At 33.2% G+C, this 72089-nt stretch overlaps 5 protein-coding genes across 6 annotated transcripts; 2 read left to right on the top strand and 3 right to left on the bottom strand.

The window, feature by feature from the left end:
- Window positions 1–6236: 6236 nt before the first annotated feature.
- On the bottom strand, window positions 6237–7171 carry LOC149901061 (uncharacterized). Its single transcript, XM_090111966.1, has 2 exons — window positions 6290–7171; window positions 6237–6245 (listed from the first exon to the last, which is right to left on the bottom strand). The coding sequence occupies exons 1-2, from the start codon at window positions 7046–7048 to the stop codon at window positions 6237–6239; spliced, it is 768 nt and encodes a 255-aa protein (XP_089968092.1). The 5' UTR covers window positions 7049–7171.
- A 27483-nt stretch (window positions 7172–34654) lies between these two features.
- Window positions 34655–37926, top strand: LOC149901060 (ultraviolet-sensitive opsin). The gene is made up of 7 exons (XM_090111724.1): window positions 34655–34739; window positions 35136–35439; window positions 35712–35890; window positions 36022–36144; window positions 36501–36695; window positions 37022–37195; window positions 37578–37926. Exons 1-7 carry the CDS (start codon window positions 34668–34670, stop codon window positions 37794–37796), a joined length of 1266 nt encoding a protein of 421 aa, XP_089967850.1. The 5' UTR covers window positions 34655–34667; the 3' UTR covers window positions 37797–37926.
- Window positions 37927–38017: 91 nt separating this feature from the next.
- SmydA-2 (SET and MYND domain containing, arthropod-specific, member 2) lies at window positions 38018–40959 on the bottom strand. The gene is made up of 3 exons (XM_090111650.1): window positions 39571–40959; window positions 39241–39425; window positions 38018–38242 (listed from the first exon to the last, which is right to left on the bottom strand). The coding sequence occupies exons 1-3, from the start codon at window positions 40847–40849 to the stop codon at window positions 38111–38113; spliced, it is 1596 nt and encodes a 531-aa protein (XP_089967776.1). The 5' UTR covers window positions 40850–40959; the 3' UTR covers window positions 38018–38110.
- Window positions 40960–41566: 607 nt separating this feature from the next.
- On the top strand, window positions 41567–46752 carry SmydA-5 (SET and MYND domain containing, arthropod-specific, member 5). Of its 2 annotated transcripts, XM_090111722.1 has the most exons (6): window positions 41567–41646; window positions 42981–43014; window positions 43393–43577; window positions 44131–44256; window positions 44481–44603; window positions 45598–46752. In XM_090111722.1, exons 2-6 carry the CDS (start codon window positions 42985–42987, stop codon window positions 46697–46699), a joined length of 1566 nt encoding a protein of 521 aa, XP_089967848.1. In that variant the 5' UTR covers window positions 41567–41646; window positions 42981–42984; the 3' UTR covers window positions 46700–46752. The 2 variants fall into 2 exon arrangements, with proteins under 2 accessions (XP_089967848.1, XP_089967849.1); XM_090111723.1 differs by lacking the exon at window positions 43393–43577 and having other exon boundaries at window positions 41597–41646.
- A 122-nt stretch (window positions 46753–46874) lies between these two features.
- LOC149901057 (trypsin-1-like) lies at window positions 46875–51062 on the bottom strand. The gene is made up of 6 exons (XM_090111725.1): window positions 50899–51062; window positions 49362–49539; window positions 48458–48574; window positions 48051–48217; window positions 47464–47615; window positions 46875–47081 (listed from the first exon to the last, which is right to left on the bottom strand). The coding sequence occupies exons 1-6, from the start codon at window positions 50960–50962 to the stop codon at window positions 46875–46877; spliced, it is 885 nt and encodes a 294-aa protein (XP_089967851.1). The 5' UTR covers window positions 50963–51062.
- Between the last annotated feature and the right edge of the window lie 21027 nt (window positions 51063–72089).

Raw genomic sequence — 72089 nt, 5'->3', positions numbered from 1 at the left:
TTATCTAAGTATGAGCGTTTAGGAGTGGTTAATGCTCTTATGCACTATAATTATTATTATCTAGGTACTTTACTAAATTATACCGTCCAAATTTTTAAGACTATAGCATCCAAACATTTATATAAAAACTTACTGCGACTTTTCAGAAGATTTTAGATTTAAATTTACAATTCCACCAAAATCTACTGCTACTCCCACTATAAATCTTATGCAAATATTACTGCACTGACAATCTAGAATCAAATCGAATACTACAAAATATTAGTGCACTGGCAATCTATAAATATACCATATACTATATAGAAAATTCCTTTTTATTTAAGAGTTACTATGAAAGGCTCATAGTATGATACCAATTAAATCGTTACCTTTACAATAATAGCATATAAAACTCGTTGTATCTCACAACTTATCCCACGGATTATCTTAATGTATTTATATGCGGTCAAAGCTAATTTTCGGACAATCGCTGCGGTCGACCTGCGCTAGAGGTCTTATACTAGATAGAGGGTAATTTATTGTAGAGGATGTTACCTCATTTTAGAGTCATTTTAACACAATTTATATAAATGTATGGTGTTTGCTGCGAATTTGTAGAATGCTAGTGAGAAATAAAATGACAATATTTGTAAGTGACTTAAATTGTATTAAAATAATTGGGGAAAAATATTTTTTTTTGCATGCGAGAAATATATTTTATTGTTATAGCCTGTAGTGTGGCCTGTAGTTATTTATATACTTAATAATTTTTTATAAGTATAGATAACTCAAAGACCCTGCAAGGAATCCATTAGTTGCTCTGCTGATTAATAGTTGTTTAGTATAATATTATTTGAATAACAGCAAGTAAGCAGGAAATTTTTAATGGCTTAAAATATATTATCTATTCTATAAAATTAATCGTTTATAATACATATAACATTATACAAACACCAAGTATACAACAGTAAAGGCCACTTCATCAAAAGTCAAAACTAACTTCGAAAAGCCAACCCTTTAACCGACTCGGACAGTGAAAAATAAACCGAAGTAAAACGCAGCTAATTTAAGAAGCCTACCTTATCTCTGTGTAAGTTCGACATCAGCCGTCATTTGTCTTCGTCAACCTAACTCGGTGATCATTTATGCCACAGCACACCCTACCCTTTACTTGGAACACACGGGCGCTCAGAATGTCGAACATTCCAGAAACAAATGACTATATAACTGCCATTGAATGTGAATCTTTTATTTAAGAATGGGTACTTATAAGTTGTAGTATAAATAAAGAGCACTTGAAGATTGATTCTATATCCGATCGGACCTGCAAATAATTTACAATAATTTAATAGATATCGGTCTGTAATATTTTTAGCTCTACATTTAATTTTTATAGATTAGAAACCGATTCGAATATAAATATCTTATCAAAAAGGATATAAACTATTTAACTATGTAGTCAACTAATGATAACATTCACCTAGAGACGTAAACACAATGTTACTACTTAATAAAATACCGTTTTTGGCAGACCTACTCATATAATCATCACAATATGATACAGCTTAAAAGCCTATAACTAAAAACAATTTAGCGGTTGTGACAACATCATTATCTTCAAACAATCACATTACGTTTACTATAATAAAAATACCTCCAATAATTAATATAGAGGTTTAAGAATTTCTTGAATAATATGCTCTCTATTCTAGACCTCTGTATATCATAAACCACAAATATTCTTCCCCACCACCTCTATGCTCATTACTTTAAGAGCCAGTTTCCCGTGACATATGTGGTTGGAACATGACTTAGGGCTTCTTGGAGGAAATTGAAGACACTCTAGAAAAGTGCACGATGACGTCACGATTTTCCGAGTCATCGAAAGATAGATTGTTTTTGTTTTTTCGAATGTAGGACAGGCTGGTAATGCTTTGTTTGTTGTGTGGCGGAAATAATTGTTTGTTTGTGGGTTTATTATAAGTAATAATACTGTTAGAATCAGAAGTGGTAATTCGTTAAAAAAAAACACGCACACGAGACTTATCCAAACTTTTAATTGTTATTACAACAAAATTAAATCAATAGTTCAAAACAACCGACAGGTAATTCGTACTGCACTTATACATTAGAAATTCAGGTAAAGATAAACGATTAACACAACACAAAATGGCTCACGTATACCGGGTAGATGTCCGTCTGCCTTGGAAGCCGCGAAACGAAAAAGGAAGATGTACTAGTTAACAACTGCTTTTATACATCTACCCGACACAGTGTTGCCATTTTGTGGGGGCATAGTTAACACGGCCTCTCCTGACAGCCGATCGTCCTCGATCCTGTTTTTTTGATTGTGATGACGTCCTAGTCCAGTAGTGGCATCGACAATCCCACTTGGCTAGGTAGGGGCGTCACTGGTCCGTCGATCTCGATGACCGGCTCCCATCGTTGACATGTTCATCAGGGAGCGACCTCCGCACGGCATCTGCAGTAGACGTTGATGGCTGAATGGTCTCCCAGGGTTCGGCTTCACCTGTAATTATAAGGAGTAGTCTACAGCCACCTGCTATTGAAGGGTTTCAGTCCAGTACTCCTGGCTAGCGATTCTAACGCTACATGTTATGCAAGGATTCTAATACACAATGTACAGCCGTATACGTGATTTAACACTTGTCAGACAACGCCAGTGCGACTAGAGCAGTATCAAGTCTTCAGTGACTTAGTAACAATTTGCTAGTTTAGAGAACATCTGGATACTTTTCTACGTACTCGTTAGTAAAACAGCGACTTGACAATTAGTCAACGCTCAAATCCGACTAGCGAGACAACTCACTACGGAAATACAGTCGGCGACTTGACAATTCGTCAACGCTCAAATCCGACTAGCGAGGCAACTCACTACGGACATACAGACGGCGACTTGACGGCATATCTACGCTCGTTCGACTAGTGAAGTTCATCACTACGATACGCCAGCGACTAGACAATACCTCAACGCCAGGGTTCGACTAGCGATTTGGATCGCTACGAGCCAATGGTACTCACCATCAAAAAATGCGGCACATGCTTCGGGACACCACTCGCCACGCCAGGGCACCATATGCTGTGCCGCGGCTTGAGTCTTCTTCCCGTAGTCACCGCTAACGAGTTTCAGCTCGTATCGGCCGCTAGGCAGGATGTTCACCACCTTGTAGGGCCCTCGCATCCCCGAATCTAGTTTGCCTGTGGACTGAGAAGTTTTTATTACGAACACGAGGTCGCCTACATTAAACTCCCGTGGTGGTCGTCTTCGACGGTTCTCACGCTCATCTTGCTCAGTCCGGTTTTTGTCGAGGAGTTGTCGTGCTCTGCTCCTGGAGAGTTCTCTGAGCGCTTCCCTGTTAGGTGACGAGTTCTCGATCGCCACGTCTCGCACTAAAGCGCGAATCACCGGAGTCGTTGCTTCGGTTCCTATGAGGAGATTTAGCGGGGAGCTTTGTACGGTTTTGTGCTTCGTTATATTAATAACGAGTTGTAATTTCCACAACGTGTTTGTCCACGATGTATTTCTTTGACTGGCTTCTACTCTAATCATGTTGAGTACGGTGCGCATATACCTCTCAACCTGGCCGTTAGCGTGGTGCATCTCGGGTGTTATATGATGCAGGTCACAGCCTAGGTCATTAACCCACTTGACAAACACGTTTGACTCAAACATACGTCCCTTGTCGGTTATCATGACTTTCGGCACACCAAATAGCGAAATCATTTGCGTGACAACTTTCCTGAGCTCCTCAGCGTCTTGACGGACCATGGGGTGTAATAAACAGTACTTGCTGAAACTATCGACAATGATAAGGACGTATCTGTACTCTCCAGATGCGGGTAGTGGCCCCAATGCATCAACATGTACTGTGTGGAAAGGCGTGTCTGGTTTCTCCCATGAAGTGATGTATTGAAGAGGTGCCCGGGGAATTCGTTTCTTCGAGATACAGGTCAAGCAATGGGAGATGTATTTGGTCACAAACTGTTTCAGGCCAGGAAACCAAAAGTGTTTCAGGATGAGGTCTATAGTTTTCTCCACGCCGATGTGCTCATGCTCGTCGTGGAATATCCGCAGAAGGCTAAGCCGATGACCTTTGGGTATGTAGCACAACAGGCGTGGTTGTTCTCCGACTGGCATGTAACGATAATAGAGAAGGTCGTCACGAGCCACATACCTGTTTGAGTCTAGAGCCCCGTCTTGTAACTTTTGAAGCAAGTCCTGAGTTTCTTGGTCCGCTTCTTGCGCAGTGTGAGCCCAGCTACGAGGTTTCTGTATGTGGTTTACTCGAGTAACCGGGTTGCGGCTAAGGTAGTCTGCGTGTGGCATAAGCACCCCTTTTCTGTATTCCATTGAGAAATCGAAGTCTTGTAAATAAATCCACCACCTTGCAACTCGTGGCAGCAGATCTTTCTTGCGCTCAGTCGCCTTCAGCGCGTTGCAATCAGTCACGATGGTGAATTTCAATCCCACTAGATAGTGACGAAAGTTTTGGAGTGCTTTCACTACGGCCAACGTTTCAAGTTCGTACGAATGGTACTTACTTTCGGCACCCTGCGTCACCTTACTGAAATAAGCAATTGCGTGCTTCTTACCATCCGGGTGGATCTGTAGTAGGACAGCTCCATAACCAACGCTGCTGGCGTCTGTATGGACCTCTGTGGGATATCTAGGGTTAAAAATGGCCAAAACTGGCTCACTTGTCAAGTACCTGATCAAATCTTGACGGACACTTTCATGTTCCGGGGTCCACGAAAATTCAGAGCCCTTTCGAGTGAGTTGGGCGATAATAGCAGTCTTGGTAGCGTATCCCTTGACGTAACGTCGGAAGTAACCAGCAAGGCCTAATAGCTGCCTTACCTGCTTGACGTTTTCTGGTGGACTCGTGTTGACCAAGGCTTCGACCTTCCGTGGGCTCGGCCTCACCTGACCCTTACTAATGATCCTGCCAAGATACTCTACCTCAGTAACTAGGAACGAGCACTTTCTTAAGTTGATAGAGAATCCTGCATCTGTAAGAGTTTCTAGCACCCTTCGGAGCAGTTCGATGCCCTCTTCAATGGTGTCACTTAGTAGGAGCACGTCGTCCACGTAGACCAGGGTATTTCCCGCGTTTATGTGCTCACGTAGTGTGTCATTGATTATCCTTTGGTAGACGATGGGACTATTTGCCAGACCATAAGGCATCTTTAAATATTCAAAGTGGTCTTCCGGTGTTACAAAACCGGTCAAGTGGACGCACGATTCTTTAATTTTAATTTGGTGAAAGCCAGAAGCCATATCTAAGCTCGAAAAGAAAGCATGAGTTCCTAGCCTGTCTATTTGATCCTCTATTAACGGGAGAGGATATCGGTCCTTCACCGTAATCCGGTTTAGGGCTCGAAAGTCTACGCAAAGCCGATCAGAGCCGTCGCGTTTCTTCACTAGTATGATTGGACTAGCGTATTCTGATGTGGAGCGCCTTATGATGCCTTTTTCTAAAAGATCCGCCGTTATTTCCCTAACCTTCAGTTTCTCTTGGTAGGACAGTTTATATGGTCGGTACACTACGGGTGTCGAGCTGGTCAGTTTGATTTCCATCTCTCCAGTCTTGACAGTAGTTTCGGCCGTACCGGTAATTAAATATTTTGAAAACTTTCTAACTACGCTAAGTAACGCTTCGCGTTCGCTACCGTGTAGTGGTGTGTTTATTTCAATGTTATCTGACTGTTCTCTAATGACGTTAACACGGGCTTTCGATGCCGAATGAGAAAAGAACTGACGATCTTTTGTCCGCACATAGGTCACACCGTCTCTGTTTAATACATCCGTCCCTATTATAATCGGGGTTACCATGAGTGAAGACGGTACCACAGTGAGGTCAGTTTCGATCGATATACCGTCGAACTCTATGTAAACTGTGACGTACGAGGTGGATACGAATTCCTTGTTCCCGATTCCCTTAAGTACGCACCGACGAAATTTTGGCTGGCAAGGGAGGTACTTCAATACAGCCGAAGAGACTAACGAAACATTTAATGCTCCACTATCTATAAGAACATCCATTGGCACCCCGCATACAACGGCGGTAGTAATGTCGCTTTTCTGAGAATAGTTTGAAGAATCCGTACACAAGTTAATTCTATGCTCGTTGCGGGCTTCCGACCGATTCTTAGTGAAACAATCTTTTTCTGTATGTCCCGGCTTTTTGCAGAATGTACAAACGATCGTGGAACTCCGAGTCTCGACGCGAGGTTTACTAGAGTCGCTGCTAGCCGAAGGCTTTGTTCTTTTAGGACAATCGCGGCGTACGTGGCCTCGTTGGCCGCAAGTATAACACTTAATTTCTTTATCATGATAACTTGGCCTTGGTGGTCTAGACGACGGCTTCGGAGCAGAACTACGGGCTTCCTGTTTAATATGACTTTGTTTTGTGTAGATTGACAGAAATGATACTACGTTGTCGGGGTTTAAGTCAGCGTTAGCTGCGGCCGCGCGTACTTGGGGATTAACAATGCCTCTTATTACGATAAGTATGCGTAGTTCGTCGCTTAAACCTTGCACAATACGTAAACGGAGTAAGGTTCGTCGGGCATATTCAGCGTAAGTACTATATTTGTCAGAGGTTTTATTCATAGTATCGTAAAGGATATTAGCAAAGTCGAGTTTCGCGGGGCAGAGCGGTTTAAACTCACGCTTAAAGTTAGACCAAGTCCTATCGTTGGTGACCCATTCGCTAATCCACGCCTTAGCGTCGCCCTTCAAACAGTTCGCTACTCGGGATAAGCACTCATGATCTGACCACCCGTTCATTTCCCTAGCGCGGTCTACTTCTTCGAACCACACATCAATATTGTTTATGGTAGGGTCGAAGTTGGAGACGAAGTAGTTGCCCGCACGCGCGGGTTGAACTGCCTTTACTGCGTCGATAATAGCCTGAGCAAGAGTGGACGTCTCCGAACAACGCATAGTCGTATTCGTGGCGCGATCTTTTCCTATCAATCTCGATTCACGAAGTTCACCACGTTCAATGGGAAGGGCAGACCTCAACGCGCTTTGAACTGGAGTCATCAGCCGCGGTGAAGGAGTCCTCGTTTTATGGTCACGATTATGACGTCGCGATGTCTTATGCGAATGACGAGACTTTGAAACGCTACGAGATTGACGCGAGCGATAGTAGTGAGGAGATCGTTTTGTATGACGCACCGCGCTGCGAGAACGATGTACAGCGGCGCTGCGGGACCGGTCGCGACGGCGGTGGGAACGTGGTACTGTATCACGAGATTGACGCGAGTGACGTGACGCGCTGCGTGCGAGTTCTGACCGACGACTATCGCTTGAGCAAGAACTACGCGAGTGCGAAAACGACCGACGGCAACTATTACGTTTATTACGAGATCGCGATACGTCTTTTTCACGCGAGCCATTTTGACGATGCCGAGTACGTCCACGTGACCTACTTCGCGGCATTATTTAGCACAAAAAGTTCACACGTACACAGTCACGTTTATTATTCGGCGGTTAAGTTATATCAACCAAAGTAAAACACAAAAGAACAAAGGAAATGTAAAAATAAGAAAAGAAAAAAAAAAAAAAAAAAAAAAAAAAGTGCACTAGAACTACCTGCCGTACGCAATGTAACGACCGTTGAACAAGTGGGCTTATGGAGTTCACTATCCCACTTCTGATGTTAGAATCAGAAGTGGTAATTCGTTAAAAAAAAACACGCACACGAGACTTATCCAAACTTTTAATTGTTATTACAACAAAATTAAATCAATAGTTCAAAACAACCGACAGGTAATTCGTACTGCACTTATACATTAGAAATTCAGGTAAAGATAAACGATTAACACAACACAAAATGGCTCACGTATACCGGGTAGATGTCCGTCTGCCTTGGAAGCCGCGAAACGAAAAAGGAAGATGTACTAGTTAACAACTGCTTTTATACATCTACCCGACACAGTGTTGCCATTTTGTGGGGGCATAGTTAACAATACATATATTTTGTATTAAAAACAAATCAGCAAGATAAGAGGAAAATTCTTGCATATTTCTTGTAAATAAAATAATTGTTAATGTAGCTGTAAGTTTCTAAATAACATGGAGAAAAGTGAATTTAATTATGTTGGATTATTCAATAAAATACTTAGCCTATTACTTACCTGTACAGAACAGAATGTCTAAACTCGAGTCTCACAGTCTTCAGTCTCACCTAGTTTGGAAAACTCTATTGTAATTTTCTTTGTAACAATAAATTCGAATATTATGTAACGAAATTGTCTCTACAAGAGAATGTAAGGAAAAGTTGCTAATACACTTCGACTTCATAATAAAATATGTTTGTCGGAATTTAATCGTATTAAATTTTGCAATGATTGTCTTTTAATAAAAATAAGTGTTGAGGAATATAAAGCATTTCACACTTCAAATAATCATTACTTCTATGCCCCAAAATTCCTAATATCATAGAACATAATATGAGCTATAAGTAATATATAAATTCGCACCAAACAAACCCTTTTTAATTCATCCAATTGAATATCAAGATGTTCAAACATAACTTCTTGAACACTCGAATAATTTAATCAAAACACATCCCAAGATTTGGAATCCTACACAAACCATACTTAATTAGTTCGCAACGCTATTTGCATGCGTCCAGTTTGTTTTTAGGATTTGACTCGGTCGACTGAAGCCCCGAATAATAACTTGGTCAAGATGTTTAGAATGTCTAATTTAGTTTGCTTGATGAGGGTCGGATCGACTTCAGGTGGTCAGCGGAATGGGGGCAAATATTGAAACTTTGGAATAATAGACGTGTTTCTTTGTATTGCCTTCTTTGCTGTCTTGTTTTGTTAGCTCTAAAAAGCAGTATCGGGGTAAGAAGTGAGGAAAGAAGAACGGACTTTAAACTTATGGTAAAGGAGTTGGATGGTGTGGTCAATGGTGGTGTGATAACTTCTCCAAAGGTAATTGATAAAGGTATTTTGTCATTGTGAAATTTTCTAAACGGTAAATAATAGCTGTTTTTAATTTGCTTTGCTGGCTATATGTAAGCTATAGGTACAATTGCAACTATCTAGCTTTGTGTAGATTTTACAATGCATTCGTATCTATTATAATGTTTACTATAACTGGTGTAAGACTGAGATGAAAAAAAGCAATGAATTTAAATGCTATATGGTATAAACAATTATCAGTTGACTTATTTATATAAACCAATATGATATTTTAGTAGTGTTTGAACTAGTCAAATTCACACATAGTCTATACGATCCACCACCAAAAAAAAAACAAAGAACAAAAACAAAATTAGCAGTACATAAAGTGTAATTATAAATTCTCCACCCGGCAACAGGAACAATGAAGTTAATCCATCAGACCAGTACCTCGGGCGTGGGCAGATAAGACAAGCGCCCGTATTGTATCCCACCCCGTCTTGGCACCCGCTGGACATAGAGGAACCACTTTGTAGAACTGAAATTATAGGACTGGCAACACTTACAGTTGTACTGAACTTTAAATGAAGAACTAATGTAGAATTGTAATTGCAAAGTTATAGCGAATCTAAATTGTATATCATAAGCTGATTGTAGAACTGTATTTGTAGAATTAGAGCTCTTACAAGATTGTGTAGAACCTGATTTACTGTACGGGTTAAACTGTACTGTCCCTTCTATAATGAATAACTGAAGTATAACGCATAAACAGTACAAACTTGTGTGTAAATACAATAATGATCAATTATTTCAAATATTGTTTTAAAAATCGTATGTAGAGCAATTTCGTTAATACAATTTAATGTAATTAAACACATAGGCAATCCAAAAAACTGTTTTACAAGTCTATGTTTCCTACAAAATATTCAACTCATACGGTTCGAATACGAAGCAAGTTCCTCTCAGAGGCACACCCTCGCTGGCATGAACCGAACCCCACACTTGCATAATCTCCCAAAATAATCGCAAACCGATGTCCATTCCTTAAGTCCACCCTTCTCAGATTGTGACATTCACCTGGGCCTGCTATATGAATATTAATTTAAAGCATATCTTGACCCTTAGCCGGGTAAGAAGCCGACTTGTCGTATGAATTTCTTAGAGAATAATTAATTATAGGCGCTGTTTATTTTGTATCACTTCGCTTTTATGACCGGCTAGTTTGTGCACGCGGGTGCACTCGCGTAGTTTTGAAATAGTTTAGATATAAATGTAGTTTTATGAAATGTAGTAGGAATGAAATTAAAACAAGGCATTTGCTATATATTGCATAATTGTAATTAATTTTGGGTTAATTGAGAGTTAGGTTATTGTAGTAGTAAGCCATGTAGAAAAAAAAAAACATTTTATTGTAAAAACATTTCAATGTGCTCTATTTATTAAATATTCACAGAGTATATTCATTCATACAATCATAAAAGCTGACCCATTTGAGTAAAACTCTTTCAATCAGAATTTGTATTTCCATCCATAAACTTTTTGAAGCAGAGAAAGTCAGGTGTGTCTCTAGTATATCACAAATCCTTTTCACTGAATACGATATCCACGTTATCGCTGTCCACTCGCAAACTGTCAATATTAAACATTAACAATAGCGTTCCAAATTCGAAATATATGTCGCAGTTCCATCAAGTTCCGGTCGAGTTTGAATGTCCAAGTTGGACTTCCGGCCGCAGCCAACATGGCGGCGTTATCTGAAGAATTAACTGGCGATAGTTATTCAAATGGGCTTAAGGGGTGATAAAGCAATTGAGTACAATGAACATTTTGTTATATTCAGTATAGAGATCTATGTGTATAGTTTGATGTGTTATTTTAAAGAGCAATATAACTTTGATAATATTATGGAGGTAAGAATTGTTTCCTTGTATTAGACAAGCTCTGAAAGATTAAAACTGATATTTAAATCTAAATTCTTCATTTGAAAATCTTTCCCCGAAAAGTGTATAGTTCGTAGGCTGTCTTACGAAAGTACTATAAAGGATCTAGAAAAATAGTCATTAATGAATTTTACTTTTAGCTTAAAATCCATTTCAAGCCCTATCAAAATTAATTTTCAATATTTCGTATTAAAAATGTATCAAATCTTTGGTCTATCTTATTAAAAAATAGCCTGTAGAATATATTTCAGTCGAAATCTATGTGCACATAGATTATATAAATTTACGAGTAGGTTTTAATGTGAAAGAAAAAATCACATTCCTCCAAACATGTAACCAACCAATAATTTTATGTGCTAAGATAAAATTATTAAAGATAAAATTTAATCATCGGTAATAAAACAAAACTATATCAGCGATTAATTATAAATTTAAGCTCTAATTCACTTGTTAATGAAACAAGTTATAGATTAAGGAATTTGCCAAACAATTTGAGAGGTGCCTTTAATTTTAATTACGAACTTACCTGCTCTATATAATTACATCCATAAGACAATTCAGGGGGCCAAATCCAACGATATTTCAAGTTTAAGTTAGAAAGGTGAACAGAAGGGTTATATATAATTGTCCGTTGGGTGGGGTGTCGTGGGGTGGTCAGTGTTTGTGATTTGTAAATGGGCTCGGACCTTAGCCCTTCTTAGACGAGGATATATCACGCGCTGCGAAGATAACTTTGTTACTGGATGTATATGGAGCTGATAATACCGCCTTACTTTGAAATCTTCCGAGTTATCCGTCGTAATTCTGTTATTTGTAAAGATGTTTAGGCAAAAGATGCATAGATATATTTGCTATTATATAATAAAGTGTTTTTACTTTTTAGTTAATTTTAGTTAATAGAAATTACAAAAATAATTGAATTATTTTGCTAAGCTTGAACTTTAATATTTTTATACAGTTTAAAAACCTGAACCTTACCAGTTCAGTTAGTAAGTTAATATTTTTATTTTATAACAATATAAGTCTGAACTGAACCCTTACCTATGTTTAACTTTAAAATAACTATTGAAGTGTTTTAAGACGGAGCCTCAACGATAATTTGCTCAATACATTGAGTAACATTGTTTTGCATATTTAAGATAAATTTTCAGAAAATGATTGCAAACAAATTGTTTCTTTCCGAATAGCACCTAGCATAAATTCGAAACTTCCATACACATGAATCACTTGTAATCGCGTAAGATTATCATTTATCAGCTCTATATAGATCCAGTTAAGAAATAGTCCACTACAATCGTCTGACGAGATATCTTGAAGGGCACAAAGGTTCCCGCAAATTGCCAAAGTAAGTGTAACGTCCGAATAGAAATACATTATCTGGATGGGAAGGTTGGCGATCGGGAGATTTATTAGTTTCGGACTCTGTAGGCCCTGCTCTATTTCCTATGGTTTTGTAATCTATGCTCTATATTTCATAGCTCTATGGTGACCAAGGTGAATTATGCAATGGTGAGTTCGTAAATAGGGCGCGATGTGAATATTAAGTAGAATTTAATGATATTCATGTGATATTGTATTAGTATAAGAAACAAAATATTACTGATAATAATAATTGTAAGTGTACATTTTTAATGAGAAGTAAGGGGTTAATCAATGATAGGTAAAATAATAAATAATTGAATAGACAATTAAATTAGTGTAGATTAGTGCTCATTAAACAATTTTTATATTTACGTTTCCCAATTTTCTAGCATCTAGTTCTTACGCAAAATAAATCATCTAAATCGTAAGCTAAACATGCTTTTCATTTGTTTCTTTACGCTTTTTAAAAAGTCCCAACAACGAAATTGGTGCCAAAATATTAACAACATGAACACATTGACCGAAATCCTCATAACATATTATGAAAATTAATTATTAATTCCTCATAATATATTATTAATTATCATTGACTACTGAAAGTTTCTTCTTTATTTAAAACCATCCTTTTGGCATAATCCATCCATTAATATACGTTAAACCTTTCTTACAAAATAGTGTACACCAAGCTTACAGCATTATGGTCGATCTAAATTCGTCATCATAACATTGCTCCCCTGATTCGATCCAATTCAAGCAGACGCACGCGCAGCCGCTCGTGACTGCAACAGACATTTTATTACCATAATTTAAAACAAATATCTGATTGTGTGTACTGAGCATTAAAGTGTTAAACGTAGGGATGTATCTTATAGGTTAACTGACGTTTAACTGGATGGTTAAGGCCAGGTTAAGAGGTTTAAGGTTTGGGACAATTAAGTCTTTATATAATTGTTTAAATATTTATAGAGAAGTGAAAAAAATGGTATTCGTATACGATTGCTACAATACCAATCGATACTACAGCATCATTTTTTCTTTTCTTTCTGTAGTGTAAATAACAATAACGTTGATTTTTTACACTGTAAATAATAAAATCTATGATTAATTTATTACCCAGCAAACTTGTCACCAGCCATTAGATCAAGAATCGAACAAACGGAATTATTTAAGAACTGAAATACATTATTTACCAACCTATTTTTATTAAATATCCTTAACCCTTTAACCACAGTTAAAAAGCTCATGGAATTGGTCCCCAATAAACATTATTTGCGCGAGTCACGCCGTGCAGCCATCACGGCACACATGGGGGCCGCGGGCACATATTCGAGCTTGTGTGAATTATAGTGCAGGGGACAGCGGGAGATTCTGTTATATACTCTTTTTTTATTTTTTTTTTATATTTGGTTAATTGGGTGGGCTTCACTAAATTTGATTGTGTCATCACCAGGTCGTTGATGTGTATTTTTTTATTTTAAGTTTATAATATTATGATAGGTACCTATGTAATGGTATTCCTATTACTCCTGTACTTCTACCAAGAGCTCTCTCTCATTACTATGAAAGTTAATTTTTTATCTAATGTCCACTTAACAGTCTAACAGTAGTGTGATAAATTATCTTCTTACCTTTTGATCTAAGTTCTAGTAATAGTACTTACAACAAAAATCACTTTAAACTTTACATGTATACTCCGTTCTTATTTTTTGTTAAATGATAAATCAAAAATTTGTTAGATCTATTGATACCCTGATCGTAATTCTTGTATGCAATTATATTTCAATAATAACATTTTAAAATAAATTTCAGCTTATCCAAACCAGCTCCCCGACTACACGAACTGTCGTACTAACGTGCTGGCCACGGACAATTCGCTATAGCGAAAATTCGCGCGGCGCGACTGGCGGCGCGTCTTGCGAATGAATCAAATGTATGGAAATGTACTGGGCATGCCACGCGCAGCGGCGACCAGCGAGACGACCGGCGAATTTCCCCGAGCGAATCGCGCGGCACGACTAGCGATCGAAACAAATGTATGAGTTATTACGGCGCAGGCCACGGAGTCGAGCGGCAGACGCGGCGACTACTCCCGGAGCGAACTTAATTTAAAATAGTTCGTTTTTTTTTTCGCGAAAATGGAGACGGAAGCTTTTATTGCAGAAATTCTAGCTAGACCAGCTATTTGGAAGTCTAGCCACCCGCAACATAATTTTTCATCATGCCTATATTTTTCATATTTTTGGTGGAATTCTCCGTCTGTAACACGATTTCTATTTAATTCGTGTACTCCACTATATCTTCCAAACATTAAATCTTGAGCAAAAAAGCTGCTACTCTCCAAACAACGTCGAGCTAACTTTGATAAAGCCATCTCGTCTCCTCGTCTACATTGGTCGCGGCGGCGAACGCAACTGCCCGTGGCGTGCTTACCGCGCCGCGCGAATTGTCGCGCCGCCCGTCGCGCCGTCGGTCGCGCCGCCGGTGTCCGTGGCCAAGGTGTAACTTCGTGCGGCATGCCCCGGGCGTGAATCTTAGACGCAATCTTTATAAGGTGGTAAAACATATATTTAATGGTAAACGTCTCACCAACGAGCTTTCTTAAACGCAACTGCGAGAGAAATTCTATGCGATTCGAGGTTTTTATGGTATGTTAATAATTGGATACATGTTTGGTGTTTAAACGGGGTTTTGATTTAACTTGGTTAAAGTGACATAATATGATTAAGTATTTTTTCATTATTCAATAAAAAGTGTAATGAAATGTTTTCATTTATAAAGATTTTATATAAGACCGACTATATTTTTAACCGACTTCAAAAAAAGGAGGAGGTTATCAATTCGGCCGGTATGTTTTTTTTTATGTATGTACACCGATTACTCCGAGGTTTCTAAACCGATTTACGTGATTCTTTTTTTGTTCGATGCGGGATGGTGTCGAATTGGTCCCATAAAAATTTTATTCGGATAGGCCTAGTAGTTTTTATTTTATGAGCATTTTTGTCTGTATTTGTAAATGTTGCAAGTGCAAGTTTGAAGTCGGTTGTTTTTAACGCAGTTATCACTTGTTAATTACACACAGAGATATTATAGGCCGTTTCAATAAATCAACTAACATACTTAAAGTTCTACTTGAAATAATATAAGCATTTACTTTTATCCCTTTATTACTATTTTAAACATCTGATAAAATATGCGTTAAGAAAAAGCCGGTAAAATTCGATACAAGATGACCTTTTCCTTAGTGCGTTATTAAATCATTGGTGTTAATATTCGGGATTGTCACCGCAGCATTTACCATTAGTTTATAACATAACCACCACTTTTGGTCGTTGTTACTTGTTATCCCTTTAACGCAATAAATTTTAACATTGTATTGTCAATTTAAAAAAAGAGCGTGTATGCCGAGCACACGTCTCTGAAGTGAAACTTCTTTGGCAAGATTCAAAGTCACCAAATTCGTCGCCTTACTATTGCATGACAGTATTGTCATAACGCGAACTTGAAATTTTACTTTAAATGCGCCAAAGGAATTTCACTTCAAAAAAAATTCAAAACGATTTCATACGAAGCGCTTACACTAGCAAATCAATGCATAAAGCAATTAAACAAAAGTGTCACAGACGTCGATAACAAGATACGCAAGGTATATGAAGGCTGTCGCATACTTGGCGCGGCTGAACGGGAAATGCTGTGAGCGATAAGCCGAACGGACTTTGTGACGCTGACTGTCCGCGCGTCTCCGTCGGTGTTGGGATAGAGTGGACATGAGCTATTTATCTATTTAATACATTATTGAACCACACCAATTATTAAAAAATACTTATAAATAAGAATAAAAAACACCTTAATAAGAGGACGTAGACAAGATCGTAGACATACCAAAATAGTAACAAAGCAATTGCAAAAAGAACAACCAAGAAAGTCAGTGTTGTGTTGTTACACAGTACACACCCGCAACGTAACATATTTAATCAGTTGCACAAACCAATAAATTGTTGTTTTTTTTGCAAAAGTAGGTAAATCAAATTTGACTTACAAAAAATTTAAGATTTATTTTAAATAAAAATGAGGCAGTGCACAGGTTGCTTATAAGTTATTAATTGATGATAGGTCGATTCAACACACCTTTAATTCCCATTTATATTTTTTTGTATGATAAACATATTATATACATTATAAATAGTTACCTAGTCACGTTATGTGTTAATCCATCCGCGTCGTATCCACACAAATCGTACAGCGTCCAATCCAGGGCGCATTGTTGCTCTGATTTAGAACGGCAGACATCTCCAAACTCTCTCACGTATTAATATATTCTATTCGATTCTATAATTCGCAGACGATGTATCGATTGAGATTAGAGTTTTGAGGCTTATAGTTTGTAGTATCGAGTTGAACGTTTGTTAAATGGTAGGATTTTGATTGTAATGTGTTGTTGTTTATGGCTTTAGGAGATAGTAATTAGAATATTTTGAAGTCTTTTTTATAATGATTATCAGCCGAGTAATGAGTTTAATTTGGACCTATGTTTTTATTAATGGCCTTACCGATCGTTAGTTGTGTAGGTACTAGAAATTTATTTCTTTTTTGTACAGAATAAAAAGAGTGATCAATTAAAAATAAACTTTTCAGATCGTTAAACGGAAAATATAAGTAGTTACTTACCTAGTCCTCAAACAAAATTTGGAGTGGTATCAAATGGGCAAATCACAAAACGAATAGGCAATATTCAACTCTTTTCATTAGAAACTGTAAAGCAAAGAAGTGATTGAATAATATACAATTATTTATGAAAATATTGATGAATTTGAAAACCATTTATTACGTTAATATTTGTATGAAACCATCATTAATATCGAGGGTTTAACCAAAGCTAAGTTCAAGAACCTAAGAAATCTATACAATAGCAAATCATAATCAATATTCATAATTCATATCGCGGAAATGAAAATGAAAATTATTCACATGTCACTGTACAAAACAGCAGACGATTTCCACCCCTCTCACTAGGGTATAAAGTCCAAAATCCTGTACCAAAACAATCCCACATCGTATTAGCATTCGCCGTTGTCCTAGATATTGTCTTTTCATATAAATCAATATGACACAGGCAGTATTTGTTGACTCGACATTTTCTTTACATTCCTTCTAACAAGATTGTAAACATCTGCTCAAATTTCAATGACTCTTATTACTATAGCCGTAGAGTGCAAAATCGAATGATTGTGACATATTGAGGGTAGTTTTAAGGTTGTTTTGTGTGTGTTTTATCTAAATCGGTCAGTTGCCATCGTGTGGGGGCAGCGAATGCGATTTGAATATGTTATGCTGCTGTTAAATGCAATTATCAGGTGTTTTATTGAATTACCGTGAGATTAGCATGATAATATTCTCAGTTCTTGGTAATTTTATTGAGTATAGAATAAGTGTAATTTCATTATTAGTAGTAAAGATTTCTTTGTTATTATGATTAGACAACTTAGATGTCTTTATATTTGTATTATAAAGACATCTAAGTTGTATTCGAAATGGAATTTTATGGGGAACTAGCGGTCCGCCCCGGCTTCGCCCGTGGTACATATTTCGCAATAAAATGTAGCCTATTATCTTTCTCAGGGTCTAAAGATTATCTGTGCCAAATTTCATCAAAATCGGTCCAGTATTTTATGCGTGAAAACCATACATAATTACAAACCTTTCCTCTTTATAATATAACTATAGAAATACATAACAACGTAGAAGTGTTATCGAATACTTACTGATTTCTAAAATACTTATAATGTGTATGAAAAATTTTTTGCTACAATAATATCGGTGAATGCTAATGTAAAGGTAACTTTTATTTAGTTTTACAATATAGGTAAGTACATTGTATGTTATCTACATAATATGTAGATAACATATTATATTATACTAGCTTCCGCCCACGACTTTGTACGTGCATCCCCGTTTTTCCCCGTTCCCGCAATAATTTCGGGAAATACTTTCTTAGCGGATGCCTACGTCCTAACATCTACCTGCATGCCAAATTTCAGCCCGATACGTCCAGTGGTTTGGGCTGTGCGTTGATAGATCACTATATATCAGTCACCTTTGAGTTTTATATATATAGATTTATAATATTAGTATATTATACTAATATTATATATATTATATTATTAGTTATTTATATTATATATTATATATTATATTATTAGTATATTATACTAATATTATAAAGAGGAAAGGTTTGTATGTATATATGTATGGTTTTCACGCATAAACTACTGGGCCGATTTTGATGAAACTTGGCACAGATAATCTTTAGACCCTGAGAAAGAACATAGGCTACCTTTTATTGCGAAATATGTACCACGGGCGAAGCCGGGGCGGACCGCTAATTGGTAAATAAACAGAGGCATTGCAAAGCATTTTCACTCAAAAATTTCTTAAACAGAATTACTCTTTCAAAGTAACTTGAGCTTTGAGAAATGTACGTTTTTCTATCCAATAAAAAACCTTCCTCTTATCGTCAATTGCAACGCAAATTCTTCCACTCAATCACAACTAAATGACTCTAAACATGACTCCACCATTTTAGCAGATATTAATCTTTAATTTAAACTAACTTAACCGCAGCATTCGTAAACAATTTGATTGTATTATTATTATCTATATATTATATTGAACATTCGCCATATTCATGCACGACTAAGCCACGCCTATTAAACGACAATAATTATAACACACATACAAAACTCACACAGGTATATAATGTAAATATACTGTTTTGGTAATGGAATATTTTAACATATTAGATTAGATTAGAGCTAGAAGTATTTTATGCAATGGCATACGGTTCGATAGTAAAGTGGTAAGAAGGTTTTCGGAGGCCTTAGATTTTCTGCGTCAGAGAGTCAATCTTTTAGCAAACATAAAAATATAGCTTTAGTTAAAGATTTACAATATGTGAATCCTTATATGGAATTGCGGTTAATATTGTATTTAGATTTAGATTTAAATTTTATGAGTTTTTATATTACGCAGAGGTAGAGGTGAACGAAATGACTTTTACCATTAAATAAATTTTCATACATTTTCCTTTGGTTTCGCGTCCAGTGGTTGATTTGTCAAAGCTAAATAGTAATTGTATTTATGCATAGGTTCTTATAGTTAGAGAACACATAAAAAGTATAACAAATTGAAAAATAAAAATACTAAAGTGTGGAGTAAATTTATTGCATCTGGCACACATACATGGATGTGTCGCCGCCATTACTAGGCTTCACTCAATGTTTAGGCGATGCTCCGTCCGTCTTTTTTTATACGTCCATGATTTAATATATTAACAAAAATGCTGGCTGAAAAGAATCATTAAAGAAAAAAAAACAAACCAATATAATTGTCCGATTTGAAACAGTGTTCGAAATTCGAAAAGCGCGGCAATTTAGCAATTAACGAGGTCACAGATCACTCGCGTGACATCGATGAAATGCAAATCCGCTACCGAACTACGCAAGGCCCGTTATTGCAGGTGTATTGAACCTTCGTATTACTGCAGTACTTTTATCCTATTCTCGTACTTAGTAAAAGTTACCTTATACCCAGTATTTTAAAATAAATATTTTAAAACTGTAGATGCAAAGGTATAGAAGTTAAATATTTTTAATTAGGTATGTAAAATATTATTATTGTCTTAAGCAGAATAAATTAAATAAAATAAAATAAAATAAGCTAAAATAAGAGTAAAACAAATAAGCTCTACATTTTTATGTAAGATATTATTGTTATTCGGATTAAGATACCTACATACCTATTTGATTGAAGGGTTTGTAGGTCAATTTAAAATTGTCGTCTCGTTTCTTAAAGTTCTCTTTTTCCTTTCTATAACATAACACTAAATACATAATTATTACCAATCTAGTTAATAGAGTTTAGTAGGAAAAAAATATGTACTAAGGTCGCGTTTATATTTCTTAATAAATGGTTTAAGACCCCTGCCCGATTAACCGCGCTATGGTAAAAACGTAATTATACACACGAATGCTCATGATTCACGAAATATTTGAATACTGTATTACATACATTCGCTACGCTGAAACGGTCACAATACCGTTAAATACAACCAAAAATGAACCAAAAACACACACAATAAAACTTAAATTCAAACAATTTCTAAACTACAAACTCGCCGTAAAAATATCGTGAACGCATCTTGAGAACGTGTTTTCAAATTAAATTTTTAATCTATGCTCGTATAATAGAGTCCGTTTTGGTCTGTGCTATTTGAAAAAAGTGCGGGAGGATTGTTTTGTAGTCTGTGGTGTGGTCACAGAGTTGTTTTTAGTCTGTGCTTTTTGACGTTTCTTATGGGATAGTGACGCGTGGGAACGCTCGGGAGCGAAGAAGCGCGCGTGAACCAACGATCTGTCCAAAGATACAAAATTGTAGCAGGTTTGTTCTTGCAAAATAATAAATGTTTATGGATTCGTGTGATTAGATACGTTGCTCGAATTATGAACATGCTCTATTGTGCTAAGCAAATGCTCGACGGTTGGTTTTGTTTAATTTTTTGCGCAAAAAGCGCACATAGAAGTTGAAGGGTCGTGATGTTGTAGTTTAAAAAACAAGCTTAACAGCAAGTAAAGACAGATAACATTATTTTCAAATACTAACAAAAAAAGGTCAATAAAATATACAATTGTTATTTTGATTCGGTTATGCTTTTCGTTAAATTAACACTAGAGCGCTCGCGCCTTAAATTTTCCTTGAGTGCACGCGTGGGTCACATAATATGTCACCCAATACGACGCACGTTTTTTTTCATAAAAATCGTAGTTAAAAAAGTAAACGAAGTACTTATTTATGAATCAACTTTATTTTTAAGTGATGAAACAAAAAAAATATCAATATTTTCTCATTTTACTTAAATTATGAGCTAAACATAAACCTCTGTGAAAAGTAACTAATTTATTACTTATTGTGATCAATCAGTTTTTTTTACTTTGGAAACTACAATTACTGTACTTTTGGTAAAAATAATCATCTAATTATAAAGTTTAAGAATAAGTTGTTCTTATCCAATAAAATTTTATTTTGAACTAGGTTTCCGCCCGCGGCTTCGCTCGCGCAGTCAAAGAAAACCCGCATAGTTCCCGCTCCCGTGGGATTTCCGGGATTGCGTCATTTTCCCGGGATAAAAAGTAGCCTATGTCCTTCCTCGGGTATCAAAATATCTCCATACCAAATTTCATAAAAATTGGTTCTGTAGTTTGGGCGTGATTGAGTAACAGACAGACAGACAGAGTTACTTTCGCATTTATAATATTAGTATGGATAAAAAATAAGTATGTCCTAGCACTCGAATATGAGTATTTTATTTCGATTTTAGTTACCCATATATTAATAATTTCTTAAAAGTATAAATTGATCATAAGAGCAGTAAAAAATAAAAGCGGTATACTTGATTTTCACTCGTAATTGTATGATTTCAAAAACTTCCTAGAACGCTCGCGCGGGGGACATGCGTCACCCATGTACTTTTATATTTTCGCAGAGTACACTTGGTTGCACCAAGGAAGCTGACACGCTGCTACAATGTCCGGTGATTGGTAGTCGGGGAATACCTGAGACAACAACACTCAAGCACGATTGTTTAAAAAAATATTTAGCTATATATAGCACTGGGTGACCTATGTCACCCGCGCGTGCGCTCTAGTGTTAAGAAAAATATCAGTAATTTTAAAAAGTTTTCAGCTTTTCAATAATTATCATGACCTATTCTTATCACACACAAAATAAATAGGACTGATAATAATAATGTACTTAGTAAGCTCCTAATGCAAAATTATACATAATTGTAAAACAAAGTACCTCTTTCTCGCAAGTCGGTTAAAGACAAGCGCCTTTGATGTTTGATCGGAATTCAAGACCAATCATATGATAAGTGGATAAATAAAAAGCATCCACACAATTAACAGTCTCTGTCTGTTTATCCTATTATCTAGATTCGAGAACAAAGCCACTGATTAGTGTTGTGACGGGCTGACATCTTATTATGTCGATATGTTATCTGTAATCAGATATGTTGGTACATCACTAGAATTGAAGCAATATGATTTTGTACTGGAATATTGTTTGATATTAAAGCGTGGGATGATTGGCCCGTTTATTAACGAAGGTATTATATTCTGTAAATTGATAAAATATATTTTCAAAACTGTGATAAAAGGTTTCAATTTTAAATTATTTACTCGTTGTATCAAATCAATTATAGACTACCTTATTAGATTAATTAGTTATTAAGTATATTATTGGAAGTAGGAAAAATAACATAGCATTAGATTTTTTTATATTAACATAGAGAACATAATATAATCGCAAGTGACGAATTTCCAAAATAAATAGTTCGAAGCTATTCCTATAAAATATTAATTTCAAAACACTATTGTATCTTTTCCCTTATCTTTGTATTTCTCGTTTATATATTAACATACATACATACATACCTAAATACATACCTACATATACATACATACATATTATACATACCTTAATATTTTTATTTATACACAGAAAGGAATAATACATAATAATATTACCTTAAATAATAATGAAGGAACTACTAGCAATATCCACAAACTACAAAGCCTCCGAACGAATGTACTAGCGCCATCTAGTGGTGAGTAGCCGAACTATTTCATGGATTTTATTATAGGCTGTTGTTTTATATTTTAAAAATGTGTTCTCAGTAGCTGTTGTTTCTTTTTAATCATTAAAAATTGTGCTAAACCTTTATTTATATAATATATTTGACGTGATTATTATTTTTTTATCAATACATGGGTATGAGAAGCAACATTTTTGGAATTTCAAATGAAAATTAAAATGTATGTATGTGAAGTATGTTTTATCTGAGTAATACGACTAGCAAATAAAAAGAGATTTATCGCATTACACATTTCAATTAAATCTACCTTTTTAAATGTAGGTGTCTCTTTTCAGTTCCTATTACCTAAATGTTTATCACATTATTGGAAGGAAGGAAAATAAATTATGGATCCATCAGTTTTCATTACTACGAACCCAAATATATAAGAATATTAGTAGAAGAGGCCCGAGACTCGAGAGGTCCATATATAAATATTTTTTCTCATTAAAATAACTAGGTATTTTATAATTTGTTACTAAAAGTTACTTAATTATGATAAAGTAAACACTACAATAGAAAGTGAAAAAGAAGTGGATTTTTCTTCTTCCAATGTAAATATTTTCCATCTATCAACTTAAACCAATAGCACAGAATACTTAACAGTAGCTAAAAATATGATCGCGAAATTGGGTGTTTGTAATTTATACACAAAAACGACTGATCAGATGTGGATGAAATTTTGCAATAAAATAGATTAGTCTGTATATGCACTAATATTATCATAGTCTCTACTCTCTACTAAGTATCTCTTATCACGAAAGTGAAATGGCAGAAGTTGGTGTTTTAGCATAAGTAACTAGCTGCACTTCGCGGTTTAGCGAATTAGTATGTATAGCCTTCCTTGATAAATGGGCTATCTACACCGAAATAATTTTTCAAATCAGAGAGTAGTCTCTGAGATTATCGCATTCAAACAAACAAACAAACTCTTCAGCTTTTTAATAGATATATTAGTATAGATTATCCAACCATCCTGTATACTTGTTTAGTATAATTAAAAAAATTGAACCACCGTATTTTTGTCTAACTCCACACAAATTATAAAGATATATTTACACAAATAAAGACTTATATATACCACAATTCCCGCGTCTTAAGATTGAAGGAACACTGTTAATACGCACTCACCCGTTTTGAATACGTCTTCGATTCACGCTTAATTTTCACATTGTGTCTCGTATACAGGGTGTTTTTTTAGTGTGTAATAATTTAAAGAATATTTTGTTTTATTTGTAAATTTAATTTCATTGGTGAAAACATTGATGAACCAGTAACCTTTATAAAGGAAATGAAGTCGTATTTATGGAATAGTATGCTTTGTAACCATTCATAGTATTTTGATAACTCATTGGCTATAGGTATATAATATTATGTGTATTGTGTAACATTATATACTAAATTACTAAGTCTACACAAGTAGATGAAATTTTTGTTTCTCTAATGACAGTAAGTCTATTTTTTAGCAGGTATTAGTTTGATTAAAAAAAAATATTTCTTTGCTTATTATAACTTATTCTATTATCTTATCTTAATTACTCCGTATGTAAGTATTTAATTTATTTTCCCAAAAACACCAATTTCCAAATACGACATTAAGCTAATTTCCTCTCTCACAAAAACATACACCCATAAAAACACATAAACGCAGCTTACAAAAACCTACGTTATACTAACTCAGAGACCATAAAGCAAACAAACTGTAACGAATTTTTCTCAGCAGCTTTGAAAAACGTATGAACGTAAAATATGTTATTTGTTTAGCGGAATGAATTTAGATCACCCTTGAGCTGGTGTTTTCTTAGCATTAGCGTGAGACGCTTTATATCCCGCGACTATGCATGATAGGGTTGTCAAAAACGTATTTATTTGTGTTCAAATTATGACGCTTAATTATTAATAATTAAATAGCGTAGGGTTTGACAAAGATTAGAAATAGTGTGTGATTCATTTTTCAAAGAAAGTGGAAAGACGTGGTTCTCGTATTAAAATGCGTTATAATTAACATAATTCATTCCTTCTGAATTAGGTTGGACTGCTGGATTACTTTCTAATTAGTAAACGCGTTGTAATGGTATCTAATAATAACATTCGGGATTTTATAGAATTTTTTTTTCATATATTTATAGACAAACAAAATGTGAAACATTGAAATTGGTAAGTTCAAACCATCAATACCTATCTTAACTGGCATTTATCTCCTATTTATACTTCTGCCTTAACACACGTAAATGACAACCAATTTTCAATACTCAAACGACACACACCTATCTCCAAAACTTTTACAAATATAGGTTAATTTAATAATTTACAAACCATTGTCCATTCTGCTAGCATCTCAATCTTCAAAATCGGACAATCTGTTCCCGTCAATATTGTAAATATAATCGGTTTCGACACACTATTATCTAGAAATGTATAAGTAGAAAATATTTTATCCTTTTCCATTAAAAACGTTCCCTATCGCAGCCCTATAGCCACAAAATTCGCCACTTATTCCGCGTCGCCTCCCCTCACAATAGCACTGTATGTTATAATTTTTGCTTTCCCCAAATATATTTGAACAAAAGACGCCGTAATGAATGTATAGGAAGCGTGATTAAGCATTGTTACGTTCGAATATATTCCTGCTAAGATACTTTTATTTCTTATTTCGTATGCAAAATAATGGACTGGATTGGAATTCTCACTATTCTTGAGTTTTTTTGTACAATATAATAACTGCGATGTGTTCGCGAAAAATTATTTCTCGTTTTAAAATAAGATGGTATATTTTGATTATCAGTGAACGATACAATTGATATGTCTTCTATAAGATCCTGCGTAGGGATTTAAAAAAAGGCTCAGTAGGTATAATAAAAGGCGGATAACCTAATGATTGAAAAAAGATGTAAAATGCATCTCGTTTATATATCAAGAAAACATGTAGCCAGTTATATTTTTGTATAGAAAAGAGGAAATAAATATTTTCATGGCATATATTATTAAACTTCAAACTTACTTCTGAAAATACCTATCTGCAACCAAGCGCTCATTTCATGTATATTTTTCAGTCGAACATGTTTCTTTAATAAAAATTTCCTCTCATTAAATCGAATTCATATTTCCTACATCAATTGAAACATCCTCAAACTTTCACACGAATTAAAAAGTACAAAAACAATTATTCACAACAGACCACCTCTGACGAAACTTTCACAGTATTACATATACTAATTCTTTTTCAATTGTAGCTTAATTTGCAATCTCATTATTGTTATACAAGGAAAACGTTAATACAATACGCAAAGACTAGTACATTCATTGTATTTAAAATTAAGTAATTTGGTACGATGTTAGTTTAGTACTTGTACCCAGTTAGGCGCCTTTTATCGTATTTCTCAGAAGCTAGAAACTGTTCATAAATAAATTATTAAATACGGTGATCTGTGTGGGAACGAAATACGATGATAAGAACACGCATAGGTACATATACTATACATAACATAACACATATTATATACGAATAGTTTATATGTATATCACCCATTGATTTTTAGAGGGTTAAAAATAAAAGCATCATATAGGTACGTATATAATATAATACTTAGCAGTGCCGTAAAATAAAGTATTTCTATATCTTATGTGTAGGTCACCAGGTCTTGATCGCACAGGAACTAAGCCGATGGCACAGGATCGATACCACAGTTAATTTTTCCTGAAATTTCGATATTCAAAATATTATTTTTAATTTAATATTACGTACCTACGTTCTATCTTTTTTTTTAAACAATACTTATCTTCAATAATTCTACCCAAATAATAACTCCTTTCAACACAACATAAATATGAAAATACGCAGAAAACATAATAATTAAAATAACAATAAAAATAAATACCTTATCACTCTCTCCCACGTCTCCTTTCCATCACAAACTCGGATGGAGAGTACACGTCCGCAAATGTACTTGAGATTAGGGTGACCATTATATTGGGAATTGGCGAATATTGTTTTTAATCTGTTTCATTACTACGTAATACTTAGATTACAGGGAATGATGATGAATTTTACTACTTATTCAGAATTTTTACTTTAAACTATAAAATTAATTGTTGCAAAAAGTAACAATTCTGAACAGCAAAATAATCATATCAACTGCTCTGTAAAACAAAAATGTTTGTCCATACATCACGATATATTACATTACAATGTTTTGTGACTCTACCAAGCTACCATAGCTTCGTGTCGTTTAATTTGAACTATAACGTTATTTTGAATGATTTACTACCGTGCTACTAGCCATCAAATAACATCATTTAACATTCCATACAATTTATCTTTTTTACAACAGCCTCAAAAACATTGCTCTATGTCGCTACCTTTGATCATTTATCTGTTTTATTATTATCCCTAAAATCCAAAAAGAATGTACACCACACCGAAGTAAGAAGGCAATTGTTCTCAAGATTGGTTTAAGCCTCCGCATGTGATCTTAATTAATGAATGCGAACGAATGACTAAGCTTATTTCGTTAATTTATTTATAACGGAATGAAAGGAATGAGGGAGCCGACACAATGTGTAAAATTGTATACGATTCCACATTTTGAATTTCGAATCGTTCGAGAAATTTCCAAGTTTTCGTATTGGTGGTGTCACACGATTTTCTTAGAACTTGCTTGATGGATTGGTTGGATAGAGTGCATGTTTGTATACATATTTAAATGTATAATATACAGTGGCAAAAGTAAGATAATCATGTTTCCTTTTTCTTGGGAAATAATAACTATTTTAATTGCATTTTAACATTTTTTACATATGCATAGGTACTAAGATCCTTAATCCACTATTAATTTTTTTATAATAAGTACAAACCTTGACTATTACAAAAATTATCCAATTCGAACACAATCGCAATCGTGACTTACAAATACATAAATTTGGGCGAATTTTATACCTACTGATAAAAATAGATTCACAAATCAAGTTTCTTTATTCAAATCAACTATTTATGCATCACTCAATGGAGCTAAAATATCTGGAGTCACAGGTTAATATTTCTGCAGCGATAAGGCTTCGTTGAACATTAATGCTCTCTAGTTACCGTATGAATATTTCAAATGAACTCGATGTGCCGATAATGTGAGCTTTTTGTAGCGTCAGCAAATTATTGCAGTAATTTTTATGAGATTTAATCTATGATATCTTTTCATAGATATCAAATACCATGATTTGATTACTATTATATAGATAGGTAAACGGCACTAATATTTTACTAATATTTTATTATGTTATTTTCGTTCGATTTCAGTAAATTACCAATATTAGATTGGGTCTACAGATTCAGTTTACAACCACTGGACTAATTTTGACAAAACAAAAATCTCAAACAAACCTAATGGAAATTGCAACACAGAAAAAAAAATAATAAAAACAGATCAGCTGATATCTGGTATCGTGCAAGTTTATATGTTTTAAACTATTTATAATTACGATTTACGACGTCATGTATAGGTATGCAGAAAAATGCGTTAGTAGGTAGATATTAAAAAAATAGTACATAGGTAGGTATATAATTTTTTCAATGCATTTTTTTTTGCTATCGGTGTTCCTTACAGACTGCAGGTCTAGTGATAAGGAGCGCACACACTACCGCCTCAGAATCCAGACATATTTTAAGTAAATTTCCAGATAAAATATGAAAAAGTCAACTTGAATGGTTGGTTGGAAATATAGAGAATTTTACGCTTAAATATTTCTTACTTTACCTCGGAGTTGTTTTGTCTTTCGTTTCGAGTGTAGGTAAGTATTTAATATTTTTCTAATTTTATAAAATACTAGCTGCGCTCCGCGGTTTCACCCGCGTGGCTCCGCTCTTGTCTGGTCTTAGCGTAATGATATAATCTAGCCTTATAGCCTTCCTCGATAAATGGGTTATCTAACACCGAAAGAATTTTTCAAACTGTAAGTACTGTGCAGTTCCTGAGATTAGCGCATTCAAACAAACTAACTCTTCAGCTTTATAATATTAGTATAGACTATAGATTGTCACAAATGTATAGCTTGTGTTTAAATTAAAATTGATAAGTCACATTTTAAAACTTGCTGAAATGTGACTGAAGTCTCAATATCTTTTTTCGGGTTATAAAATAATTGCTAGCGGTCTGGCCCGGTTTTACCCGCGGGAAAAGCCAATAGCAATCAGAAAGCACGTAAAATTATGCAACAAATAAATCATTTTTGTAATCATTCCATAGTAGTTCCTAAGATTATCGCGTTCAAATAAACAAACAAACTAAGCTTTATATTATTATTACTTTTACATCTCAATAAAGATGTGAAAGTCTGTCTCTCTATAATTTTCAATAGCAACTGAACAAAACATCCTACAACTGAACGAAATCAGCATAATTCACGTACCTACCCAGTCTCCACTTTACGTCATTTCATTCAATTATATTTAATTTCTCGTTCCGTGTGTCTCTCAAGATTTTTCTCGTCTTATTACATTCGGTCTGTGGTTCGCATTTAGCGTCGTCTGCTGTATATATGTGCATATTACGTTCATATCTCATTGTCTTGCTTCATTTGTTTTGCGAATCGTAGACGATTTATTTAAAGTGACTTTTCTTTAGGTATTGATGGTAAATAAAATTCATGTACCTACTTAATAAATAAATTAAGTAACAACTTTTTGCATCTTTCTATAAAAACTGACGACTAAGTAGAAGCTAATAAAATATTGAAGATTTATCTTTTCTTTAGTAAAGGAGATTCTATTAGTCCATGGTAAAGGTAGGCTTCGTAAATAACTCTAAGGTACATAGTTATGAACGTAGTGCAAAATCCCCAGTTCCCTTATGAGGGGTAGAATTTAGCATCTGTTTCACTGATCGATTTTCATTACGAGCAAGTAGACAATGAAAGATGCAATAATCGCCTTTCCCGTTTTTATTAAATTTCAAATCGACCGATTGAACTCGATTTTTAAAGAGTTTAGTAGTTCTAAATTTAAAACTTATATATGTACTTGTCCAGAGAGCCTATTACAGTATTAAGGAATTTATGGACGATAAAAACCCATGGAGGGTTGTCGCGTAAAAACCACAGGACAGTTCTTTGGCATATTATGATAATATATTATGATATTACATATGTAATTTGTAAAATTGTAAATCTGAAATGATTAAAAAGAGCAACTATGGAGTTTCTTGCCGATTCTTCTCCGTAGATACTGCTTTCCGAATCGGTGGTAAATATTAAAAATATGTACTTAATGACGTTTCAAAAGTGCTTCTAGAAGAAGTCTAATTTGAATAAATAAATGTTTGAGTTTGAGTTTGAGTTTGAGTTTAATTTTTTTTATAGACACTAGAAATTTTGCATGGTAGATAGGTATATTATTATTTCTATCTAATAAAGTTTATAACCAAACTCTTTCGTTACGGCTTGACAGATTTTTATGAAATTATCCATTAACAGAAAAAGGATACATCGTGTGTTTATTAAATTAGAGGGTGAAAATTATTAAAGCAACATAATATTAACACTATTAACGAAATGAGGCATTGCGGTGCGTCTGTCTGTCTCAAATTGACTGCAATTTTGTGTGAAGAGACATAAATTATACAGTATGTAGATTTAATTATGGGAAGCTAGCATTAAAATATGTCTAGACAATGTCGATTATTTCAAGTTTCATTCGGCTCAAATGTTTGTTTTATTAATATGTCAGGTGTTATACTTAAATTTTAAACATCTGAGCTTTCTCCTACAAAATACTATGTAGAAATTTATAAATATCTTAAATTATTTAAATTATTTATATCTTTATTAAACAATATAATTTTCTATTGGATAGGATTATCCCACTATCCTAAATCGTTGCAAATATATTTTTAAAATAAACAGAAGTACCTACTTCTTAAGTTGACCATAGATTTAAACAAAAGTGCCTACTATATTACCCATTATGCTTTCATGTGAACAATAGATCGTATAAATAATAAGCAAATAACGCATATCAAACATAGAAACAATGTGATTTCTCATGTAATTTGTAGATTGTAGATATTCCAAATTAAATCGCCATTAGATATGTATATGTGTGTTTTGAATCCGGTTGGAGAGACCTTAATCTTCGTAACTCTATGGTAATTTTCACTAAATTGTACTTTTTTAATGGGAATTAAATGTTGATGCTGTTTTTATTTGATTGGCACTAGAATAGATAGAATGAAGAAGATTATCATAAACACTAACCTAACTGGAGGACTAATTGAAAAAAAAATATTATTAACAATAGTAACTATGTAGTTAATTTTATAAATTTTATATAATTTAATTATTACCTTACCACTTGGCATTGCGTTTTTTACATAAGAATTCTATAACAACCAAAAATACATCGATATAAATTATTAACTTACACTACACTATTGGAATAAAGACAAAGAATAAGTATAATATATTATGGTACTTGAATTAATAAAAATGCTATTATTTGTATTTAAAATTTGCGCCATCTACAGAAAACTGATGAATACACTGAAACATTTCAGCTCTTACGCTTTTGAACGGTTCAATTAAATTTCAATAGATTGCACTTTTTCAAATTTTATTAAGTCCTATCTTCTTCTTTCTTTCTTATATACAGGGTGTCCCGTAAGTAGTGGACCAACGGGTTATGGGGAGTAGAGGGACTTATTATCTAACAAAAATACTAAAATTTATTGTCCTAAACCATAAAGTTTTTGATTTATGCTTTATTTTCAAAATTTGATAAAAATATCATCCACGTAAGCTTAATATGAACTTTTACCATTTCTGTTTTTATTTTATTCTTATTTTTTTGTTCAAGGTTGTTAAGTATACATAAGTCTTCCTAATTAAAATGATACTCAAGCATAATTAACAACAACAACAAAATTAGACCAAAAAATAGGTAAAATTTTACGTTTTAAAAATTTACGGACTGAAGTTTGAACAAAGCTGGTGTAAAAAAAATGTATGGTGACCCTGTGAAACTTTATTTTAAAAACTTCTACATCTCATACAAATTACAAAAAGGTATAATTGTGTGGTATAAAGTATTTAAAAAAATGTTAAATTGGCGTACAACATTCAAATTAGAAATTCTCAGGTAGTCAACTCATTAAGTTATTCCGAGAATTATTGCCTTTATGGGCGCGCGCTGGAATTCTTTTGTATTGTTTCTGGCCAATCATAGACGATACTTGAACCCACTATTATTTTCTTTGACTTTCAACTATTTCAGTGACTTGCTTATAGCTCGGAACTACACGCGTGTTTAACTTGATCCCGTCATTACGATATTATTCTTTGTTGAAGTACGCTTGAATTGGACACTGATTTTGCTTGTGATTTGGATATTGTTCGACTTTAGTTTTTTGAAGGAAATTGCCTAATACATACACTCCACGTGAATATGCAGGAATGTTAAAAAAAATATTGAGTTAAAAAAAAATTGATCCAAGCATCAAGCATCTCTCGACAAAAATTAATTCGTCGTTGATAATCACCTCGTATTAATGCTTGCTCACTCGTACATGATACGGGTGCAAATCACTTCTCTTCAATATGCGATGCACTGTACTTCTTGGTACACCAGTGCGTCTAGCAATACGGTGAGTACTAGTTGAAGGATCTTCTTCTACTTCTGTCAATATTAGACGATGATCGACTGATCTAGGTCTTCCTATTCGATTTCCAATTCCAGGAATACGACCTTCATGGTATGCGTTATTTACTCTGAGAAAAAATCGGTTATCAGGATAGCAATCCCGATTGGGATAACGCTCACGATAAACACGTGCTGCATGTCGAGCATTTCCATCACTGAGTCCATAAATAAAAAACATTTTTCTGCATATTCACGTGGAGTGTATGTATTAGGAATTTTCCTTCAAAAAACTAAAGTCGAACAACATCCAAATCACAAGCAAAATCAGTGTCCAATTCAAGCGCACTTCAACAAAGAATAATATCGTAATGACGGAATCAAGCTAAACACGCGTGTAGTTTCGAGCTATAAGCAAGTCACTGAAATAGTTGAAAGTCAAAGAAAATAATAGTGGGTTCAAGTATCGTCTATGATTGGCCAGAAACAATACAAAAGAATTCCAGCGCGCGCCCATAAAGGCAATAATTCTCGGAATAACTTAATGAGTTGACTACCTGAGAATTTCTAATTTGAATGTTGTACGCCAATTTAACATTTTTTTAAATACTTTATACCACACAATTATACCTTTTTGTAATTTGTATGAGATGTAGAAGTTTTTAAAATAAAGTTTCACAGGGTCACCATACATTTTTTTTACACCAGCTTTGTTCAAACTCCAGTCCGTAAATTTTTAAAACGTAAAATTTTACCTATTTTTTGGTCTAATTTTGTTGTTGTTGTTAATTATGCATGATTATCATTTTAATTAGGAAGACTTATGTATTCTTAACAACCTTGAACAAAAAAATAAGAATAAAATAAAAACAGAAATGGTAAAAGTTCATATTAAGCTTACATGGATGATATTTTTATCAAATTTTGAAAATAAAGCATAAATCAAAAACTTTATGGGTTAGGACAATAAATTTTAGTATTTTTGTTAGATAATAAGTCCCTCTACTCCCCATAACCCGTTGGTCCACTACTTACGGGACACCCTGTATAAAAATGAATCGCAAAATGTGTTGGTAAGCGATAACTCGAGAACAGCTGAACCGATTTCGATAATTCTTTTTTTTATTATATTCCTTGAAGTACGAGGATGGTTCTTATGTAGAGACCGCTAGTTTTATTAATAGAAAGCATAATTTTTACATTGTAATATTACAAGTGTTTTTTGCTATTAGCTCATCCTATATAACTTTAGCTAATAATTATTCATTTTCGTCGTAAATTTTAATAATGAAGACAATTATTTTGACATAGAATTATACTTTTAATTCTTATAATTCGCATAAATGTAAGAAAATTAATAAGTAATTTTGAAACTAACTAGTATGTTACGTATTATTTTTTTGTAGGTAAAAAAAAAATAAATAAAGAAAGAAAAGGAATCAAATGTACTAACTACTAACCTACCTACCTAGGTAGGTAGGCTAGGTAGGTAGGTAGGTTAGGTACCTCCTAATAAATAATTTCATCGATTATATTAACAAAATATGTCTTATCTATCCTTTGTGTGTCCCAAAACAATACATTTAGGTACATGTTGTAGGTAAAAGGGAGGTATTGTCTTTTTATGAAATTATTTTGTGTAAAACTATTGATAATTTTGTTGACAAGTAACAATAAAATCTCTAATACCTAGGTATAAAGGCTTCTTTAGAACATCTTCAAATAAGTTATGGAATTATTATGGATGTACCCTATTATTATAAACAATAACTTAAATCATTCATAAAACATATTACTAGTTAGATATTATCTGGATCCAAAAACGTTGTTATTGTCTTTACACTTTTTACATAGGTATATCTATAAAAATATTAGGCCACTCGGCTATAGCGAATAGGCATTTCTACGATACATATCTAAATATCTACATGTATAAATCAGTGTCTCCACTGGTTAGCTACCTAATAAAAAAACTGTATTTCACCTATCTACAACACACGTTGTCAACATTATTAATCCTGCGATAAAAATCCTTTCAAACTAATGGACTACTGTATTATCTCGAGTGCGATTTCACTTACATGTCTCAGTTCGTTTTTGTTTCAGTAAAAATATAAACGGTCCAATGTAGTTCGACATGTATAGCGGTAGAGATATAGATGTAGGTATACCGGCGTTTCTGATCAATTGGACTGATGAATTTGTTGACGTGAGTACCTATCAAAGAGTTACATTTAGAATAAATAAAAACGTATTAAGCACAAGAAAAACATCTATCTTTTATCGATAAGGAAACATAGGTTTAATCCAAGCAGTGTTCAACAGCTATAATTTGCGACTGAACTTTAAAACACAAGTAGATAATATTTTTCTCTTCTTTTCGACAAATAAAGCAGTATGTATAAAATAATATCAATATTAGCATGCCCGGTATGTGATCAGTGTTACATCCTCTAAAAAGTTAAAATGAAAAAGAGAAAGAAATATAACCCATGGGACAGTGAAAATTCGTCATATAACAAATTCTAATATTATTTAGTAAATAAGGAAACATTCTAATCTAGTTTACACACTCTTGGTTGATTAATATTCCTACAAATTACAGATAGACACATCCCGATACCCCTTCCCAAACACATTATGGTACGTGAAACCAGCCAAGGAGATAATCCTGAAATCCTCAGCGATGCTCATCATCGGCGTTATTGGGATCTTCTTAAACTCCATCATCCTCATCATCCTGGTGAAGAACAGGTGGCTCTGGACAGCCAGCAACTTTCTTATAGGAAACATGGCCTTGGTTGATCTGCTGACACTTCTCTTCTGCCCATGGTTCATGCTTGTTAGGGATTTCTATCAGAATTTTGTTTTGAAAAACTTCGGCTGCCGCTTCGAAGGGTTTTTACAAGGTATTCTTATGTAAATTGTTAGTAGTAATATGAGTTAAACAATATCATATAAAAATGGTTAAGAAATATAGTATGTCTTTAAAAAAGAAGTGATAATTAAAAAAATGGGCGAACGATGTTCGATGGCAATGATTTTACATGCATTGCAGTGTTAATTTAAATAGATATCTTATAAAAAATAGCACTCTGCAACCCAATATATAGCAATATATCTTTGGTACAATAGTGCCCGTATCTTTTTAATATACACTATCTACAAATATTGTTTCCAGCAACACTTCTACTAGCCAGTGTAGGTGCAGTAATGCTTGTGTGTTACGACCGTCTGGCTGCAGCTGCGCTAACTTCTGAAGCCAGAGTCACCAAAGCATTTGCTCCCAAGTTGATCATTATAACCTGGGTCGTGTCTATGGCTATATCATTACCCTGGATTATGAGAAGGGAGTACATGGTAACGTTTATCAAGCAAAATTAGTTCCTGCTTGTCTTTTTGTTGATGACTCTATCCAATAGAAGAGCTAGAGGACGAAAATAGAAAAGAATAGCATAGTATATAATAATTTTAAACTTATTTGTTTTTAGGAACGTCAGTGGATTGATTTTTTGGAAATGTATTGCGTTGAAGATAGAAACTTCTTAGAAATTTATTGGCATTTTATTTTGCTGTTGCTGGTATGGCTTCCACTCGGAGTAATGGTTATAACTGTAAGTATTCAATAAAAAATGCTATCATTATATGCAATTATATAATATTTCCCTCAATATCGCATGATACAATGAAGATTTGTCGAAGAATACAATGAAGGACGATTTTCGAAGGCGCTGATACTAATCAAGAACATTTTTTTAATTGGATCTATTTCTGTAAACTTTTTTTAATGGTAGTAAGCTCATAAATATAACAGTATCTGCAGTGTGCTTCAGGACGAAAAACGGAAACACTATGATGCGATACCAGCTTTTCTCTCTTCTATGATAAAAATGCCTAGAATTCTAGGAACGACAATTACTTCGAGAAGTGCTATGTAGCAATAAGTTTTCCTGGTTTTACTTTTTTTCAGTATGGAGGTATAATCTGGCGTTTAGAGTGGAGTGCCCGGGAGCTGTCCTCTCGCGGAGGAGGTCAGATAGTTTCTAAGGCAAGGGGAAAGGCTATGCGCATTACTGCTATGGTTCTACTGGCCTCTACGATATGCAGAGTGCCGTATACTGTGCTAGTTTATTGGAGGAATAATTTATCGAAGGAGATTAATGCGGTATTTTCATTTATTGGCTTGATTAATTTATGACTCTTCTTATCACAATATTGCGATAGTCGGATGCCGGATGGATAATACATAGACTGTAAGCTGTTTACATTTTCTCAGGAAGTTAGGACTGACTACTCATAAAAAGTCATTTCAGATTTCATGTTCATTTTTCCTATAGTTTTACTATGCTTACCTACAATATTTTAAATGTAGTATTTTCGTTTGTTTAATTTAATCATCTATTAATTCCTTAATTCTTCATTACTGGTATTATTGCCAATAACTTTGTACATATTTATTTGAATTAAATATAGGTAATATTGAATTTTTAGGTGGAAGGTGGCTTCGAAATCATGTGGTTCCTAGCAAGCTATCTGATGTATCTAAACTGTGCGATCAATCCTTTGATCTACGGCTTCACAAATGTCAGGTTTAGGCACGCTATGGATCGTACCCCAGGCCTTGCCTGCTTTAGGTTTGGCTCCTGGTGTTGTATCTGCACTGTTGTGAGTATTTTTGACATAATATGTGCTTTAACGGTAAAATTAACAACCAAGCAATTATTGAATTCCAACTAACTAACTATGTACTTATAACTCTTATAAATTGGACGGGATGGTAATCAGTTTGTCCTGTCGGATATTATTTGTTTTTAGTTAAATAGAAGATGGATTAGGGAAATTCATTAAAACCGTTTTTCGTGCGATAGCGTGAAATCTCTGAAAATAACGTGTCTTTAACTACTAACAAATAAAACTCTTAGTTCTTTTAAATTTCTGATGGAATTAATTCGAGATGTAGTACTAAATTGTAAATGCAATTTTGATATTGCATTTGAAAGTAGGTAAATCACAATTTTTAGGTACTAATCAATATTAAATTTTGCAGATTGCCAGAGACTCCAAAGACTTAGATGTAAAAAACGTCGAACGAATATACGTTATACAAGAAACACCAGTGCCGAATAAGAGATTTAGACACGCATTTAAAAACTTTCTTCACATTCACAAGCAAACATTGGAATTAAGTGTTCTCAGAGTAGATGAAGTAACTACAAAACCCACGAAAGTGACGCCTTTGAAAATGGAGCATTGCATCGAAGTATAGACTTATTATTCAATTTCCCATACTTAATTGGAAATACTTTTGGGAAAAGTTCTCGAGATGTTTATGGAAATGTCACGTAGGGGATAATTTCATTGATTTTACTTGGATTTAACTGATCGTTTCTTTGACATTTACTTTTTTGTCTTCCTATATTGTTTTAATCAAATATTTTTTTTTATAATAATACGATTGTTTATATTTTCAACAAATAAAGAAGATACTAATGTATAAAAATCTTTTATTTAAAGAAGAAACAGTCCGTTTTTTTTGTACCCCTCATTTCCAAATTCCTTCGTTATTTTTTATCATATAAATCATCCAGATGTTGTATCTATCAACGAAGACAGTGTCTTCACCTTTTCTTCTAAGGTTTCTCTCATATAGGGCTCAACTTTTAGAATATTTGTAGCCTCTTGGAGTAGCACCATGCTTTCCATTAGTTGATCCTGAAAAATATGATGTAAAGTGTTAACTTGTATCAAATTAGCAATTTGTAGTAACCACAACTTTCAACTAGGTAGATATACTGCTGTTGCATACATTAAACTACTTTCTAACATGGACTTAATACCTAAGTAAGTCCTTTGCACATAAAGGTGTATTTGTTGACTGTGTTATAAAATATAGGACAAAAATTAGAACTCAAATATAAGCATTTCTGGAGATGAAGAAAATGTATCGCACAAACATTCAATTTCCTTATCGATTTCCGTTCTGATCTAATGTGTGAGGTTTTGTTTTAGCAGTTATAAATATTATTTCCATTACTTATCGTATTTGTATTATATCCTGTTTGATTATGTATTTGCTACATTACATGGTATGTCCGTCACATAATTTACAATAGTACAAGTCTTTTGCTATCTAACTCAATTTTCTAATAATAACATATAGGTTAACTTCGTCCATCACGCTTTGCGTTTGGCAAAATTCCAAAAAATTCCGTTATAATGTATTCGACATTCAAATAATTGAATTTAAACGTATAACACGTGCTTTAAATAATGTTATTGCTCTTTAATCTTCTCTATCGAAACATACGGCATGGAAACAGTTTTTTAAATAAATCGCGTTTCCGTTACGTTCGCGTTCATATGTATTGGCTACAAGAATGACTTAAGAATTGTTAAATCTATGTGTGTTATCAGAATAGTTAAACTATTTTCTTATAAATTTTCACCAATTTTGACTATTACAATTTATGCTATATTGTTAACAATCATCATTATTTAATTTGATTCCCTCTTTTCTGAATACTTCATCATTATACCTGATTTTTTTTTATTAAACTGATAAATTATCATTAAAGTAATACTATGTTCACAGTGACTAGGAACTAAACTATCTTATGTTATTGTAATAAAATGCATTACGCGTACGTACAGTATATCGTCGGTTTCAATTGAAGGCTTTGTCATAGTATCATCAGTGTTAAAAAAATTACCTGAGCTCCAGCTTTAGTTAGTTTATCAGCTTCAAATTCTCTTTTAGTTTGCATGACCATAGCAGCCTGCAATTCTAAAAGTATTGTTCCTCGAAATTTGGTCCAACCTGGCTCTAATTTATCTGCTATTTCAAGGAGTTCATGACAAATGTCCACTTTCCTTTCTAGTAAGTCATCTGATAGATCTGTGAAACATATAATTAAACATGACATTTTATACGATGAATATAACTGGAATCATTGGTGGTCAATGGTGGTTAAAACTGGAATAAGTGAATACATATATATCAATATGAAAGTACCTACATGAACAAATGTTTTTTCATTTACCTGATAATGTATATTTCTCATAATTTCCATAAATCTGCATCAACGCCAACTTTGATTGAATGATCAAATGATTTTTCGGATGTAACGTATGGCTATACATTTTGATGAACTTTTCATACTCCTCAGGATCGTTCTTATTTAACTTTTTCAAGTCTTCTTTCAATGCGTTGTTACCCCAGAACATTTGTCTACTCTGAATACAGTATCCGCACGATTCACATTTCCATGGAGCTGTCTCATTCAAAGGATCCGTTGATACCAACATTGGCTTATTTTCTAATTTACCCTCCGCACACAGCGAACAAAAAATGCTTCCTGTATATGTCCCGAATTCAGTTGGATCTTTACACCTTTCACATATACAATCAAAGTGTTTGGTACTCTTCAAATGTTTCCGTCTATCCAATGTACCCCACAAGGATTGAGTGTATGTTGCAGTTATCATTTCACCTTTTGCGATAGGCACAGTTGCAATTAAGGCGAATATATAATCATCACCTATAAAAATGTGCCTTGTATTTGGTTTGCAATTATGGTTTATCATCGATGCTCTTGTATATATTGCCCTGAACCTGCTACTTCCATCGGCTGACCTAACATCAAACGAATTTATATCAAATATCGACGCTATCTTCAGTATAGTTTCATCATTATAAGGCAATTTTAGCACTTGTTTAACAAACGTCACTAGATTCGTTTTAAACACTTGATACAGCTGTGTGTTAATCCGATCTTTCAAATGGGATTCCAAGCTCATAATATTCTGGAATAGTTCAGGATTGGATTCCTTCAACAACAAAGTTCTTAGAGGAGCGATCACACAATACGCAGCCTCTGCTCGGCCTGGTGCTACGTACTTTATATTACATTTGTAGTTATTTGCTGTCATAAGCTTACACTCCTGTCTATGTACTTCCGTAGACTCACATTCAAATCCACATAGAGGCCAATTGCACGAAGAGCATTTGTAATAATCTAGTGAATCTCCATCTTGTATCGGATTCAACTTTTTATTACACGACAAACAGTGAGGCGTGCAAGCGATTCTGGGACCACTGACAGCTGGCTTCTCTTTCAATATAATCTCTCCTTGTTTTATATCTCTTGACGCTACCAAGTATCGTCCCAACGCTTCCGAATGGTGTATTTCGAAGGTCCGGCATTGCGTTTTGTGTTCTTTCCACGCGCATTTTTGATGAGCTCTTGAACAGTAGAAGACGGATTTGCACCCACCACAAGTTTGGTTGGCGGGCTGTTGACAAACCTCACATGCAGGCATTTTACATTTCTCTCCTCACAAAAGGTCAGAACACGTTCACCGCGAATGGTATCTGATACAATACTCGACAGAAATAGATTGAAGTAATTATCACAGAGAACTAAAGACTCGGCCGGTTGCCAGAGAAATGAATTATTTCGAAAGTCGTGCTCGTCAGACGCAGCAAAGTTTACGATCGTCAAGCAGAATGTTTAGGTATAATGTTTGGCGTGAGATGAATTAGAGCTTTCCGATTTCGTCGGGATAGGAAATCGAATATATAATTATGTAATTTTATGGATAGTTTTACTGTTTAGTAAAAGAACGATAGACGAAACTTAATGGAGTGCGACGTAATGTAAAGAAAATTAATGTTTTACAATATTATAATGTGTTGGAAAACATGAAAGTTACTCGTACAATAATACCTATTCAATTCATGTTTAAATGAAAAATTAATACCTACAGCGACTTTTGACCTAACATACAATGCACAATTTAAATTCACTATAGTGAAAATATAGACAATCTAAAATTGAGATCCGGATACTCTTACGTACGAAAAGGTAAATAAATAAGTAGTTACCTGCCGTAATAAGCTACACTTAAACTACATACCTACATTTTAAAATTATGAATGAATATAAAACACAGGTCATCAAAAAATGAATGAACAACGTAATATATTCAGAATAGCTATCATATTAGCGGTCGTTATGTAAACTCTTCAGTTTCAGCGCGGCAGAGAGCGGTGCGCTCGCGCATGTTTGTTCAGTAGAACTCTAAGCATAGTAATAAGTGATGTTATAAGGGATAATGTAAGTAAATTATGTATATTATAAATTATTTCAATATTACATAAACGAACGTGTCATAAAAATAGATAATGTTATTGAGACTTAAAAATTCTGCGCATCTGGATACTTCCAGACATACTTTTCAGGTCATTCAAATGTAAAATTTTAGTATTTATGACACATTGGTACAAAGAGTAGGGATTACATGGCGTAGAAAATCCATTTTTGTTCTCCATAGAATATTCTGGATAAACTTTATCGTTAAGCTTTTTTCTTCGTTTGTGATCGAGATTCCTACACTTGATGCGGAAGCCATTATCTATATAGATAAGCTTTTCTTTCTGATTCGAAACAAACGGTCCCTAGTTTTCGTTGAGTTGTGATGAATAAACATTACTTACCCAACATAACCATTAACCATATCTAATTTTATAATTATTATGTTTGTTTATTTATTTATCGAGCAAGGCGTTTGGTTGCGGTCTGCGGACCAGCAATAAAAATAATGTAAAAGCGGAAAAATATCTATATATTTTGGATATACAATATGATCAGCTAATATCCATGCACATTATAATATAAACATTGTTCTATATTTATAAAACGCAGTCCAGATTCGCAAGTAGGTACTTCGAGTTTCATTACAAAAATAGACATCGAATAGTACACTGGAAATTATGTTTACGAATAGAAATCATAAATCATTTCACATGAACTTTTCTCAATATATTATTAAACTAAAGAGTATGTTTGTTTGAATGTGTAATCTCAATAATTGCTGGTTCGTATTGAAAATTTCCTCTGGTATTGGTTAAACAATTTTTCGAGGGCATTTTCTAGCTTAATTAATATAGGAACTCAACAGCATCGAAGGCAACTGCAATGAAAATGTTGCAGAAGAATTAATTTTCAGAACAGAGGAAGTTTAGCTTATTAAGTATTTAGTACATAATTTTCTAGCTTTTTCGTCTATTCATAGTATAGGTACATGTAAACATGTTATAGATTATAGGTAGGTACTACAGGAAAAAAGATTAATCTAATCGAGTACAAAATTACATAAATGTATAAGATATGAAAGTCTAGCATTAACATTTGCTTTGTCTTTGGCAGGCTGCCACTGCTAAACTAGGAATACCAAATAGATCAAAATGCCTTAGGGATTACAGAGAACTCTTATTACCTACCTAAATATTACAAGGTTTAAATTACAATGCAGCTAACAAAATCGGTATCTGTATGTTTTCGCTAGCTGATGATTCGCTTTCGCTAGCGAAAACATGCAAATACCGAATATAAAATATGTAAAATATTGAATTAACCTTATTTTAAAAGAAAACGTTTTTTTTTTTCAGAACCATGGGCCAAACTAAAGATTTGCCTTATGAGGTAAGCACAAATTACTTTTGATTTACCTGCCATCTAGTGTGTTTATTTGAGACTATTGATACTGTGTGAATGGTTCACTTTATGGAATTACACGTAGTTTTTCATAAAATTTTTCATAGATGGCGCTTATTCAATTTTTTAATATTTGGTTTAAACAATATCTAGTCCTACTAGTATTATAAATGAGAAAGTTTGTGACGATGGATGTATGTGTATGTTTGTTTGTTTCACGCAAATACTACTGAACCGATTACAATTAAATTTAGCAGACACAAGTAGGTCTTATCCCGGAAATCCCACGGGAACGGATACTATCCGGGTTTTCTTTGAAAAATTTACTAGTAGGTATTTATTTTAAGAATATTTTCGTTTTTATAGGTTAAATCATCTGAAGAATTAGGGCGATATCTCGTAGCATCTCGAGATTTATCCCCTGGTGAGATTATCCTCACAGAATCTCCAATTGTTTTTGGACCCAAAGCGATGCCGGATCCAGAAGCTAAGATGCCTTGCGTTGGTTGTTACAAACCTATATTTACTGATGTTGGAGAGCGATGTTCTAGGTAATATCATCAAATTATGTTAGATAAATTATAATTCAGTGTTTTCAATTTTATTAATTATATAGTACCTAACTAGCCTTTCGTGAACTTTGAACAATACACAACTAAAATAAAACTATACATCTGTTTTCCTACCATTGTATAAGTACTTAACTACCTAGGTATCTGTTTACCATAAACTATTATGTATTTGGACTTCTCTAAAAATGTAGAACATTTGGACTTCTCTAAAAACGTAAGAATAACTTTTTTAGGTACATTGTTTTCAATTACATTTTAAGCCGGACCTACATTCATCTATGTAATATTTAAAAATGAAACCCGTTTCGCGTTGTCACGGCATCACGTGTGAACGGCTGAACCGATTTCGATAACTCTTTTTTATTATATTCCTTGAACTACGAGGATGGTTCTTATGTAGAGAAAACGTAAAATATATGTACCACGGGTGAAGCCGGGGCGGACCGCTTGTTAATTATAAAAAGGTTATTTAAAATAACCAATTAATATAAGAAATCAACAAATAAAAAAAAACCATTTATTTATTTTCCAGTTGCGGCTGGCCAGTATGTTCTGGTAACTGTCCAGGTCTAACAGACCCTCGGCATCACGGCCTCGAGTGTCAAGTGTTAAGAGCAAGACCTGAATGCGTACTCGACAATATGGCTGATTATTATAGGTGATGATTTTTAAACGTATTCAATCAAGATAGAACGCACTTCCTTAGTACCCGTTCACTCTAAAAGTAACTCTACGTTATATTGTGCAATGTCTATGTCTATGCCTATGTCTGTGTCTGTATCTGTGTCAGTGTCAGTGTAAGTGTCAGTGTCTATGTCTGTGTCTGTGTCTGTGTCTGTGTCTGTGTCTGTGTCTGTATTTTATTTATAATATCCTTTACAGGCACGACGCCCTCCTACCACTACGCTGTGTCCTGCTGCAGAAGACTGATCCCCAAAGATGGCGACAGGTGCTCGACCAGCAATCTCACATGGAGAGCAGATTACCAGGCTCGGAAGCATATGAGTAGGTGTTTTTTTTAGCTGTAGATATAACTGGGATTACCATGCTAAAGCAGTATTAATTCCAGTTTGTGAAAATGACAAAGCTATAAATGTTCTCTATCGCCATCACTTTCAGACACTAGTATTAATACTGCTTTAAAACCTCATGGTATCCCTCCAGTATAGAAGCTGCTTTCTAATAGAATTTTGGGCTTTCCTGCAGCTACTACATATACAAATTTATATGGCCTATATCCTGATGTTTCCGCACAACAAGAAGCCTGTTTCTTACTAGGTAACAGATTTTATTCGAATATATTCATAACATTAACTTATAAACATTTTCTCATGTATTATGTACATAGTTGCTACCTTGAGCAAACCTCCTAAAAATTTTCCGTTTCAAAATTGCGAACACTCAATTCATCATTGAGCGACTTATTGAATTTTATATAATTTTACTATCAATTTACTGTCGAGAAGGTAATGAAAAACAAGGCTTTATAAGAAGAAAATACCTGGTAGAATAAGAAAAGGACCTTTAAAATATAGCCTTCGATAACCAGACTATCGATTTTTAGTAGATTTATTCTAATTGATTTGGGAACATTCCAATGTTTACATAGGTACTGAGTCTATTATTTTCCTCAAATATACTTACTGTACCTTTCAAGTCCTTATCTATAACTACGATAAAACCTAGTCAGCCGAAATAAATTTCATCAAGGCCGGTTCATTGCTCGAAGTCGTAAAAAGGAAATAAACTAACGCATTGTGACTCACTATTAACTCACTTTATCTATGATATTGACCGATTTTTATATTTTGATGATGAATGACGACACTGACTGTAGATACTTTTAGGGTGCTTTTCCACTAATAATGCTAAACGCTTCAAACTAAATGAAGCGATGCGATTGGTTATTTACAAACACATTAAAATGCAGGGTGCATAATATGCAGCTATTGCACTACATACACATTTAAAAAATACTTATTATTTTATTTACTTACAGGGAAGCGAATGAATTCATCGTCGAGTATCTCATCAACAATTTTATCGATAAACTCGAGGGCAGCGTTAAAGCAAAATATATTCCAGAAATTTCCAAAGAACTGTTACACAGAATGTGCGGAATTATCGATACAAACGCGCTCGAAATACGGCTGCCTGAAGGAAGCGAACTTAATGGATTGTACGCTCAGACAAGTATAATGGAACACAGTTGCATACCAAACACAAAACATACTTTTGCCGTAGATACCAAAGATAAAAACAATCTTTACAATATATCAGTAAAAGTCGTCGTTCCTATATTAAAAGGAGAACATATAGCAACTATGTACAGTCATGCATTGTGGGGAACGCAAGCAAGACGACAACATTTGAGAGACACTAAATATTTTTCATGTAAATGTCCGCGATGTAGTGATCCTACTGAACTCGGTACTTATTTAAGCGCTATGAAATGTATGGGCGATGGTAAAGAGATGTGTGATGGAATTCATTTACCAGAAGACCCGTTAGATGACGAAACAGAATGGGCCTGTAGTAAATGCAAGGTGAAGTTAGGCAATTCACAAATTAACGGTTTAATTGCTCAAATGGGAGAAGACGTGGATAATGCTCTTATGATGGGCGGGTCTGTGCCGATGTTAGAAAATATATTGTGTAGGTTATCAACGTTTCTACATCCGAACCATTATCATCTGTATTCTATTAAACATTCACTCGTTCAATTATACGGAAGACAGCCCAGTTACATGACGGAAGATATACTGGATAAAAAGATTAAAATGTGTAAGGATCTTATTTTTATAACCAAAACATTGGACCCAGGTAACGCTAGACTTAGCTTATATAGTGCAGTTTTACATCATGAGCTCCATTCAGCGTTAGTTCTTAAATCTCAAAAAGTTAAAAGTGATGGAACGCAAAAAACAGTTGATGAAATAAAACAATTATTAGTAGAAGCTAGGAATTCTATAAACATAGCATTAGATTCACTAAAAGATGATATTGAAGAAGCATCAGGTAAAAAACTAATTGACGTTATTGCTAAAAGCAAAAGCGACTTCGAAAGGTTTTGCAAAGAAAAGAACATAGATTTGTTGTAACATTTATTCATCGAACAAAAACATAGAATAACATTAAAAATAAATAACATTATAGACTAGTATCACAGTAATATTTGTTTTGTTGGTAACTAAAAGCTCAGATGACTATTGTTGAATGCAATTTTAAAAAGAAAAATCTTAGAAAACTTAACTAGACTAGACGCTAAAACTATTGCTAACTCCTAGAGAACTTAAAGAAAGATTTTAAAGACCTAGTAGAATCATCAGCTACGCTTTCTTGGATCCATTCTGTGTATCTAGATATCCTAGTGTAGATGCCAGGCATTCTGACTCTAGCACACCCACTGCCAGTGGAAACTACTCCAATGACCATGGTCCTGCCGCTATCGCTCTTCATCATGAGGGGACCACCGCTATCAGCCTGTAATTGTGATTAGACGCATTTAGTACGCATTGTAAATATTTTTATGTTTGTGTTTGTAATTGAAAAGTAAATTGTATTGAAATTGTGTTTTCATTTGACCACCATTTAGTCTTTGTGCGCTCTAAGTAATTATAGAACTTATTTAATAACAAAATTGTTACAACGAGGTACTCTTACTCGCATTACGTTGTTTAACTTCACGTCACTTATTAATTATGTAGATTACAGAATGAAAACTTAAATTTCCATATAGCTAAGAATTAATTATACAAATTCCATTATTAGAAGATATTCATTAAGAGGTTGAGCAAAGCTGCTATTGGTAACTATGATCTGCATTATGACTTTATCTTTGTATGAAAATATAATAAATATTTACCCAACAAGAGTCCCGTCCCCCTTGCTCGTGACCAGCGCACATTTGCGTACCGATGATTGTGACCTTACTGCCTTGGGACTTGTACCAACTGTTGCAGTCGTCGTTGTCAACAACTATCACGTCAGTCTTTTGGAGGATGTTGGGTCTTTCACCTGTTTAAACATACAACAATTTATAAGTTATGATGGTGATGATGCATGATTGATAATAATGTCTATAATATCAAATGCTGCAAATATGAAGGGATATGCATGTGCAGTTTAAATGTAATTGTTTCTTTTAAATTAAACTGGTATCTATAAATTATTATATTTACAAATTTCTTTGACTATCAGTTATTGTTTTAGTTTTATTCTTGATGCTCGTGATCCGAAACTATGGTATGGTAATTAGGCTATGTGGCAGACAACAAATAGGGTAAAATAATATGTAACATCTAATAAATAAATAATGCCAAATTAGGACAAACAGACCAATCTGCCGATGTCGACTCATCAGAGTCTTAATTAAGTTTTTATATGCACATATTGTTTACCATTGTTGTGTCTGATTAAGGCTAATAAATAAAATATGTAACATCTACGTACCGATTCCTCTATCTTCATTGGTAAATCCCCATCCAGCCACTGTAGCTAACTTCCCACTAAAATCTGGAGCCAATGGTTGAGGTAGACAAGCTGGTCGAAGCAGATTACTCCAGACCAGTTGACGAATGGTTTTCAGTAGAGCAACGTCATTGGTCTTTTTCTTACATCTGGAAATTATTAGTTTGTAGGCGGTTAGTTCTGAGGCTATAGTTATGTGTGTCAAAGATTATTTCCCTTGAAATTATTTTAAATATTCGTTAACTTCAGCTTTAGTATGAAATCTGAATGTTCATATTGATTTAATTTCAAAGGAATAACTTTCCTTAGTCTTTTGTTTATGGTTCATTTGTATGTGGTGTAAAAAGAAATTTAAATTCTTAAAATCTCTTTTTGTGTACAATACTTACCTGTATTCAGGATGTGGAATAATTTTTGATAATGCTTCGTTTCGTTCTGATGTGGATATGTCAGTGTAGCCCACGACAGCAGATAGTTGTTTCGCCTTGTAGAATTCATCGAACACACTGTAATATGTTTTAAACGGCTTAGTACTTAATACAATACATTTACAAGTTGTTCTAGGTATTGGCATGATGATCTGGATCAATATAGTGTTTCTTGAAATAAGTTACACAGTCAAAAGAGTAACTGGCTTAAGAAAGTTTATTTCGCCATGCATATACAAAATTCCTCGAATACAAAGCGAGACAAAATTGTAATGCTTCAGAATCGAATGAAATTGTGTTAGCTGCTAAATTACCCCAATACCTACTGCTATAATATAGTCCCAAAATTGGCACAAACATCAGCCTCACATTGGTCAATCCCACCTTTGGAAACTAGTATTGGCCAGGACCACGTGTAGTGACAGATTATGTGATAATCCTGCACAAACCTTAGTGATAATATATTAGTTTAATTACTATATACACTTCAATATAGACAATAAGAATTGTAAGTACCAAAGGACTGATGATTTTCCTGTTCCAACATCAGTTCTCACTACTATTGCACAACCTAATTATATCTAAATAATAACAAAAATTAAGCACACTCGAAATAATAATCAAAAACAAAAGCAGCAGAATCCGTATCTAACTACAACAATTGCTATAGACAAACCTTCACTCTATCTATTAAAAAAGCGCATCAAAATCCGTTGCGTGATTCAAAGATTTAAGCATAATTTATTATAATATAGGATTCTAAAACAACGGAAAGCTACTTTGTTTTATAATAATGAAGTGATAGTATGGACGATATTTACTATCATTTAGTCACTTACGTAAGAGCATTGATCCAAAAGCTCACCTGCACACACAATGTCCAGCTGTCAACAGCCACCTATCACTGATGACAGTGGCACCACACTGGTGAGTCCCCTGTCTCCAAATACTAGCCGCCCAGGGGAACTCCGCGGGAAGGCTGTTTGTACCACCCACTATTCGAGCGTTACGGAACGTTTGGGCACCGCATTCTGTGTCCGCCACTGTGGAAAATGTTTTTCTATTAGGGTAGGTCGGGTTCATTTAGAATTAAGGTTATGTTGGAAAGTTTTGTCACCCTCCCGCATAACTGTTCCTCCCTAACGTTTGAAAGTAGCTGGATTCTTTTGACTTATTCTGATCATGAGATAAATATTTTTTACAAAAAAACGTTAGTAGTGGGTCATCGTCTGGTCATACATAAGTCCTAAGTATATAATATTACTTTACGATTAACGCTTTCTGAACTTCATAAACTTTTTAAAAAAGCAGCTGATAACAAATGAAGGATGTTTTCAATAAAGAATGGACAATTTTTATAGACAATTTTTATTGACAATAGCTGTAAAGGGCTGAAAATGAGCCAAATTAAAATATTTTTTTTTTACCACATTGTAAATTCGGATCACAGCTAATATAGTTAAATGATATAATATTATGTAGAGCCTTCATCATTGTTCACCTACGTCTTTTTTTAATTTAGTTACAGTAGCATTTCTCACGTCTCACACTGCTTTTTATAATTAAACTAGCTTTCCGCCCGCGGATTCACCCGCTTTGTCTAAAATCTAATAAATTATATACGAAAACCTTCCTCTTGAATCACTCTATCTATTACAAAAAACCGCATCAAAATCCGTTGCGTAGTTTTAAAGATTTAAGCATACATAGGGACATAGGGACAGAAAAAGCGATTTTGTTTTATACTATGTAGTGATGATGATATTTGCATACATTGTAATGATTAATAAGCCACGTGTAAGATAATTATTATAGAATCCTTTGATTATACTCTCTATTATGTATTGAATTTTTAAACGAGATGTAACGATACAACACGATAAAGTTAATTGTTGTAAGTGTGTGTCCATCTTCCTGTATTTTAGGGTTCCGTAGAACACTGACCAAACGTTAAATTATTATAATCACGGATAATTTAGAAAATCTATCGATAATAGATAATAATATCGTAGGTAAATTAGTAATAACATAATTACGTAAATTAAAAGTAACATTCAATATAAAATAGTGTGTTGTTTATTCAAAGACGTAATTATTTAGTCACTTTATATGGATTAATACCCATTACCTTTTTAAATTATAGCATTCTTCCTATTACTATAATCGATATAATATACGATGTTTAATTGCAAATATTGAAATGGAATAATCTATCTTTTAAGTTAACTTCATACACATTAACTACCAAAAATCAAAATGCAAGGAAATATAAAAGAGCTTATTTTTACGAAATATTCAAAAATTAGATCATATTTTATTTAGTATGACAGGAAGCCCACAGTACACTGGCCCATAATTCCTCCGAATTTTTGACCTAATTTTCATGCAAAACTAGCACTTACGGTTCACGTAGCACAATCCAAAATCGAGTACACACAAAAAGCACAACACAAAAACACGACCCATTTTCACTGGTGTTTCCTTAAGCCTGACTCGCACAGATCCTCAGAGAGTACTTATATTTCCCTAACCAGGTCTAGGATGCAGCTGAGGTAGTACTGCACACTTCGAGTAACATACGGAATATATTTAAAGGAATCTATGATTTGTTTGATCCTCGCTGCTTGAAGGCCTACCCCTATAATGGAGTAGTGATGCGCGATGTCGATAAATTGATGCATCAACGATTTTGAAGTCACGCTCTACATTTTTATACAATGATAATAATTGTTCCTTTATGTGTATAGGATAGAATGCAAATCATATAATATTATCAAGTTATCAATAACTGACACCGTTTTTAATATCTTCCGTTTTCTAATAATTTAAGCACCTTTCTAATAAAATGTTAAAAAAAAAATGTATGTTTGATGGATTATAATAAAGTAGCGTGTGTAAGTAAATAAAGTTATATTGAAACACATTTTAACCATTTTTTCGAACACTCAGATCTCATCATGATCAGACTCGGATGTCAGGTAGAGTTTGTATAATTTAGATTTATAAATTCCAAATCCGGAACACATCCTCAATTCCCTCTTCTAAATATTAAAGCAATAATTCCAAGTACACAATTAACCTTTCACTATTCACGACAAATCTATTCCTATTTATCGACATTTAAAATCGACATCACATTTCTGTTTATCGACAAGTGTAGCGTCTAACAACATCACTAGCACAAATTCACTGTCAGGTTCGCCGCAACCTCGCCTGATAAGCTGATAACCGTCACGGAACCACTCATTAGCGATAAATGACAATACATTATCGAAATATTTCTATACAATGTCAAATTCTATGGCAATAGGATGAGTATACGTTTAGATGTTTACGTACTATTGATAAATATAGGATTCTTTTATCTTAGACTTAGCTCTTAGCTTAGTACAATTAAAATATAATTTTATGCTAGCTATTTTTACTTACCTGTCTATACTGACTTCAGACAAGGAGGGCGTTCTCAATTCGGCCGGTATATTTTTTCCTACTACAATAGGAAATATTTGTAGAAATTGAAAATGTAACATTAAAAATAGGAAATGGTATGTAACTAATCTATCAAAAACTATTTTACTATGTGGTTATTATTTTATTATTTATTTTATTTTACTTTTTAATACAACTAAAAAGACTTCGATACTAAAATATACAAAAATAAAACCAAGGAGCAGTTTAGTGGTTCTAAGGTTAGCGTCAATACTACACAAAATATAAATGAATATGGCTATAAAAGTGATAAATATCAAGAAGAACGGTTTATTGTACATTGCTTTTAATTGCATTAATTATGCCTACGTTATGAGCGTGGAAATAGCTAACCTCTAACTATTGTGTAATAATAATAACCATGTAAAATATTGTAAGGTATGTTTAACAATATAACAATTATAAAATAAGTAAAACAATACAAGAAAAGATATTAATCTCTAGCATTAATAGCAGTTTAATGAATCCGTGAATATGTTGGTTTTGTTTTGTTAATATTAAAATCAGTCTTAGCCTCGGAGATCATTGTATTTTTGACGGTCTAATAACAGAATGGAATAAGAAACAATTTAGCACAGTATTAGTAAATTATATACGTTTAGTTAAAATATATACCGTGAAGGTTAGCCTATTTCTGTATTTCATTTTATAACTGGCATATATGACAGAAGAAGTCAGTCCACTTTTTTCCATAAAAGATAGTCACCCTACTACACTTCCACTACTCTTTAGTCGGCCAAGTGCAAACCTAAGTGGAGCAGGTGCATCTTGGCCTACTTAACTGATTTGTTAGATAATAATAAATATCATCCAAGGGTATACTCTTATGGACTAAGTAATACTAAAAATTGGAAAAAATGTCTAGGTCAAACATATTTTGGAATCGATATGAAGGTTTTTTAAACTGCATATTATTGTTTATTAAATATGTACAATCATTTTCAGGTTTAAAATTTATAGGAAATTGTTATTGAAAAAATAAAGGTTCACTTCAGCAATACTGAAATTATTTTGAAAATATTTTCAGTTAAGCTGTGCTTTCAGTACGGTTTAGAGATCCTTACAACAGAGGTTTTAAATTCAATGTTTTGATATTATTTGACCAAATTAAACACCTCTACCAAACAGGTTTAACCTAATTATTTTCAGGATCAAATAGATTAAACAAAAAAATCTCATAAAACATTTCCTTACAGACAAAAATAGACTTTGCTAAACCTAAATCTAACATACGTCGATAAAAATCGTCCTTCCGATAAGTTCGGTACACGGAAATAGAACGCGGAAAGAGTTTGGTATGGTGGTGACGACAGAGGTCGTGTGGAGGTCATCGTCTACTTGCCAGTCTGGTAGCGCCCGCATGGAGAGACCACGCCCATGTTGGTAAGGAAGGGCAATGGAAACGATTATTGGAATTTTAATGAGTAGTTTAATAATAAAGTACCTGAAAGAAATGGGGGAGTGAAAGACGCAGGATCGAATCCCGGTTCAGTATTTAATTTTTTTATAATTGAATAATTTTAAAATAATAATTTTTTCAATAAAATAATGATTTTAAATTAAATGATAATGGAAAATATTCATTCTGTCTAATGGCAATGGATTTTTTTTGAAATAAATCGAGTAGTTTTTGAAAAATTTTCATAAAAAATAATAGATTAGTCAGTCGCCGACTTAATGAATGGTCCAGGGTTAACACAAAAAATAAAACTTGTCACTTGAAAACAATAATAATGGTGGTGAAAGGTTTTTTTACACGCTTTATATTAGCTTCACCTGTATGTTTGTATGTTTGTAACCGACTTCTTTGGGCGCGATTTTGACCCACTTTAAACGGCCAGATTTCGTTCAAACTTTGTAGATTTATTGAGGACCGATGACAATACACTAATTTGATAAAATTTTCTATTTTTTAGTTCGGTTTTCTATAAAAAGCGTGTTTTTTAGTTTTTTTAAACTATTATTATTTTTAATATTGAGTAGTGTATGTAATTATGACGCGAATGAATGTGACTTTGTGCACATGTGCGAATTAAAAAATAAAGTTCTTTGTAGAAAGCATATCGTCATTAGGTATTTACATAGATGCATCCATAACCTACCACAATAATTAGAGATGTGACGATGTCCTCGTAACTCGATACAAATTTTATTACCATCTTTCATTTTCATTTCCTATTGACCTTTCTGAATGCTAATAAACAAGGGACTTTAACTATAGGAATACTAAACTTGAATACGAATTCTTGACTAGTATTTACAAGAGATTTTGTCATTTTTAAATTCAATTTAAATAGGAAATATAATTTAAATTTCAAAAACGGGAACGAGTGAAAAACACCATTCATTATCTACATTAATATTTCTAGCTATCCATACTAATATTATAAATGCGAAAGTAACTCTGTCTGTCTGTTACTCAATCACGCCTAAACTACTGAACCAATTTGCATGAAATTTGGTATGGAGATATTTTGATACCCGAGAAAGGACATAGGCTACCTTTTATTGCGAAATATGTACCACGGGCGAAGCCGGGGCGGTCCTCTAGTAGGTAATAAACGTGCATATATTATTTTAAGATCCTAAAATATACTAAACATGTTTAATTTCAATATGAGTGATATAATAATGTAGATAATTAATCATGTCAATTGCGATATCTCCAGCCCTTAAGTAATGTAATAGTATTAATTCGAAATTGGTTTATATTTCATAATCAGCTTTGATTGAAAGCCATTTAATGATAACTTAAGAGGATTTTGATTTCGTCATATAAATCAAATTCTGTTTTGCAGCTGAAAATAGATTCAGGAAGTGTTTGTATTTGTAGATAGTATGAATTGATATATGATGATGAATGTACTTAAATTTTTAATGGAAATTAAATTGATACTTATATGTCTATTAAATCTTTAATAAGTATTTATTTTTGACTCTCCCCTTATTATTAACTGCTGAAAAAATTTTATAGTAGAATCCTTTTTTTTTTTGGGATTTTAGGTTTTTTTTATGTTATGAATATTGAAGCTGGTGAAATGGGGGCCGTCCCCCATTTCACCATGCTTATTCACAATGCTTATTTCTCTGTAGATCGTATCTGACTCAGATTTTATAGTTACAAAGCAAATAACAGCTGTATCTACCTTTATAAATTTTATTAGCTTTAAAAAATAACTTATAAATGTAGATACAATTAACTGGGTAAAGGTAAATAGTAATAGGTTTACTTAACTATAATAATGGGGGAGGAAAAATGGACGAATAAGAACAAACTTTAACACCAACCACCAACATTATCTGCTGCACGACTCATAATGCGAAACATTAGAGAGTGCTCTACAATCGAAAAAATTTATCATACTATCTACTACATTATAGTCTTATAGTAAAAGACACGCGGTTTATGAGTCAACAATTCCTGGCAACACGATCCACGGACCAACCTCCAACAGAATCGTCCACGCTTGACAAAGGTCGCGTCATACAAATACATACAAATTATATAACATTGCCCATCACACGCAGAATACTGATCGAGATATGTGTTACATTGTCACGGCTAAGGGCGGCCAAGTGGGACAATGTCAATATGCAGAATGTATGTTATATTTATTAATGTCAAGGTTTATAGCGTTATGACAAAGTGATTTGAACCCACGTCTTCCGATAAAGGTGCAAAAATTTAAATATATAATAAAAAATGTTTAATTTTATCGGATATGGTTACCGAATGTTAAGGTTTTTGAAACTTCAATTAGGCGCGTTGAAAGTAAAATAACAACGTCGCGTCATGGAAATACCGTCACGTCATGATAATACCGTCACGTCATGACAATACCGTCACGTCATGGCAATGCCGTCACATCTAGGCAATGCCATCTTAATAATGAATTTTACCAAAAACAAAAGTTTCATTTCTGACACGTGTTATCTTGCCGATCTTTTTTTTAATAATAAATGGTAATAGAAGCAAGGAAGTTTGATGTGGCGTTTAGATTATGTGAATACAAGATGTAATGGATAAAAAGGGCTATATAGCAATATCCGTTTGCATAATATATCTATGAATTAAAATCGAGATTTTTTTTCAAGTTACCTACGTAAATATAGAATTTGCAAACATAACTTGAATTCAATACTGTAGGAAACTGATGTTTTTTTTCTCGACCTAACTTTTAAACTTGATTGAGTTGATTACCTTCTGCCCTGGTTGCCTGAAAGAGATCACTACTAAGTGATAAGGCCGCATAAATAAATAAATTCTTCAAAGAAAGCTGTTTTAGTAACACCTCTTATATCTCAAGAAACTGTAAAGAGATTTTAATTATTTTTGTTTTGTTGGATTTGTCCCATCTAGGATTAGATTAATTCTTAGAAATAATCACACCAGGAAATAATATTATGTACAATATTATCTTTTAAATATGTATTATAGTCAAAATAATTTACATAAGAACTCACACTCGACCCACTATGTCTAAGGGCTGTTGTGAAAAAATGCTAATTTTTTGCTACGTTTCTGTTTTTTGGAAAATCTAATGGAGTTAAATTAATATACCTTATATTTAATAAGTTTAAATCTATACCTAGATGGCTGGAATTGGAATTTATTATTATAGAAAAACAAAGTGATTTGAACCCATGTCTGTTATCCAATAAAAAAATTGATTCATTATATATTATAATATTATTATGCTTAATTCATTATCACCGAACATTTTCTTTTCCTTCCTGCGACTCCAGGCAACATCTTAATTGTTTTTTTAAACCTTAACTAAGCATTAAAATAATCATATCTTTACTCACGTGGGAAGATTTCCACACTTAAAAAAAAGGTAATTATAACATAAAATCTTTTTTTAACATAACAGAAAGATAACTATTGAAATTTTAATTAAAAACAAACCACATTGAACAAGGTAATACTATAGATAGCTAATCAAGACACTGTAGAAAATAAGGTATTACAAGAAAGTAAATAAACGCCACACCTTAAATAAAGGAAAATGTACTATCTTTAATCTCACCGCAATATAAAAGTTTATAATACAGATGAAGAAACTTAAACAGCAAAGGAAATCCAATAATAAGATACTCCGAGAAAGCAGTGCAAGCAAAAAGCCCAACTGTCATGTCAAACAACGCATAATCGTGTACCTTGTAACTAAATAAAAACTTCTTCTATCATATTCATATGGAATCCGCATGCAACAGGTTGTTTTTACCTACCATTGACTAAAGCCGACTGAAGGCTATTGAAATTGTAAATAAGCCCATGTTTATATCAGATTCAACGGTTACCTAAACAGGATGTTGTACCTCCGAAATATTATCCTCCAAGCTGAAATAAACCTTATCAGGTCACCCTGAAGTTGATTCTCCTTCGCAGTCCTTTTACACGAGCAAGATTTAATTCAGTATTAGACCAAATCGATGACCTGTCAATGCGCTGATCAAAAGAAGTAACGCTGTTGGCAGGTGAATCTTGAATTTTAACAAAGTGACGTTCTAGAACTGAACAAATATTTTATTGATAAGGCCAATGACGTCAACGATGATAAATCGACTCGAGTTTTGGGTTTTGAGTTTCCACATCTATTGCATTTTATACATTTTTACGTAAGTTTTGAGCTTAGAGATTGGGTACTGAGATACGAATATTATCATTTTAGTTTTATGTACCTTTGAATACTAAATTATACATGTTTATAATACTACTACTGCCCACCAGAGACTAAAGAGCAGTAACAGCCCTTTTGTGATTTTTCGTTTTATTAGTGATTCTGAAAGCGGGTTTCTTAAGCTTTCTATTGAATTAACTTACTTATTTCTAAGACTATAAGAATGGTTTTTATTTAACAGTTTTCACTTACTGCAAACGAAAAAAATTAACAATTTGGCGTGATTTCCCAACTAAAATACAGTATAAATTATACTGCAGATTAAATTTTAAGGTTTCATAACTAAAATGCAGTAAACAATATAATTTTACAGTTCTTTAGATAGTTTTATATTTCTGGAAAAAAATTAAAAAAAAAATTAATACGCAGTAAAATTTACCGCCATACAAGCTATTTTTACTGCAAATTAAGAAAATACAATTTATTGTCACGAACTCCCAACTAAAATGCAGTAAAATCAAAGCTTGTCGCATTTTAGTTGTGAATACTTAACATTCTTTTATCATTATAAACTGACTAACACGCAGTAAAATACAGCATTACTGCAGATTAGTTTGGATATCATAATGACACAGATATGATTATTCCTAGCTAAAGTGCAGTTAATGTTTTAAATACTGCAACTGTGAACTAGCTATTTTTCTTACTGCACTAGTAAATTGAACACTTTTTTCTTAAAAAACTAACTAAAATGCAGTATTTTTTTGACCTTACTGCATGTTAGTTGGGTTTCTTGACAAAATAACTGATCCAAACGCAGTAATAGGGCTTTTTGCTGCATTTTACTAAGTTTAAAATGGTATTTTTTACAAAAAAGGCTATGCAGTAATAGGCACCAAAAAGAATAAATGGCCATAATAAATTCAGTTATTAAGATATATTTTTTTTTATTGCTTTAACGTGTGAACCTATGCCTTTACAACCTTTCTGCATTCAAATTTTTTTGCTTATCATTCTGTTGATTTTTTAAAATCAATTCTTAACTTTAAATGCGTTTTACTCGAAATCGTGATTTTGCTGTTACTGCACTTTAGTGTATGGTGGGCAGACTAGCGGTCTGCCCCGGCTTCGCCCGTGGTACCTACATGTTTACGTTTTTTTTTTCATAAGAACCATCCTCGTACTTCAAGGAATAGAACCCGCAGGGCACGCGATGACAGAATTTTTATTAAGCATTTGAATTTTTGGTCGATGGTTTTATAATATGTAAAATAAGATTAAAGATACATTTATTAACCTTTTAAGTTGAAATGAAAATGCTCAATGAAAATGAACATTTGATATCAAATAATTTATAAAATAATTTAATACTTTTACGTTATAAAACATTAAATAGCAGTGCATTTTAAATCTTCTAAAATACAATTAAACAACAAAATAATACAAATAAAAACGAGGACTCCCCAAAAATAAATCTCCCAAAAGTGATGAATATTTGAACGTGAAATTGATAAATGTGAATACATATTTACGTAGATAAATTCATGCACTACGGACAAACAGATTTACATACATGGATGCTATTCGTGTTACACGCATCCATAGCATTTATTATACGATAAGAACTGATATAAAGAAACCAGATTTCAGTATTTTCTGTATTATTATCTACTAGCTGTGCCGCGTGGCTCCGCTCTTGTTGGTCTTGGCGTGATGATATTATAGCCTTTAGCCTTCCTTGATAAATGGGCTATCCAACAACGAAAGAATTTTTCAAATCGGACCAGTAGTTCCCAAGATTAGCGCGTTCAAACAAACAAACAAACAAACTCTTCAGCTTTATAATTATATTAGTATAGATAACCTGTAGGTAAGAGAAATGGTGTTTTAAAATGAACCTACCAAATAAATAAACTCCCAAAGAAATGGACCTATTTGGAAAGTTTTTCACAGATAGCTGCATTATTGACCTATGCTACATTATTACAGGTGTATGCATTCGTGGAATTAATCAGTTACTTACCAAAGGATTGATTATTAATGTCTTCTTTTTTAAATAACTCATCTATCAATTAAACAATATAAAGAATGCTTTTATTATTAATCATGTAAATAGAATTTATTTATGCTTCGATAAAATTTGTACATATTATGAAGCGAAAGCAGACGAAGATAATGAACGCCCAAGATTATGGCTTCATAACGTTTCTTTAATGAAAAATCGATGTATACCTCATTGAGATTTAGGATTAACTTTTATCTCCTTTAACTCTATTTCACATTTAACATTTCTTTATTAATATAAAGAAATTTTGAATTCACTTTAACCTGTAAAATAATATAATTATTATTTTACAGGTTAAAGTGAATTCAAAATTTCTTTTCAAAGCATGAGTTTTGCCAATTAAATACTTTTTCTTCAGTATTTTATTAAACTTATTTATTTTTATTCATGTCTCTCGACTGCTTAGGATATTGCTAAAATACAAAAAATATTTAAAAAAGGTACCTGTGAATAATCAAATTCAAAATGCTAATGCGCATGTTAATACGAAACTTTCATATCTGAGCTTTGCCGAAAGCTTGCGGGAGTCTGTTTTTGCCGGTTTAATTTAAACGATATGCTTCCAAAGTATTTGTTTCGTCGCATCATTTTATATCGTATTTATTCATAAGCATCACTTTTTCGTCGTGTACAACCGGATTGTTTTGATTATATCGTGAAAGTGTGTTTTGTCAAGTTTTTGGCAAAATGCGAAGCTTCTTTTTCTTTGTTCTGAGATTATAATACTTTTTGAAGTCTAAGACTTCTCGTTGCAGAGTTAGAAGTTTATATTCCGTTAAGTAGTTTATATGAAACTTGATTAATACTTCAAAAAAAATCAAGTTTAATTGTATTATAGAGTTTTATAGTGGCTTACATCACTAATAGGTACTTAGTTCTGAGTTGTCATAGAAACGTACTTTTACTTGTAAATAATATTTGAGCCATGTCATCCTTGCCACTTTTATTTTTTACTCAGATGAAGCCGAAGCAACGGCTTAGTTGTACCTTGGTTGTACCTTATAATAAAACGTCAATCATATCTTCAACATACGTAAAATGTCCCTTTACAAGTACTATATTTTTCTCTCATCTACAAACACCCTTAACCAATGGTTAACTGTTACAAAGTTGATGTATTTACCGTATATGTCCATCAGTTAAGTAATGAGTGATCGCTTTTTAAACATAGCCTACGAACGAGTGTCATTAGCACGGCAAATAAATGTATAGGGCACATTAATTTTTAATAGTGAGTAATGTACCTTATTTGAGAGGCTTTAATGTAGGGCTGTGCAAGATTAACTTTAATTGCAATAAGAAATTCCGTTAATGTTAACGATATGAAAGAAATAAAGTACCTACAATCGTTATAAATATACTAAAATCTGTCATTTAAGTATATTATAACAGTAATAAGTTTAAAGTATTGAAGTAAGCATCTTAATATATCTCCATCCTGTCTTCCCAACTACATCTTCCAATCTTCGTCATCATCATCATCATCAGCCCATGTTTGATCCCACTGCAGGGTCTCCTATGAGGATCATAAGAAATTATTATTAAAAAAGTATTTCAAATTATCTTTCATGTTAATAAAAGTGTAAGCTGAAAAAACCATTAGTTATTCGTCATTTTTAGTATCAATAGCTAGCTACTAGTTATTATTCTGTGGTATCAATAATACACGTCCTAATCGCTCTACATTAACTTACTTGCTATTTGCGCATACAACTCTAGAAACTACCCCCTTTCAAAAAAACAACTTCTTAGTAATAAAGGTAAGATGTAAACATGCAATAGACTAAAGGTCATTGCCACATAAGAGCTAATCGGCGGTAGAGCACAAATGCGAAAATATGAAACTTTGTTATAACCGGTCCATGTGAATGCACCTTAACGAAATCGTCCTATAATTATTTTAAACGGTGTATTTTTTACGGAATTATGAAACAATAAGGGTATAATCCTGCGAGACTTCACGGTTATTTGATTATAGTGAATTAGTTAATGCCGCCAACTGCTGTGTTTATGGAATACTTTGTAAAGATTCAGGATAGGTTGCATTATCTTGCAGGTTTAGCAGTTTATAGACATAACAGCGGTGTCATAGATTCCCTTGATGGGATTGAAGCCTTTTTTTTATATTCATTTCACTACACTAATTAATACTGAACCAAGTTATATACTGCTGCAATTAATGTTCATACTTCATAACTATTGGTTCAGCCCTTCTTGAGTTTCAAATTGTTTGAATATATACTTGTGTGTATATTTTATTTAAAATACAAGTTAGGTTGACCATCTTGCCATATAAAATACTAGCTTTACTACCCGCGGTTTTACTCGCATTGCTCCGCCCCTATTGGTCTTAGCATGAAAGTATATAACTTATAGACTTCCTCGACAAATGGGCTATCTAACACTGCAAGAATTTTACAAATCGGACCAGTAGTTCTTGAGATTAGAGTGTTCAACCAAACAAACTCTACAGATTTATAATATTTGTATATTAAACATTCCCAGGATCCATACTAAACCTTTCTTATCTACATAAATAAATCGTGTTTAATTACTTTCACACGCCATTTCTTACTCGTTGTACCTGTGTGATATCTACTGCGTATCAAAAATTATTTGCCATTTTATGTGCATACCTTTATCGGTATATGAACAAACAAAACGTTTAGAAGTACGGTATGAAATTATGAAACTTGTTAGTGTAATTTTAGACTCTATCTTGTAAAGGGTTGAGTTTAAATTGTTGTGTTACTGTTTGAAATATGTGTTGTATAACCCGCGCAATTAAAGGATGTGATTCAAAATGAAAATTGTAAATTCTTTTTTCTTTCTTACATGTTCGTTGGCTTTATAATTATTGTACGTGTCACATGAAAAATGGTGAGGATGTAAAGTAGCCTGCTCTACTTATATTAGAATCTGCATACCAATTTTTTTTAGATGCCTTTCATCAATAGGAATAGCATGTACCTAGTCTAAAGCCTAAGGTCTGTGTCGTGTTCCTGCATTGGTAAATATCTGAAGGTGATGATGTATAATAAATAAAATTTATGTTTTTTTGTTAACTATCTTTGCTTACCCTACATTACTACTCATGATTAACGTTTAAAGTTTTTAAAGAAAATCTTTTGTTATTGTTTGCCCTTACTTAACAATTACAAAACCATCTTTTATTGGCACAGCTTATACCGATTTGCAGAAAGTCGATATGGTATCGAGCTATTAACGAAGGGTTTAGGGCGGAGTCACACTGACGCGTTGATTACACATTCGGCCGCCGAAAAATTCTTACTCGATTACATTAACAGCTTCCATAGCCGTCGGGTGTTTTGCCGCGCGGCGCTAATAAAATAATTTCGTGCGTAATTTAAGACTGTTTAAGATGTCAAATTTTAAATTGGATGCGCGAAAAGGGTGCTTGATAATAAATTAATCGTTTCTGTGAAGGGATAAATGAATTTTGAGTTGAGCCGGCTCGTCGGCGATTGGGTGATTGATTGCGGTCAATTTGCGTTGGTGTTTTGAAAGGCAATGTGCGCTGTTTTTGTAAACAGCTGCATGATATTGTGTGCATCTTATACTGAATGTTATGTGCGAAAGCAGCTGCTATTGGATGATATATTTATGACGTATATTTAGTCGATTCTTTAACCAGCTTTTATAAATTTTTGAATGGTGCTCTATACTTGTATGCTGAGTAATGAAACTAAGATTAATAAATACACAACGATTATAAACCAAGTGTAACACATGCTTTACGGCATCTATTTGCTTTATTAGTATTATATTGACCTTACATAAACTACTTTAATTATTTATAGAATTGATTCTTCTTTTTACTTTTAGATGCAATAATATTATTTTTATAATGGTCATAAAATTTATTATACATTATTGTAAATTTAAAACACAGTGAGTACCTATTGGCATATATTTTATTGCGTGATAATTAATTTGTTGTTATAGATTCTTATCAAATGACTAGGATTATATCATAGTTATTATTTTATGTCCTAGAACAATTTTTTTTATAGGACTTACCGCCCGCAAAGTTCGATCAGCCGGTGTAAATAAAAGGCTAACGCTTGCGTTTATAATAATCTTAAGATTTAAATTTTGCTCACAGATTTGCACAGGCGCCGGTGCTTTTAAATTAGAACTGTAATAAGTCACTTTATTTTTAAATCCCACAAAAGAAATCAAGCCGTTTCCGAGGAGAATTGAATCTATAAGATATGGTACCTCTACAATGTAGGCTTTTGAATTAAACGTCTCATTTTAACTTTCTTCTATAAATTGAATTATTTCCTAGTATTACCTACACGCTCGTTTGTTTGTATGTGGAAGGGATAAAAAAAAGCAAGCAATAAAACAAATATGTTACCATATTCAATTTATTCAATGGCCTATTCTTATTATACTTGTCATGCTCCGCGGGTTCACATGCTGAAAAACGGCTAAGAACTGTTATCCTTTATTTCCCAAAAAGAAGATTAGAAACCTAGTAGGTACCCAATGAATGAATCTGTTTCTTCAACTATTATCATTCTAAGTTTCATCCAAAATGGTGCAGTGGTTTAACCGTGAAAGCTGACTAAATGACAAACTTTGGCATTTATAATATTTCTCATATTGGTATGAATATCTATGAAAAAACAGCATTAATTAGGTAAAAATTTAGAATTTTTGATTCAGTAATTTCAAATATGTATACCTACCTACCATGTAAACAAAAAACTATTTATCTTTCAAAAAAAAAGTATTTAATATATTTTTCTAAGGAATCAATTTCATATTTACTGCCTACATATGGGTGATTATACAAAAATGGGGTAACTCGATGTCATCAGCCAATTTAAACAAAGTCTTATTATATTTTATTCAAATAAAAATATATATTAAAACAATGAAGCGTCCTTTATTTGGTCACTCAATTTCACTTCTTTATTTAAAATACAAATGAGTAAAAAAAATAAATTAATACTTCAAACGTCAGTACTTTGGCATGTCACAACTCCGAAAACCAACAATCAAGTGACTATCGTTTAAACATTATCATCGATTTCAGAAAACTTACTAATTCACTACAATCTTTGATGTACATAGTATTATATACTACAACTTTCATAACGCAATGTTTTCCATTTTATTTAAAAAATAAAACTAAACTTTGTCATCGTTTTCACTAGTCAGTCCGTTGTGTGTTTTTTAAATTTAAAATTCTCGCTAAATATCACCAAGTCAAGGTCAAATCCCTGTCTAAGTATTAATGTTGGTAATGAAGTAACTTGTGCACCGCATATTTTGACGGCCGTCATAACTGTATCAGCGCATGGGTTGTGTTTGTCCTCTAAACTCGTGCTGGGCCAGTCAAATTTTCAGTCCTATGGTGAGTCGTTATTTTATTGTTAATCTGATTTTTATTTTCATTTATAAATGGTTAACTATGATTTGTAAAAATATAGTTTATTGATATAAGAAATTAGGCAAAAAAATATAATTTGTGATTATAACATCATATTAAGTCCCTTTTCATCAATCCGCTGGCATCAGTCCTTTGTCAGATATCGCGCCAGAGGACTGACGCGACCCCATAGTACTGATGATTCTATCGTTTTTGAGAACTTTTCTCTTAATTGATATTGGTATAAGCATTTCTATTTTATATTTCAGTTTAAAACATCATGCGCCACGCTAAAAGAAACTCAAATTGACTAGGGAAGAAACATTTAAAAAAGAGTAGCAAAGAGAAGAGCTATTGAAACAAACTAATAATAATTTTATTAAAAAGATCTTATTTTATTTTAATTATTGATTTTGATGCTTTCAGGGCATAGCTTTTTATATTTATCAGATAAATACGTATATATATAATACTGTGAAGTAAAATTACCTCAAAATAACATAAAAGTTAATTAATATGCTTAACAACATTATAAAAATGTCAAGGGGCTCTTATAAAAACTCAGATGAGACTTTCATTCGAGCCTTTGGTTTTTAATTTTATTATAATTAGTACTTTTAACATAAATATTGTTAGATTTTTAGGGCTCCGAACCTCAAAAGGAAAAAACAGAACCCTTATAGGATCACTTTGTTGTCCGTTTGTCTGTTAAGACGTTTTTTTTTAAACGCGTGGAGGTATCAATCTAAAATTTATATTGGATACTCAAGATTAAGAACCCTTGGGGCTGTAAAAAAATTAAACTTATAACGCAACGCAATCAAAAGATACCTACATCCGTTAATACTGCAAATTTCCGCAAAATTCAATATTCGCATGGGAATAAAAAACACACAGGATGCTTGCCGTGTATACAGTCTACTATAAACTATATAGTCTACTTGGTAAATAGCAACGTCTTATAACACATATAAAGGTAAATTGCTAAAAGTGTAAATTTTAAGTTACAAACATAATAAAAAATAGGTTTGTTAGGAGTCCAACTCGCACTTGGCCGTTTTTTTGTTTCTATTGTTTGTGAATTACTTGAAATATTAAGTAAAACTAAGTCAAAGTAGTAAAAGTTAAGTAAGAGAGTAAGAATATTCACGTTGCGTTAAATATCAGAAGGCTGGTATGAAAATTGAGACATTGTTATTTCCCAGTATCACATATTATTAGTTCTACCATTTTTAAACGTAACTAAGTGATTTTAATACTTAAAAGACATGTGGCATTATTAAAACTAAGAGATTTGTAGTAATATTCATTGAATTTCTTTAAGAATATTACAATATTGTTTTTTTTATCAGTACCGTGTTAGCCTCGTCAGTCCCCTGGAGGCCAAATCCAGAAAATTTCAAATATCTCACAATCTACTTAAAAAAGTGGCTGGCCCGATTTGGTACAATATATTCATTCGATTAGCTATCATATACACCCTAATTTGTAACAATCTGATATAAAAAATATAGTAAACAAAATATGCTCAAAAGTTACCCCATTTTTGTATAATCACCCATATAGAAAACTAGACTTCCGTCCGCGTTGTAAAGAAAGACTCGCATAGTTCCCGTTCCCGTGGAATTTCCGGGATAAAACCTATCCTATGTGTTAATCCAAGTTATCCTCTATACGTGTGCTAAATTTCATTGTAATCGGTTCAGTAGTATTTGCGTGAAAGAGTAAAAAACACATACACACATCCTCACAAACTTTCGCATTTATAATATTAGTAGGACAATAAAAATTAGATGATTAACATCCACTGAATAAATAGAAACTTATATGGTAGCTTACTTGATTAATTGCTTAGGTTTTTATAATCTAGACTTAGATAAACAGGTAGCAATACCACGAAACTATGTGAATTGAAGAAAGTCGGTAAAGAAGTTTTCATATAAATTTTCATCGATCTGCTTAAAAAGGATCTTTTAAAATGAATAAAATATGGAATAATAGTTTGTATCATTCATAATTTTTGTAAATCATTTAATTGTAATTGAATTACATCGATATTGTTAGGTAAAAATTAAGCAAATTGATTGTATCATATAATGTTTTTTTTTTTGTAAATTAAGAAGTTTGGTCGTTATCTTCTTACTTTTATACTTTTTAAAATTAAAGCTTCTATTCAGATTTTATCTCAAGTTTAGAGGATGTTTTTAACAAATTCAGTTGCATAAATAATAAGCACAGTGACTTTGAGTGAGTAGGTAATTCTATTCTGATTATAAAGATGATCTTTAAATATTTCAGACATAAACACCACTACGGTCTACAAATGACACAGTTTTGCAGAAATAATGTTTATACATATTTCTACTCTAGATACAACGGCTAAATTACGGCTAGAGTAGATAAGCTTTTACAGCTTATTATTTTCTTTCTGACCACACCACCCTGTACCATCTTACCATAGTATAAAGAGATCTTAGGTATATATCAAATGTCGCGGAAGAATTCCAACCAATACCCACGGTCCCATCATTAAAGCGGCTCGACGGAACACAGTGGGGTTTTAGTCGGTAAGAATCCGACATAACCCACAGCTCCTTCCCCGGAGGCAGTGGGTATCTTTGGAAGATTTCCCCACTTAAAAAAAAAGGTATATTATATCATATTATCATAATGTATCATAACCTATCGGAAAACTTTCAAAATAATTCAGGTTTTTCATTCAAAGAAAAACAATACTAAAATTATTGTGAAGAAGAAAATCTATCTAGAAGGCTTGTTTATACGAGCAACCGAAGCTCAAACTAATGTAGTATGTCTTGATATTCCCATTTCTGAAGTAACTGTTACTCTGCAAAATTGGTCCCTATAGTTTTCTTAATCCATGACTAGGCTTTATTTTTAAACTAGAGGTCCGCCCCGGCTTCGCCCGTGGTACATATTTCGCAATAAAAAGTAGCCTATGTCCTTTCTCGGGTATCAAAATATCTCCATACAAAATTTCATGCAAATTGGTTCAGTAGTTTAGGCGTGATTGAGTAACAGACAGACAGACAGAGTTACTTTCGCATTTATAATATTAAGTATGGACTAGTATGGATAGCTTAAACTAACAGATTTTGATCCGCTTTCTCAATCATCGTTATCTCACCCTCAAATTTATACACATATTTATATATTAGAATATTATATAAATACTTTTTCCTTTATATAAAACAGTTATTAATGTCCACATCCTCGTTCCGTGTCGGTCCATTGTCACAGACTATATTTAAAATGGACGCGCGTCTCTGCGCACTGGGATTCAACATTTTCTTCTATCTAATTGCTTATTAATATATATTTCTAATATGAAACTAAATAAATGAACGAACTAGAGGTATTAACTGGTCTTATTTTAAATAATACCGTTTGTACACATTATTTCCTATTAGCTGTACTTTATGTGTCTCTATTTCTTTTGTGTGTGCAATAAATAATTAAATAAAATAAAATAAATAATATCATACAGAAAAGTTAAGATTATTTGTTTGTTTGTGTAATAGGTGATTGCGCAATGATTAAAAGTTTTAATCATATTAAGTATATAGGTGATCACAAAAACTAATACTTTGAATATTTTTAGATGGTATTTAAAAAAAAGACACAAAATAGCTTATGTCACTACGTAAGCTTTTAGCAATAAAGCTTTTGGTATTAAGCTCCATATTCCTTCATGATATTCACTGATATTGTCCAAATACAAATATATTCACACCTCAAAATTAAATGACCCATATTTAATGTTCCCATAAAAAAGCTCAAAAGTTAGCTATCCAAAAGCTCTATAATTACTTAACAGAATCGGATGAAATTATCTAATAAGAAAGTCAACGATTTAAATTAATACATGATATTTTTATCGCAACAAGCACTGGGCTTGAACGTTTTGTACTATCTAATTGCACATTAAAAAGATTCCCGTTCCGATAGCGAGCAACGCCGGGCTATTATCTAGACTTGGTTCTATTCTTAGATCGTTTCTAACTGCATTGGAATTTTAGGTTCTCCAATCGTAGTTTTCTGTTAGTGTTTGTTTTTAGTATTGTTCTTTTTATTAAGGAAAACGATTGATTTGATTTCGTTGTCGTGGATTTAATTTTTATTAAAGTTTTGAGTCCAGGTTTTCATAATTATAATTAAAAGCGTAACCGTTGGCCGAGAGGGAAATTAAACACAATACTGTTTTTCCTATTTATCAATTATCTCTATAGCTTAACAGATCTGCATGAAATGTAACTGTAGATAAGATTTTAATTAAAAATACCCTAGTACCGAAATTCTTGTCGAATGTATTTACATAGATACTAAAAAATATTAATTAATATGTAGAACTAGTTTATATTATCTGTGGCAGGTAATAGTAATATTTGATAAGCATAATAAAATTATTAATCAAAGACAAAATTACTAGACTACAAGCCCGCATAGGACAAAAATATGGGTCAAATGAACCACCAGGGGACATATCTAGAACGATAGCAGAGCAAAAAATAATAAGATTCATCACTATGCCGTCACTTGTAAGCTGTCCAACTGAGTGCAGATGAGAATTGAAAAGTACAGGTAGACTCGGTAAATTTTGGTCATATATTTTTGTACGGCATTCTTAACCATCGATAGATCCATTAAAAATAATAAGAAACCGCTCAGTGCCGTACAAAAATGTGGGTCCACCAAGTCGGAATTTTTATTTAATTTCCGAGAGTTACCGGGGGTAAATTTGGTCATTTGACCATGTACGGCATCTGTGTCATACTATTGCTATACTGCTTTTAATCCATTATTCCGCAACGCCGTACAAAAATCATGGGGACAAGGGGAAAAAATCGAGAGATGCAATCCCCTCTCTTTCCCCACTCCAGGGGGTCATTTGACTAAGTACGGCTTAGGTTCCAAAACATTATCTAGCACTCAAAAGTACTATTAAAAGCAATGCCGTCAAAAAATAATTGTTCTTTTAAATGTATACCAATAATCATCTTAATTTCATCGAATTCTTTATATAAAGAGCTGTAAGGTCATTTGACCCTGTACGGGAACTTTTTTTTTAACATGATATTGTAAAATTCAATTGTTGTATAGTATTGCCGTTCAAAAGAAACCGTTCTAAAAAAAGTTATAGAGAAATGCAAAACCAGAAATTTTGTTAAAGTTTAAACATCGTAGATTAATGAAATATAATAGTTTTCTACACTTTATCCGTTGTTTTAAATAGTATTAACATAGATAAATTAGGAAAAAACGATGCCGTACATTTTTGTGCAGACCACATCTTTTAGGCTGATGAAAGCGACGAAAGCTACAATTTTAAGAGTGCTTTATGGCCATTTGATACAGTACGGCATTAACATATTTTTACCCAACTACGGCAAAGCAAAAGGAGGGTTATGGTTGTTTACAGGTCATGTATGTATGTTCATCTATTCCCTCGTAACTTCTAAACTACTTATCAGAATTCGACAAATGACAATCATTAGAGGCGTCTGAATTGTTCACTGGATAACCAACGACCAGCTAGCTAAAGGCTATATGGGGTTTCACAAAATCTAATGTGGCGCCCTCTAGCGGACAAAACATACAGAGTAAAAAAATAAAGTTAAGATAAATATGCAGTGTTTGGTATCATTTGAAAGCGCTTTACTTGTACATTTTGAATATGTATATATTACTAGCATTTGCTTGTGACTTTACCTATATTCATGGACTGATTGCATATAATTCACATCTTTTCGTTCATAGCTTTTTTATTAGTTCATCAATTTAACGGAGTCCATTCCACCTGACTCCGACTTTCCAAGGTGATAATTAACCACCTCGAGCTTCTTAATATTAATGTATATTTATATTTTATTATAAAAATACAAAGCAAACATTTCGTTATATGGATTTTTTTCTTTTCAGATTTTTCCCCTTTGAACCAACGAAAATGTACGGCACATGAAAAAATATTATCTATGCATAAAATACTTTAAAAATAAATTTATTTCGTGTTGTGTCAAATGACCCCCTGGAGTGGGGAAAGAGAGGGGATTACAACTCTCGATTTTTTCCCCTTGTCCCCATGATTTTTGTACGGCGTTGCGGAATAATGGATTAAAAGCAGTATAGCAATAGTATGACACAGATGCCGTACATGGTCAAATGACCAAATTTACCCCCGGTAACTCTCGGAAATTAAATAAAAATTCCGACTTGGTGGACCCACATTTTTGTACGGCACTGAGCGGTTTCTTATTATTTTTAATGGATCTATCGATGGTTAAGAATGCCGTACAAAAATATATGACCAAAATTTACCGAGTCTACCTGTACTTTTCAATTCTCATCTGCACTCAGTTGGACAGCTTACAAGTGACGGCATAGTGATGAATCTTATTATTTTTTGCTCTGCTATCGTTCTAGATATGTCCCATGGTGGTTCATTTGACCCATATTTTTGTCCTATGCGGGCTTGTAGTCTATACGAAAAACTATAAAAACGCAATTGCCCTGATTTTGATATTTATTTTGATTGAGTTATAAAAAAATATCAAATGTCCAATATCAATCAAGTTATTTTTAAATCGTCATTGGTACGCGCGAATAGTTTTACTGTAAGACGTCATATTAAGAAATATAACAGCCATAAAGCATAAATCATTGGCTGTTTCCGTATCAAATGTGAATCAAAATAGTTATTTATTACGCAGCATATTAGGTGTTAACTGAACGAAAATATTATTTATTATTTTCTTAGTACTAATAGAATATAATTTATGTATAAAGTTTTTGGTACCAAATAATCTTCAAAACCACTGCTTGAAAAATGCCAAAGATCACCAACAGAAAGGTACACGATAGTACACGTATTTAGTCCTGAGGAAATTACGCTATTATTTTATCCCGGATTGCATATATAAAAACGAAAATTGTTACTTCAATCACGTATTTCATGACTAATTAAATTCAGAAATAGATATGTAAATTTTTTTT

Source organism: Colias eurytheme, chromosome 17, assembly GCF_061535395.1.
Source record: "Colias eurytheme isolate Ceu_HAF_F1 chromosome 17, ilColEury1 Martin Lab GWU primary, whole genome shotgun sequence".
In the NCBI taxonomy this organism is placed as follows: Eukaryota; Metazoa; Arthropoda; class Insecta; order Lepidoptera; family Pieridae; genus Colias; species Colias eurytheme.
Note: the sequence above shows the minus strand (reverse complement) of the source record. Positions and strands in the feature narration are given on the sequence as shown.

What these genes read in the sequence shown, in the direction of transcription:
- SmydA-5 (XM_090111722.1), top strand. Translation starts at nt 42,985, where the DNA reads ATGGGCCAAACTAAAGATTTGCCTTATGAG. An exon ending in CTAAAGATTTGCCTTATGAG is followed by an intron (nt 43,015 to 43,392) that starts GTAAGCACAAAT and finishes TCGTTTTTATAG; the next exon opens with GTTAAATCATCTGAAGAATT. An exon ending in GTTGGAGAGCGATGTTCTAG is followed by an intron (nt 43,578 to 44,130) that starts GTAATATCATCA and finishes TTTATTTTCCAG; the next exon opens with TTGCGGCTGGCCAGTATGTT.
- LOC149901057 (XM_090111725.1), bottom strand. Translation starts at nt 50,962, where the DNA reads ATGGGTCGTGTTTTTGTGTTGTGCTTTTTGTGTGTACTCGATTTTGGA. An exon ending in TGGATTGTGCTACGTGAACC is followed by an intron (nt 49,540 to 50,898) that starts GTAAGTGCTAGT and finishes CATTTTCCACAG; the next exon opens with TGGCGGACACAGAATGCGGT. An exon ending in CAATGAAGATAGAGGAATCG is followed by an intron (nt 47,616 to 48,050) that starts GTACGTAGATGT and finishes ATGTTTAAACAG; the next exon opens with GTGAAAGACCCAACATCCTC.
- SmydA-2 (XM_090111650.1), bottom strand. Translation starts at nt 40,849, where the DNA reads ATGCCTGCATGTGAGGTTTGTCAACAGCCCGCCAACCAAACTTGTGGT. An exon ending in TGAGAAATATACATTATCAG is followed by an intron (nt 39,426 to 39,570) that starts GTAAATGAAAAA and finishes TATGTTTCACAG; the next exon opens with ATCTATCAGATGACTTACTA. An exon ending in TAACTAAAGCTGGAGCTCAG is followed by an intron (nt 38,243 to 39,240) that starts GTAATTTTTTTA and finishes CATATTTTTCAG; the next exon opens with GATCAACTAATGGAAAGCAT.
- LOC149901061 (XM_090111966.1), bottom strand. Translation starts at nt 7,048, where the DNA reads ATGACTCCAGTTCAAAGCGCGTTGAGGTCTGCCCTTCCCATTGAACGT.
- LOC149901060 (XM_090111724.1), top strand. Translation starts at nt 34,668, where the DNA reads ATGTATAGCGGTAGAGATATAGATGTAGGTATACCGGCGTTTCTGATC. An exon ending in TTATGAGAAGGGAGTACATG is followed by an intron (nt 35,891 to 36,021) that starts GTAACGTTTATC and finishes ATTTGTTTTTAG; the next exon opens with GAACGTCAGTGGATTGATTT. An exon ending in TCGGAGTAATGGTTATAACT is followed by an intron (nt 36,145 to 36,500) that starts GTAAGTATTCAA and finishes ACTTTTTTTCAG; the next exon opens with TATGGAGGTATAATCTGGCG.